This window comes from Adiantum capillus-veneris, chromosome 15 (genome assembly GCF_014529385.1).
Source record: "Adiantum capillus-veneris isolate H3 chromosome 15, ASM1452938v2, whole genome shotgun sequence".
Lineage (NCBI taxonomy): Eukaryota > Viridiplantae > Streptophyta > Polypodiopsida > Polypodiales > Pteridaceae > Adiantum > Adiantum capillus-veneris.
Genome location: NC_140945.1, coordinates 116,521,900 through 116,593,988, shown reverse-complemented (window position 1 = coordinate 116,593,988; position 72,089 = coordinate 116,521,900). Strand labels below are relative to the sequence as shown.

The following is a 72,089-nucleotide window of genomic DNA, read 5'->3' as shown; positions in this document are numbered from 1 at the left end:
TCAAATCCTACCACCATGGATAACTTTGGTAACTTGCTTATAGATCCATTGAGTCTGAGATATCGTTTCTCCTCCTAAGGTAATGGTAGCATATGGCTTCTTAGCACCAATGAAAAGATAAACTTTGATACTTTTAATTCCTCTATCCATCGAAGTTTCTTGAGGTTGGTAGCCATGCACCATATCTTGTTAGCATCAAATGGTATAGATTCCTCCAGATGGACTCCAATTGATGCCCCATCCTCTATGCACCCTTGTGATAGATGGTGCAAACACCCTGTCCAAAATATTTATCTCCAATTTTCAAAACTGATAATTTAGTGACTGACGTGCAGTTTCGAACATGATGGTGAACACCTGGAATTTTTGGTAGGCTGAATGAACATATTCATGTACCAAGAAAGTTCAACCCTCAATACCATATAAACATTCAAAAAAAAAATCTTAGGTATTTCTATTATTTCAAACATTCACGTCCTTCAACATCCAAACAACAATCTAGAAATCTCTCCAAGCTTTAACCTACGCTATGACACCAGTGTGAGGTCCCTTCCCCCTTTTGAGGAGCAGAGTACCTTTGTTACGTCTCTAATCATAAGAAAGAAAAACCAACAGACATTGCCTTAGCTACTACGTAGCCCCGAGGATGAACCAATAGTGAAAGATTGGTCTTATCTCGCTATGGCAGAGCGTGACCACCATAACCCTATCTAAACCCTACCTATTATCAATTCTACCTAAGAGTATAAACCTTAGAGTGACCAACCTTTGCGCTTTCTTTTTCCATATTTCAGAAGCACAGCCGCCAAGGTTCATCTCCTTTAAGGTTTATAACTAACTATAAAAACTCCTAGGCTTGGAAAGTTACTCGACTCATCATGTCCACCCGTCCATAGAATGACACCATTAGGGTATCATTCTCCCACTTTCCACACCGCACTCACCCATCTTTTGTTACCTAATTACTACCACACTTTTTAAAAATATGTGTTCCTTTACCTTATTTATAATACTCGTTCGTTAAAACAACCTTTCTAACAATATTACAAATAGTAGCCAAACAAGAAGCCGTCCATTTTAAACCAACAACTTTTGGATTAGGTCTCTAATAGCGTTATTAGGTCCAATATGTATATACATTATTCATAAAAGCCCTTACCATCCTGAGCGTTCTATACCGCTCGACAAGTACTTGCTGTGTCAACTTGGGCGTACTCGCGCCACAGCAACGACGATGTCAACTCATGCGTCATCCTCATGCCATGGCAAAACATAATTGCAGTATCCACCTGGGCCCCATCTTGGGTGTACTCCCACTGTAGCATCAGTTGTGCCACCCTGGGTGTCACCTCACTCCTCGACAACTGCCACCTAATGTCAGCGCTAATACTTGTAGAGAGTCTTGAGGGAAACCATACTAAAAGGTATTGGACATACATTATTTTCTATGGCTAACAGTTTAACCAGACATTCTTTCCTACTTGTCATACATATGCCGAGTTTCTTGGGGTTAAGCCCCTTAGTTTCGGTCTGTGTTTTCTTTTCTTAATATAATTAATATGTCTTTAAGGTCTTGCATATGCAATGAAACTTGAAATTACAATACTAACCTGTACCATAGTTTTGATAAAGTCGACTGGTGGAGACATAACATGTTCCACAGGAGTCTCCACGTTACTCGTACCTACTTCATGATCATTGGCGCCTTGGGTTCGAGCACGCTTTGAAACCATTTTTTTGTACTACACTTACGTTATATAAATAAAACTTTATATTGATCAATTTCCACATTTCTTTGACAACTAAGGTCATTTTAACATTATTTTTATTCTCATATGTAATGTTACTTTTATCTTTTTACTGTATATTTCTTATTTATCGCTTTTAAATCTAAATAAGAGTATTTTCTTTCATTATAACCATCAATTAAATTAATCTAAGGCTAAATTTTTTATCCTAGGTCTATTTTACATATAGGTAGCATTGTTATTTTTCTTGATTATTTTTAAATTACTTTACAAATTTTTTTGTCACTTTTAATATAAAAATTAGCCTATTTTAGTCAAAATGTTTATCAAAATAATTTATTATAATTTATTATAATTTTTCTTAATTAACTTAGGTTTTTCATATACAAAGTTACAATTCTGTAATTTTTAGAGGTTGTTAGAGACTTGGGATAATTATGATAAGTTCTAATGCTTCACATTAAATAAATAAATAATAATTTAGTTTCAAATTGGCTAAAAATTAAGCATAAAAATTATAATGTAATGAAATTAAGTATAATACTCAATCCGCGGCTATATTAATATGAGATTAATCTTAAAAAACTATGAATTAAACTTGATTTCTATAGATCAATTTTTTAATTTTAATTAATAAAAAATTAAGTGTGTAAATTATAAAATTGAAAATTTAGAGATGCATTTCTCTTATGAATGACTCTTATAGTACAATTCTAACACCAATTTTTACTAATCTATACTTTAAGTAAATCAATTTCTTAGTATTATCCAAAATACTAATTAATCCTATTAATAATAATGTTGATGAATAAAAATCTCGGTATGCATAATAAGAGTGTGATGAGCACTCTTATGCATTAATTTCAAATTTACTATATATAAATTAATAGTTAGGCTATTTTTAATAATCTGGATAATTAGAAAATAATTAAAGAGAGTAGGTATAATTAGAGAGATTAGAGTAAGAGAGAACACACATACATCCTTTCTAATGCTAATTAAATATTTGATTAACACTTACCTTACTAATCCACTAGAGTTTTTGCTCTTTTACTGGTTTGTGGAAGCCTTCTCTCCAAGAGAAGTGGTAGCACTTCGTGAGCGTTATAAAGGTAATCTCTATATCCAAAGTGTGAGTATGGTGCTCTATTTATAGCTGAAAATAGTGTCCAACTCATTTTCAAAAATATATATATATATTTTTTCTTTTTCAGTCTCTAAAATTTATAACTTCGTTTTTGGTCTCCTTGTGGTACTCATCAGCTTGGCCAACTTGTCCTCATCATAAACAGATAAGGCCACACATCCCCCCTCATTAAGATTAGTCAAGACTAAGCTCTCCTTTCCATGTGATTGCATGTCCCACTTTGTCCCCTCCTATGTGACTCCAGGTGATTCCATATGCCTCCATGTGCCACCCATGTGTACCTTTTGACTTCCTACTTATTTTATTTATTTTTGTAATGATAAATTGCTTTACGTACTTAAGTTAAACTTTATAGTCTTCAAATAAATTTATAGTAGTAAATAAATTTCTAGAATTGGTAAATAAATCTTCCAACAAGTTACTTAGTGTTTCGTATAGCTAAACATGTCAAAATTATGTACTGTAAATTTTAAACGAAGAGAGGGAAGGGGTGTTGAAGACGACGGAGGAAAATTGATAGGGGTGCTAAAGACAGTGGTGCCCACCTCCTCTGCACTTGACAGCAGGTATTGCCATTGCTAGGACTACGACAATGAGACTAGGAACATAGAGCCCAAGGAGAGCCCCTTGGGGGAGAGAGAGAGAGAGAGAGAGAGAGAGAGAGAGAGAGAGAGAGAGAGAGAGAACCAAAAGGAGATCATGGATCTGAGCAGTCCTTCCCAAGTTTCACTTTCTAATATCTTCAAAAGGAGTACTTGGAAAAAACTTCTCCAAGCCGAGAAGAATAAAATGTTAACAAAGCTTCTAATGCAAATACAAGCGGTGGAACAGGTTTTAGAGATTCCAAGAGCATACAATGGAGACCTTGTTTTAGAATTCCTCCTACCATGGGGAAGGTACAATGGATTCCAAGAGCATACAATGGAGACCTTGCTTTAAAATTCCCTCGAAGGCAAGGCAATGTGTTATATATGGCTATATAGCTTATGTGCATGCTATTTGTACAAGAGTGCTTATGTGTATGCACGTAGTCTCATGTGCCATAGCTTACAGTAGCCATATGTTCCATATGACACAATAGCCATATGTCCTTTCACAATATGTACCACTAATGTACACCATATGGCACATATAGCCTTGTCCTTCAATACTATAATGCATGCATATAGACTATCAAGTGTATGAAATATATCGATGTATATAGCCTCTATATGATTGCATATATAGCATTTGTATGGTTCCATGTATAGCCTCTACATAGTTGCCTCTTAATTCTATGCTTAAACTACATCCTAATCTTCAATCTGTTGTTGCCCTTCGGCAGTATTTCTAGAGGTGAGGGCTTTGAATGGCTTAGGAGAGAGGTGGGCATGCCCTCTAGCAATCCTTGGGATCCACCTACTCCTCATGCTCAAGGGGTTCATGTGGTCTTTGAACCAATTTTAGAGAATTTCTTGAAGATGGTTCATGAGAAGTAAGTGGATCCCAAGGATTGCTAGAGGGCATGCCCACCTCTCTCCTAAGCCATTCAAAGCCCTCACATCTAGACATACTTGCCCAATACGGCATAGCATCAAACCCAGACCCATCATCACTTCCATTTGGAATGGTGACACTAATTTCGCAAGATGTCGATCCAATGGCTCCGTCCTCCAGTTGGCCCTTGCCCAATATTTCAACCATCACAATGGCCAACATCCACACCTCCACACACCACAAATCCTACACCATCAGAATCTTCCTGATCCTCTCCCCACAAATCCAGATGGCCTAGCCCACGATGATCACCCATGCGAGCTAAGCGCACACATCAGCCCGTGTAATGGAATTAATATTTTATTATCTAGTGCAGCTGACAGGTGAAAAAGGCTAAGGGTTATGAAAAAAGGAATCATTTTTTATGGACGTTTTATTATTTAAATGCTCTTTATGAGCTAAGGCCATTTAAGTCCGGCCGGCCAATGTGTATTTATTTTTTAGCATTGAAGAATCTATAAATGAAATACGTGCAAGAGGGAAATGCTCACTCTTGCATGGGGGGAGATTGTACCCAGTGCTTGTTTGTTTCTTCTCTCCCCTCATTTCTTATCTCTCGTCACGTCGGTGTAGCACTCCGCTCTAGGAGGTGGGCCTGCACGTGTTCTTTCGCTCTCTATTCACATATATCGTCGATTATGTGCTCGTGGATGCGTCAGGTATATAGATCTATCATTTTAATGTCTGTAGCGTATTATTTTATGTATTTTGCAGGGACACTGCGTCTTCCGTTTGTAGCAGTGGTATCAGAGCCCAGGCTATACTCCAAAGATTAGGATCTTGATAATCAAAAGCTAAGTAAATCATTTTTTTGAATTATCTCTTTATTCTACTTGAATATGCTTTCAATTGATTGAACTGTGATTGTACATGCTTGCTATTAACTTTATTTTTGATTGATTAGAGCCAGTATGAAAATTAGAGTATTAATGTTAATCAAACATATGAAGCATATGATATTTAAAGTAGTTCGTGTTATGATTTCTACGAATTTTAGAGAAAATTAATCAGGTGAAGATATACAATACAGAAAGGAGGATGTATATAGGCTTCGTTTGGGATTTGTAGAAGAAGAAGAAGGTAGTAGAGAGATTTTAACGAAATAGGAGTAATCAAAAGAGACCTTAAGGGAATTGAGTTCAAGGGCTTGAGGAAGTTTGAGAGAGTGGTTTGATGAACACTTAGATTGAAAACTTTTGAGCCGACTTCAGCACGAACCAACCCCGACAAAGGGTCAACAATTCAAACCTGTAGAAGAAATAAATAAATACATTAATCAATTAACTCTACTTCTCTCGACAACACAAGATATCATGGCTTTGCTACATGTGCTCGAAATTGGCAGCATGCTCCAACTTCCCTTCTGCGCGCATCATCATCGTCATCATGTCAACATAAAGTGCCAACGTCATACTAGTTGATCATTGCTTCTAGCTATCGTTCGATGTTGTTGTAGCCAGCAGCCATGAGGAGCATGCATGGCAGCGACCACCACCCAAAGAACAAAACATTGGCGCCCATATTTTTTTTATTTTTTTGCAAACTCAACACACTCAGCATGTGGCCATGAGTTATCTGCAAGTAGCATAGCCACCACACACTGGCCATAATATATTTCACCCTCTCCCTCCCTCGTCAACAGGCAGCTACACACACCCACAACTCTATCTCTCTCTCTCCCTCCCTCGTCAACAGGCAGCTACCCACACTCAGCATATGGCCATGAGTTATATGCAAGTAGCATAGCCACCACACACTGGCCATAATATATTTCACCGTCTCCCTCCCTCGTCAACAGGCAGCTACACACACCCACAACTCTATCTCTCTCTCTCTCTCTCTCTCTCTCTCTCTCTCTCTCTCTCTCTCTCTCTCTCTCTCTCTCTCTCTCTCTCTCTCTCTCTCTCTCTCTCTCTCTCATCAGTTGGCTCCCTATAATTGTGCAGTAACTTGCTGCCCTACCCAAGGACACGGCTTCTCCTAGCTAGTCGAACACAACTGCAGTGGGGTTATGGTATGTGCATGTGCCCACCCACTAAACTCTCTCTCTCTCTCTCTCTCTCTCTCTCTCCCCTCTCTCTCTCTCTCTCTCTCTCTCTCTCTCTCTCTCTCTCTCTCTCTCTCTCTCTCTCTCTCTCTCTCTCTCTCTCTCTCTCTCTCTCTCTCTCTCTCTCTCTCTCTCTCTCTCTCTCTCTCTCTCTATCTATCTATCTATCTATCTATCTATCACTAGTTCACCACGGCCATCTAACTATCTCTTTCTCTCTCTCCCTCCGTGTGCCAGCAACATGCAGTCCAACTCTCTCTCCCTATCCTCCTCGCCATGCAGCTACTCCCCTAGCATCATTTGGTGCATGGAATTAACTTTTTTATTAAAAAAATAAAACATAGACACCGTTATCTAATGCATGGTAGCGTCGTTATTTGATGCTGGAGCTATCGTCCTTTTTTCAACCACCGCTACCTTTTCCGCTACCTTTGGCATGCCTTCAATAACCCATTTGAAGCTTCAAGTAATGTAGCCTTAGAGACCACTGCTTTCAATCTCTTCTTTAGCTCATCCTCAATAAGAGACTTATGTTTGCGTTCCTCCTCTAACTCTCCTTTCAGGAAATCCCTTTCCCTGGATGCTTTGTGCAAGTCTGATTGAAGATTTCTCAATCTTTGCTTCATAGTATTGAGTTTACTTTCCAGGTCATTGATGATCTCAAGGGAAAAAGTATAGTCGGCAACAGGCAAGGCCAATGTTGCAATTGATGGAGCCAAATCCTCCACTGACGACTTTACAAGAGAGCTCAAATTTGTCATACTACTCATTACTGGCTCCTTCATCTATTGAAAATTCTCACTTTCAAGCCATGTTGCCTAATTTGCCTAGCTCTGGCGTAGCTGCTACAACATCGACCTCGTCAAGGTGTGGGGCAGGCCTGGTTGAGTTGCCACATTCATCTCATCTTTGCTTCTGCATTGAAACGGTTTAGGCATATCACATTGTGAAGATGGGGAAATTAAGGACTTATTGCTATCTTGTCGGGACTCTAACATCAATGATGTCTGCACTGAAGGTGCAGCAACATCAAGCGCTATTGGACCCCTTATTGATGACTTACATGGCAGTTGATCCCACTCTGCATAACCACCCCCATGCATCCTCACAATGCCATCACCTTGTAGCGTTGCTTCTTCTCGGCTCTCTGCAAACCTTGCTATACCGAATGCTTCAGCTTCTCCTACTGGTTCCGAGAATAATGAAGGGAGAGAGCTGGCATGCAAAACGGCTGCAGAAGAACATTATTGCCAGGATCTACAAGTTGCAAGGGAATAAGGGGGTGACCATAAGAATCTGGCTGAGTGCAACAAAGAGTAGTGCATGGTATTGAACAACAAGGCAGGGTCGATTGGTGGCGAGAAAGGGGTGCCAAAATGAAGGGTGCAAGCTGCCAGGAGGAGAGGGTGCCATTTTTTATTTCATTAAACAAGGTGTTGCCTTCGATTGCTATGCAGAGGACTGTGTCAAAGCAATTAAGGAACTTGAGGGGCCTCCACTTTAAGCTGGTTGGTAGGGCTGAGGTGTAAACTATTGGAGGGTGCTGCGAGAATAGCACGAGGGGGGAAGCCAATCGGCGGGCTCCCTCCTGTTTATTATTTATCACAGACTTTCCAGAAGTCACACCAAGTAGCATAATTATTTAGTGGAATCCATCCTTGTATTGCATGCTCTGATTTAAGCTCATCAGCTCAGTTCTAAGTTCTAACCTCCATATGCTTGTTGTTTGAATGCATATTTATTTATTTTATTTTATTTTTCCTCTCTTGATCTCATGCTCATGTACTCTAGGACATGTATCCAAGTGGTTATGGTGGAGGTGTGGCGTAAGTAGAGGGTACCAGCCTTGCGGTGTGTCAAGTGTGTGAGCTTACCTTATGGGGAAGAAGTATAAGCCAAACGGGTGCCATTTTGTATAGGAATTTGTGTATGCCAAAAGTTTTGTAAATGTCCAAGGCTGTTAACTCATCTGGGATTGCTTATCTATGGCTTATCTCTGGACAAGGGTGCTGTGAAGGCTTAATAGTCACAATTATCATTAAAAGTTCCATCACAAATTGTCATATCATTTGGCACAGTAACATGCATACGAACCAAATTTTAATTATTCTTTGAGATACTACCCACACAACATCTAAGGACACATGGCACCTACACCTAATGAGATATTTACAAGATTAAATTATAATCATCGTGTATTACTTAACTTTCTAAGTACTTTGATATACTCCAAAGTGGTGTCAAACAGATAGTAAATATTTTTTCCTTTTATGTCTTGTCTAGTCCATTGGTCACGAGCACACAGATTTGCCGGTTTAGGCAGTGTGTAAATGCTCATCCTGGTGCAGATCCACCGATTTAGGCACCACATTGATAAATTGCAAAATAGTGATTTTTAAACCAAATCAAATGCAGATTCGTCGATCTAGGAATCATTAGTGTAGATTTGCCGATTTAGGCAGCACGACTTCTTGGTGTAGACTCGCCAGTTGAGGCAACACCAATCACAAAATCATGCTGCATTGGATGGCCACCACTGTAACTGGTATGATCTTGTTATCCGGGTATAGAAAATGAAAGATATTTTGGATTTGGATTATATTTTTAATTGAAATTGGAGTTGAATTCTCTATATGATGATTTTTTGTCGCGACAGTATTTATGGAATTACAATTGACATTGATGAGAATTGACTTATTAAATGATGAGTGTGACCAATGATATCCCGATTCATCAGGATATGACATATACTGCTTATTCTAGTGGTATGGGACACTAGAACAGGTAGTATGTGGATGAAAACAGGCATAATCAATCACTATGAAAATCTCTAAGTGTTTACCCTCGCGCTGTTTTACCGCGTTTTATAGAGAGAAGGTGCAAATTCAATAAGAGAACAAGAGAGAGGAGGGCGGGGGTTTCTTTTTTTGTGTTTAAAGTATTACCACGACTTTCTTTGTTGTTATTACCACTGTTATTACCGTGCTCATTACCGTCATTATATCCGCTGCCCAAATTTAGCGCCTAAACTTTCAAATTCTGGCTTAACCCCTCCCCCCCCCCCCCCCCCCCCCCCCGCTTCAAATTTTGGTGTTTCCCTCCTCTCAATAAAAATTAAAGAATATTGTATATAATTTTCAAATATGAAAAAGAAGAGAGAGAGAGAGAGAGAGAGAGAGAGAGAGAGAGAGAGAGAGAGAGGAGAAGGAGGCGGGGGATATAAGATTACACTTGGTTACAACTAAAATAATCATTTTCAATTGATTAACATAATTGAGCATATTCTCAAATCTAAACAGAGGAAGAGGAGGGGGAGAGAGGTGAATGGATTACACGACCAAAAAACTTCATAACTACAAAATGTTTATGAATCATCTTCCAAAAGATCTCTTCATGAAGCATCATCCAATTCAAAGCCCATGGCTCCTAAATCAACAAAGAGAGAAACGGAATTGTCATTTGTGGATGCATTGCCAGCTTCATCATCTTCGAGTTCGTCATCCTCCATCTCATCATCTTCATTATCATGACAATCATCCTCGCTAAGACTTGTTGCCGCCGGACTTGATTCATCGACCTCCCTCTCCTCTGTTTCCACCTCACCCAAAGTCGGAGGTGGAAGAGGGTAGAAGATAGTCTCCACATCATTAGTGGAAAAAATGGTTCTCCCCTGAGGTGTTACCGGAATTACGAACCAAAGTTTTGGTTGGTGCATTGTTGGGATATAGATGACCTATAAAATAGAAGCTCAAAGTGAGTAACATTGGTATAACTAACGCTACCGTAAATAAGAATAAAAAATGTACATGTCACTCACCTGCTCACAATTGTGCGGTAAAACTAAACTGTCATACCTCCCTATCTGATGCAGACTAGAGTCCACCATGTAGAGGCCATTCTCATGTCGTCTAGATACATTTGCAAACCACTTGCACTTGAAGATGAAGCTATGAAAGTTTCTAAAATTAACCTTTAGTATCCTTTCAATAGTTCCGCAGTACCTGGCTTCATCACCATCTGTGTCAAAGTTGCCCATGATGGCACAATCCATGGTGGTTCTACGCTCGTCAATGTGGTATGTACGAAAGTGACGACCCTTTGACCACATAGAGTTAAAGGAAAGGCACTACAAAATAGAAAAAATATATTAATTTATCAAATACATATTAAAGATAATTTCAAGAAATAGCAAGACAATATGGTTTAGGTATATAAGTACTCTACCTTTGGTATGCAGCCTCGTGCATACTCCCATTCTTTGTTGGTGATGTCTTCTCCGCGCGCTTTTGCCTCGGTCATTCTCTCATGAATCCACTCTGCACTAATGAGATCTGGGAAGCATGCAAGGTGTCTAGGCACTGGGGGTGCCCTCCTTCCTCCATGTGCTTGTTTCCTTGCTTCCCTCTCTTGCAAACGCCTTGCCTTTTCCATTGTCCACAAGTCCACCCACTTGGTCATAATCTTTGCATTGAGAATGCAAAAGTTATTGACCACTCGGGATAGATTCATATCCATGCTAAGTAGTTTCCCCTTTGCACTTGTCAAGTGTGAAGTCATCCTTGCATCTTCTTCGTCTGACCACATGTGAGGCATTGAAGGATCAACTTGTGCCAAATACTCTGATATGTAAACAAATGCCTCTTGAACAATCCACCCTTATGCCTCTAGTTGAGACCGTAGCCACACAAAATCTTTGAGAGTTTTTAAAACCCTCCATAAGAAGAACATCCATCATGCGTGCACTACTCCACATATAGCTATTTCCTCCACGACGTGAACCAAGAGGTGAATTTGACTAAGAAGGACCAATCGAGGAAATGCATCTTCAATGGCACACAAAGTTTCGATTGCAAGTGTTTGAGCAGCAGGGATAGCATCTATTTCCATTTCCTTGGAGCTCACAAATCTGTAAGAAAACACACAAGGATACACTAAGTGCTAGTTGAAATTATTATGTACATAAAAACGGTGTAGTTGAGTGGAGTCTTGTGGTGTACCCTACTAGCTCTCCTAGTTTGAAAATAACATCCCTGACTTTCTTGTCCCGACATATATACATACTCACCGACAGAATGAATTACAATGTAAATCAGGGAAAGAGAAAGTGAGTGATAGTCATACACACAAACTATGGATAGAATAGGAAGTATGAAGATTACCTGAAGCATCTTGTGCCAACCGTGGGACTTCAACCCATAAAATTGAACGCTTCCACCCTTCTTCGCTTTTGTGAAAGCTTCCTTTAGCGACCTCACGTATCCTGTTGGTGTGCGAATAGAGGCGATGGTACCCTTCACCTTGTCTGCTTCTTCTTTTGCTAGCACCCATGGTGCTTTAGGAAGCACAATCTTTCCATTTGGGGCACGCCATGGAGTAGCAAAGACGGGGAGACGTTTCAAAAGCCCCAAATCCTTCCTCGCATCCAAAGAGTCCTTCTTGCCAATAATGTGGTCCCATAGTGTTTGGGCTACATTCTTGAATATGTGCATGGGATCCAAGGGGTGTTGTATTTTTAAGGCCTTCCAATATGGAAGCCTTACAAATATGGAATACCTTGACATACCTTTTGGTGGAGGACACAGAGCCGGATTGTTGTTGTGGTGTTCCTCCCTAATGGTTTCCCAATCTGTCATCATGAGCTTTAGAGGAGCCTTCCCATTTTTTGGAGCCTTGTGGTTGTTATGCCCTTGGGGTAAGAAACGATGGTTGTTTGGATATATTACCTTGCGCAAGGAATAAGGCCTCTCCGTCACCAACGATGGCCCGCAAGTAGGACATGCATTGTGCATAATGTGGACAACCCTGCATACATATCATATGGTTAGAGAGATGAGTGAACTAAAGTGAGCTAAAGGGAGAGAGGGAATGAGGGAAAGAGAGATTGAGGACAGGGGGTTACTAGAAATCCTTCCAAGCTCAGGATAGTTGTGCATAGTCCACATCAGGATTCCCCTCACTTAAGCCTCTCTCCCCCCCTTTGCAAATGAGACATTGACAATAGGAATGCCTCCATAACTCCTCCAACTCCTCGATGAGGGGCTCGAGGTAAATGTCAATATTTGACACTTTGTAATTCCTTGGAACAAGCAAGGAAAGAAGTATATTGCCCTTCTTGGTCGTCTCCCATGGTGGAATATTGTAGTTGATGATCACCACAGGCCAAGTGCTCCATGAAGTAGACTTAGTGCCAAAATGTTTGACACCATCACTTGCTAACCCAAGCCTCAAGTGTCGAGGCTCCAACCCAAACTCTGGCCATTGAGTTTCGATGTGCCTCCATGCAGGTGAATCGGTACGGACACGCATCATTCCATCATTTGAGTGATGGCTTGCATGCCACGCGAGAAGCTCCACGATAGACCTGCTTTTAAACATGTGTTGGATGCAAGGAATAAATGGAAAATGTCTTAATACCTTGCGGGGTAGGTGTGCCCTGCTCACACCTGTCTTGTATCCTGCCTCCCCGCACACGGGACATGAGGTAGCATGTGCATGCTCATTGTGGTATAGCATGCAATCGTTGACGCACGCATGGATGCGCTCATACTCCATTCCAAGTGCAGTGACATACGATCTAGCTCTCCGATGATCTGGAGGCATGTGGTGATCTTCTTGCAACATTTTTCCCATCAAACTACAACAAACATGCGTATTAGTATAATTCCTAGAAGATGACACGATAAAGAGAGAGGGAGAGAGTATATAAAAACCACATTCCATACTTATAGAAGTAGTGTATCGACACTTGCATTATTCCAACCGAATTTTGCTTGCAAGTTGAGTACTTCCCATGATGCTCGGAGCATCGAGTACCGTGCACCGTCGTAAAGAGATGTTCGAGCACTCGTCATCAATCTATCCTCCATTTCGGCAACCCGTTTATTGCAGGGTTGACAATCCTCCTCGCACACGTCACGCTCATGAGCTAGTAACTCATCACACATGTCGAACATGTGCTCATCCTCTACCTCAAAGTGCGACGACGACGCCATAGGCGTTGCGGACATAGAGCCAAGGGGAGGATCACCATGCGGTGCACCCAAATCGCCCAATCGCTCTTGCCTCTGCCGTTCGGCCTTGCACGCTGGTGCACCACCACCAAACACAGACCAATGAGGCACCTCCTCAAGCGACAGGTGAGTCGCGCTATCATCTCTCCGAGCGCTTTTCCGAGGATGCCAAAGCCCTTCGTTCTCCACGTGCTCCAAAGCAATGCACCTCAAGCGAGGGATTTCCCTTTTGCACTTGGTGCAAGGACAAGCTAGTTTTTCCTTGAGCCAACGATCTCGCTCTGGGCCTCTAGGAGGACCATGATCATCCCAGATGTCCTGCACACGCGAAAGGTTGTTTATTTAGTCACGGGTCCTAAAAAATAAATAATTAGAAAAACCCTTAATTCCATTAGAAAAATTACATATAGTTAAAGTCAAAGGGAATAAATGACAATGAGTGTTAAAATTATTTTTTAACTAAAAGAGATTTGAAAAAATTCAATTAATAAACATTTAAAAGTACTACAAAATAAAGTATCGATAAAAAATTAAAAATCTTCATCAAAAGACTCAAAAGGCTAAAAAATGAAATAATGTATAGCTAAGGGTAGAGGGGGTGGTTTGTACCCCCCCCTCCCCCCCCCCAACCCTTGCGACCTTGGATTTGCATGTATCCATTTGAAATGACTGGCCATGGTAATAACTGGCGTTTAAAAAAGAAAAGAAGGTAGGGTATGCTACGTTTTTGCAGCATACCTTGCATTCTTGCTCTCCACCATCGCTCCCAAGCTTCCCCCCCCCCCCCCTCCCCTCCCCCACCCCCCATCTCCCTACCCTCTCTCTCCTTCAACAAGCCTCCCCTCTCCCCCACCTCTCCCTTCCCCCTCTTTCCTTCTCCAAGCTTCTCAAGTTTCATCGAAGAGGGTTTCTTCCAAGTTTCGGCAAGGGGGTATTCCGCCATCGTCTTTGGAAGCTCAACCGCGCTACAAAGAAGAGGTAAACACAAAAGTACATCCTCCCTCTTCCCCTTTTGTTTTCTACTACACACACACACACACACACACACATAAAAACACACATACACACACACACATAAATAAAAAAATAGAGAAAATAGAGAATCCATAACATACCTCATTCATTAGGAAATGGTTCCTTTGCATGGCTTGTTTGAAATGGTTGCTTTGCTAAGCACGTTTGAAAATGGTTGCTTTGTTACGCACGTTTGGAAATGATTGATTTGTTAGGCACGTTTTGAAAATGATTGTTTGGATAGTGTTAGATAGAAATAGAGAGAGAGAAAGAGATAAATGAAGAGAGAGAGAGAGAGAGAGAGAGAGAGAGAGAGAGAGATTTAAAGAGAGGGAGACAAATGTTAGATAGAGAGAGAGAAATAGATAAAGAGAGTGAGAGACAGAGAGAAATGCTAGATAGAGAGAGAAATAGATAAAGAGGGAGAGAAATAGATAAAGAGAGTGAGAGAGAAAGAGGGATAGAGGTAGATAAATAGAGAGAGATAATTAATGAGAGAGAGAGATGGAGAGAGTGAAAGAGGGAGAAAAAAAAAGAGAGAGGGAAAGAGAGAGAGATAAAGACAAATAGAGAGAGGGAGAGAGAGAGAGAGAGATAGGGAAAGAGGGAGAGAGATAGAGAGATAGGGATAGGGATAGAGAGAGAGAGAGAGAGAGAGAGAGAGAGGGAGAGAAAGAGAGAGAGATAGAAATAGGGAAACAGGGAGAGAGAGAGAGAGAGAGAGAGAGAGAGAGAGAGAGAGAGATAGAGGGAGAGAGAGAGAGAGAGAGAGAGAGAGAGAGAGGAGAGGGAGAGAAAGAAAGAGAGAAATATATACAAAGAGAGAGAGAAAGAGCGAGAGAAAGTAGGTAGATAGAGAGAGAGAGAGAGGGAAAGAGGGAGAGAAAGAGATGGAGAGAGAAATAGATAGAAAGAGAGAGAGATAGAGGGAGAGAGGGAAATAGGGAGGGAGAGAGAGAGAGAGAGAGAGAGAGAGAGAGAGAGAAAGAGGGAGAGAAAGACATAGAGAGAGAGAGAGAGAGAAATAGATAGAAAGAGAGAGAGAGAGAGGGAGGGAGGGAGGAAAAGAGGGAGAGAGATAGAAAAAGTGAAAGAGTAGATATAGAGGGAGAGAAATAGGAAAAGAGAGAGAATAGAGATAGAGATAGATAGATAGAGAGAGTAGATATAGAGGGAGAGAAATAGGAAAAGAGAGAGAATAGAGATAGAGATAGATAGATAGATAGATAGGTCTATTATCGTCCTCGGAGGTCAAATATGACCTATGGGACCAAATGAACATGCCACGTGGTGTGAGTGGAGGTCATAAGTGACTCTCGATGCTCAAAAATGTTTGAAATGAGCGTCACAATAGAGAGTCCACATCGTGGTTGGGAGAGGAAGGTATGTAGGGAGAGCTCATGGCTGAATATATGGGGAAAAGAGGACCTAATGTGGTCAAAAGCTGAGCACTCAAGTAGTGTGTGGTACTCACTCTCTCGCACTTTACGAGGGCATAAGGTGCAAAGTCGATGACACTCCTCGCCAGTGCCCCAACGTCCTGTCTCGCAGCGTAGAGAATGGGAGCTAAGGCGAATGGAGGCAATGGTGCGGATCGCACTCAATGGGATGGGCTCAAGGATGTAGGGATGGGTTTGGTTACCTCGTTCGGAGAAGAAGAGAGATTTGTAGTTTGGGGCAACGTGTGTGGTGTAATGGCTGAAGCGAGAACTTATGGATTTCTCCCAAGCCGTAATACATTGGCGTTGTAAGAAGGCCTCATTAACGTGGGAGTCGATCGACGCATCCTTGACCAAGTGACATGCATCCCATCTTCCAAACCATTTCTTGATGTCAAGCATCCACCCCGAACTTATTATTTTGCTCTTGCATGTCTTTTGAACCTTTTGACTTGCTTCATATGCGATTCTAGGAAGTCGATGCAAAGGGCTACGTTGTATCTTATGCATGTACTCCACAACCTTTTGCATGCCCAAGACCTCAATGGGAAGCGATCCGGACTCAAGAAGTAAGAGCATGTAGGGTGTTTGTGTCTTGACTTGGAGAAAGTTGGTGAGAAAACGCTTTTGGACATTCTCAAACTCTTTCCAAGTAGACTTCCCGATGCTTCCACCCCACACCTCCACTCCATAAAGAAGCACCGGTGTCACCAATGTGTCAAAGAGTACTTTTTGAGATCCCAACACTTGATCTCTCTAGCATTGCACAAGTTCTCAAATGCATAATAAGACCACTTTCCGGCTTCCAAGCGACGCATTGCACAATCCTTCCATTTATGATTGGATGGAACCTCAAGGCCAAGGTACTTGAAGTGATCTACCACTTCAAGTTGCTCATTGTTGTATACAATGCTCATAGGGAAAGAGAGAGAGTAGATAGAAAGGGAGAGAGAGATAGAGAGGGAGAGAGAGGAATAGAGAGAGATAAGGAAAGAGAGAGAGAGAGAGAGAGAGAGAGAGAGAGAGAGAGAGAGAGTAAATAGAGAGAGGGAAAGAGAGGAACAGAGAGAGATAGGGAAAGAGAGAGAGATAGGGAGAAAGAGAAAAAGAGGGGAAAGAGGGAGAGTGAGAAAGAAGTTAAGGAGATGTTGAGCGAAGGACAGCCCATCCCCAAGCTTGGAGGGTGTAGGTAGAAGACAAGGGGTTCCACTTGTAAAACATGTTGGTCTGTGTTTTGCAATAACGGAATGCAGCGGCTGCCTCAGTTTGTGAGGCCAATCCAGGACATGGTGGATATCCCTGGGGTCGCTCTTGTGGACGTAGGCGAAGCCCGAAAAAGTGGTGCCCAAGTCCAAAGCCACCATAACCTTAGCCGAGACCTCCATCCCTCGGTAGAAGATGTCGTCCATGTTTGGCTTCTTATCTCTGAGAGTGCTTGCTTTACATGGAGGCGCAGACATGACTCTGGGATGGATCTTTCGCTTCGTAGTTCAACTGCACGACCAAGAAGGGGAGAATGAGAGGAATAGAGAGAGAGAGAGAGACTTAGTGAGAGAAATAGAATTATGTATTGCATTACATTAGAATTGTAATGTTACGATCAATTGATCACTTAGACGTTGAATCTATGTGTAGCCAACACAAAACGATGGCTACATTTACAACCTTAACATATATATGTGTGTACATATATATCTGTTTATGCATGTATGTAGACACTAAGTACGAGAGCATAGCACCCGAAGGTTAGACGCTTCCTGTTGGGTATAGTACTTTTTTAATCCTGGCATTGCGGTCATTGATCCACTCATGCGTGGATTATTGCAATATAACTTTGGTTTTACCACGGTTGAGACTGTGATGATATCTAAAGAGGTGCAGTTGACCTTTGGCACTACTAGCCTCTACTTAGGTCTACTAGTATGTATATGTATCTACGTGTTTGTGTGCTAATATATATATCCTCTGGGAGAGAATTGTAATGTTACGATCAATTGATCACTTAGACGTTGAATCTAAGTAAAGCTAACACAAAATGATGGCTACATTTACAACCATAACACATATATATGTGTGTACATATATATTTATTTATGCATGTATGTAGGCACTAAGTACGGGAGCATAGCATCCGAAGGTTAGACGCTTCCTCTTGGGTATAATCATTTTTTAATCATGTTGTTGCGATCATTGATCCACTCATGCATGGATTACCGCAACGTACCTTTGGTTTTACCACGGTTGAGACTGCGATGATATCTAAAGAGGTGCAGTTGACCTTTGGCACTACTAGCATTAGGCAAAATTTGGACTCACAAAGGGGCCTTATAAGGAGTTTGACTTCCTCTCTCATGTTCAAAACGGGCGTGCGGTAAAATTTTTGCAAATCAACTCTAAACTTGGCGGAGATTTGGCATTTAGAATCTACTCTTCAAGCTCTTTCTATTGATATATAGCATGCCACAAGATTCCTCATATTTGGAAAGATTCTATTTTTGATTCTCTAGATTCTAGACGGAGTTGTCACATCAAAGGAGAATAAAAAATAGAATCTTTCAAAATATGAGGAATCTCATGGCGTGCTATATATCAATAGAAAGAGCTTGAAGAGTAGATTCTAACTTTCAAATCTCCGCCAAGTTTAGAGTTGATTTGCAAAAATTTTACCGCACGCCCGTTTTGGACATGAGAGAGGAAGTCAAACTCTTATAAGGCCCCTTTGTGAGTCCAAATTTTGCCTAATGCCTCTACTTGGGTCTACTAGTATGTATATGTATCTATGTGTTTGTGTGCTAATATACTTGTGTGCATATTTATAGATGAGTGAGTAGGGTGGAAAGATTAATCTTGTATTGCTCTTTGTAATGTAGATGTCAGACGAGAGACCAACTGGTAAGGAGCAGCCAGCTGGCTCTTCTTTTGGTTGGTTCACATCTCAGGTGGGCTCCCACCCAGGGTGGACATCGCCTCCAATGGACCCGAGTCTTGAGTCGATGAGAACAAGCAAAGAAATAAATAATGTTTCTACGTAGTTAACCATAAACCATGAGTGTCATAGGTTTTTTTTTTTTTGTTATTTGCAAGCATGGCCATCCTACACCTACCCTTCTCACATTCCTCTATCGATCATAGATCCTGACTTACAATGGGCTATCTCTTTACGAGAGCAGTACCTTCGTTTGATGGAGGATTTGTTTGGCTGCTACACTCTGCAGCAGCAGCTTGCGACCTACGGCATTTCTTTGTAGACTACACCATGGGGGAGTCAGGGAGGGAGTCCTTACCTATAAAGCCTCACACCAACGGCACCTCCCTCTACTCTCCCTTCCTATCTTCCTACTCGTATTTCATCGCAGGGTCCTACTACCCTGCATCGTAGGGTCCTACTCCCATGGAATCAGAGGGTCCTACGTCACTCCATTCCACTCCGGCTTCGCCAGAACATCGTCAACAGACTTTCTCTGGCAGCGCACATCAACGCTCGTCTCAAGGCAGCGAGCGCCGTGAGAGACGAAGCGGCAGCGGATCTTGTGGTTTTGCATGTTTTGGTAGTGGCGGGGAAATGGAGTCTCCACTTTCAGAGCGTGCCACCCCTGACATAGAGGACAAGGATACTGACGCACCCGTGCCAGACACACATGGGTGCTACTACAGGGCTAAATATGGTGGGGAGATGGATTTTGGCACAGCACAGGGCAGGGCATTTCGACGCCATCTACAAATTCTTATACATTCAATGTATAAGAATTGTTTTATAAAGTTTAGAGACCAACTGCCCAATCATGCACGGTACATTGAGGACGCTTTGTTAGCTAGATTTCCAAACGCCCCCAATCAACGTTTTTCACAACAATGGTTGGAGGGCTACGTAAAGACATTTTTAAAAAACAAGCAGTCTAGTGTGTGGCGCGCAGCAGCCAACTAGGTCAAAGATCGAAATAGAAGTTACCGCGGTGGCAATATGGTAGACGCGGAGTGGGAGTGGACAATTCAAGAGAAGAGCGATCAAGCTGCGACCGGGCTCATCATATAGACAACAACGCGAGGCCCGCGCAAGACAAACTCCCACGCACTATGGCTCACAAGGCAAGGAAGCTTGGAAGGATAAATATGTAAGATTATTTGAATTATAACGTCGATCGGTGATTATAAAGATTTTAGTTGATGATTTGGTATTGTTATTGCTCACTTAGGAAAATGTCACTCTCTCTCGACCAACTAGAGAGATGGTCAAGTATCGGGAGCAACATACAGTATTTGATACTTGGAGATGATTGTTCAAAAACAACCACATCTCTCACGAGCAATTCGACGCGGCGGTTGGCCCACTACAAGCGGTAAGTTTAAACAAGTAATTTTGTATCAATTGTTTTGAGTTGTGGATAATTGTTTAATTTGGTTTGGTTTTATGTACAGTCAAAGTGATCCAACATACGTGCCTCTGGATGACGGCGAGATAGAGGAGGATTAGAGAAAAATGTTTTATCAAAACTTTCGTAAAGTCCTAATGTGGCACAATGTATATACAACTATTTACTTTTTATTGTAACTAATTTTTTAAATAGTTGATCTTCTACAATTTTAATTGTCAAAGTAAAGTAAATTCAATTTCAGTTCTTTGGTATTTTTTTATACTCTTCCAAAAAACTATTGATGTGTCATTGTTTTATGTAGGTAAAAAATAAAGGTGCTCATTTGGGCCACCCAAATTTGGGTGGCCCAAATGAGCACCTTTATTTTTGAATTGGTGTGTAGCGGCAATAAGCACGGTAATAGCAGCGGCAAAGGTCGCGGTAATAGCAGCAGGTATATTGCCGCGACTATTATCGCGCTTATTGCTGAGAAACCACTTTCGCGTTCATAGCCGTGGTTATTGCCGCTCTCGCAAATTTTTCTCTCTCCTTTTTCCTTTGTTTTTCCGCGGCAATGTTAGCGGTTATTATAGACAAGTCCTCTTATAGTGAATGTTGTTTACTTCCATTTTCTATGTGATATTTATGACAAAGATTTCTAACCACTATTTTTGGCAAGTATCGTTTGCAAATTTCTCTTTTTTTCAATTGAGGACAGTTGCTTTCCAACGGAGAGGTATGTAATGGGATTGATATTTTATTATCTAGTACATGTGACAGGTGGAAAAGGCTAAGGGTTATGCAAAAGGGAATCATTTTTTATGGACGTTTTATTATTTAAATGCTCTTTATGAGCTAAGGCCATTTAAGTCCGGCCGGCCAGTGTGTATTCATTTTTGAGCATTGAAGAATCTATAAATGAAATACGTGCAAGAGAGAAATGCTCACTCTTGCACGGGAGGCGATTGTACCCAGTGCTTGAGTGTTTCTTCTCTCCCCTCCTCTCTTCTCTCTCATCGCACCAGCGTAGCTCCGTCTCTAGGAGGTGTGTCTGCACGTGTCCTTTCGCTCTCTATTCACGTATATCATCGATTATGTGCTCGTGGATGTGTCTGTAGCGTATTATTTTACGTATTTTGCAGGGACGTCGCGTCTTTCGTTTGTAGCAGCCCGCTAAAGCTTGTGGCCAAAGATCAAGTGGAGGTTGCGGGGCTTATTTTGGTGGGGGAGGGAGTAGAATCGACCTACCTACCCTTGGGTTAGATTTTGACGCAGAAAATCTAACTACGAAAGATACTTGATGCCATTACAGAGTCAATTGCAATGGTTATGTCGACATGAATTCGGGTCGAAAAAAATAGTTCCACACACATCTAAATCCCTCATCCACTGAACATACCATAATTTGAATAACACCTTGCGGCACAGGTTTCCCAATCCTCCAATTGTATCGTTCTTCTCCAACAAGTGGTTGAGAGACACGGTGTTGTGCCGTGGCGCGTACATAGTGTGAAGTAAAAACATTCACCTCACTCTTGACACTTCTCAATGTATGCAAATAAAAGCAATCATGTACATATTGTGATATATGTTGAAGCGTCTAGTGCGGTCATTATCATGTACATACCTATCCAGGGAGTCATGGCCCTGGATGTGGCACATTTGCGTGCTTTTCCACTTGATAATATGATTAATTTAGTTTTACAATGTATATATTCCAAGTGTTTCATGGTGGCACAGTCATCTCGCCTATAAAGACTGATGCGGATAAAAAACTGCCAAAAATAGCAGCTAACAAGCGCCGTTGCAGAATTGCATGGAAAGTAATCCAAAATGGTATATTGATGGAAAATTATGCTTATCTATGCTTTTTATGCTTATGCGAGTGATCCCACAAATTTAGGGAATTTTTTGACTCCGTTTGGGATTTTTCACATAAAAAGGGACATTTTTTGGGTCAAAATGAGCTGAAAATGGCCTAGTTTTAGTCCAAAATGGAAAAATGGCCTAAAAATTGACACATCAGCTGAAAATGCCGTGGGTAAGAGAGACAGTGCTGCTTTTTACATAAAAAGCCTACAATTTTTCTCTACTGTGCAATAGCTTCCATGGTTGCCCAATCTATGTGTGCTGCAGTCCTGCCTCTTCGCAATCTTGTACTGAGCTTGTGAGGGAGTGAATTAGGGTTTCCCCTTATCAAAATGGTGTGTGGGATTCACTTTAGAAGCTCATAAATCTCTGCAAAATCAGAAAATTGTCGTCGTGAAGGTGGAAGCTCGAGCATTCCTTTCAATTGTTTGATGTTATGACTATGTAATTGGGGGCGAGGCTACATGATACCGTGAAAAGAGGCTTGGGTTTTGATTGAGAATTGTGCTTGTATGAGCAACAAGATTTCATGGCTGAAACTTTAGTGTTTTTCAATGGTCTTTTTAAGTGAAATTGAATGTGATTTGGTGATCCTCTCATCATAATCTCGACTACGAAAACAAGCAGACTCCAAGCACGATAGGAAAGAGGGTTTGTAACTTTGCTGTCACGAACCTCTTAGATTTTATGTCACCCTTAGAAAAAGGGTTGGTGATTCTTTGCAACCGCTTTTTCACAAAGTGTTTGTGACTCTCATCACGAACTCTCACAGCCAGAGGTTTTGCACCTTCCCAGCTAGACCGCACACTTTCCGACAACGGTGAAGAATTTTCTCAGAAACAAATGATCGGGAGTCCGAAAAGCTTGAATGACACCTTGCGGCGCAGGTTTCCCAATCCTCCAATTGCATCGTTCTTCTCCAACAAGTGGTTGAGAGACACGGTGAATAATTTTCTCAGAAACAAATGATTGGGAGTCCAAAAAGTTGCGAGAGTGCAGAGGAGGCCAGATGCATGACCCCGAGTGAAACTTTGCATTTGGAGGAAGCTAGAACTTGAGTGGAGCACCCCCAACAAAAGAGCTTAAGAGTGAGCCAACAACCGATGCATTGGGGTTCGGGCGAAAAGGAAATTTGGAAGGACAAAGTGGTAAGCACATCAAAGTTTGCATACATTAATATTGCTTCTCTAAAAAACTATAATCTAATTAGTGTAATTATTGCAGGAGTATCTCATCAGAGTTTGTGCATCTTCTGCGATGGTAAAGTATAGATCCAAGCACTACGAGGCTACAACGTGGAAGTGGAAGTTCAATAATAACTACATTAGCTTGCTACACTCACCACAGTGAAGGTATAGTATTTTACTTCCCATTTTCTTGTTTTAATGGTTTGCTCATTAATTAACTTAAACGTTTGCTATTGTAGAGTTTCGTTGCTGCTTCAGATAGTGACGATGAAGAGGGTTACAATGGTGACGAAGACAAATGATGTTGTGAACCTTGCAAGCGAGAAAAACTATAGACTTTAGACTATGTATTTTTTTTTAAAAATCCATCAAGTATTTTGTCTAAGCCTCTTGTTTTGTGGAAGCCTCTTGGCCTTGGCCATTATAAAAATATTAAAGGCCACCTTCATATTGCGGTGTGCATGAGAGTGAGGCAAGATAGGACCGAATTGAGCATGTCTTACAGTGATGCAAGAACCTCCTTATATTTTGATTAGCTAGGTACATGCGAAAGATACATCTATCAAGTGTCCTACCACACTAGGTGGTCAGACACTCCTACTGGACACACACACTACACCTCCCCCCTTAGGGAGAAAAAGATGGACATCTTTTTACAATTTGGGGTTGAAAAAGGACACGACATGAAGGGATCAAGTCTGACGCCTCATTTGGGGGGAGTGATCATACAATGGCTTAGGGACTTAGGACTGAATTTGGAGGCTATAGTAGACATCATGCCGATCATCGTTGAGGCATGGAACTCGTACATCTCGCTTATGCAAACATTAGGTCGCTATCCCAATGTAATGGACAAGACGAAGAGCGACTGAGAGTAACGACTTAAAGACAAGGGATGCAATGACTTTGGTGACATACATCCTTCCCAAAAGGAGCTTGGTGGGATCACGATCATTTATTCAACAAAACCTGATGTCCAGAAATAGGATCAAAGTTAAGGATTGAAAATTAAAGATTCCCAAGTGAATTCCACCAATCTGTTGATGTTGACAAAGGCACCTCTACAAGCAATATGGTTGCAACAATTCCGTTTGTAGAAGATAAGTTGGTTATATTGCAAGTGCTAGCATTAATCCACCATGAGATACAAGTGGTGTCAAAGATACTGTCCCAATCGTGCCTTCCGTGAGGAGATCCCAAAACAGGACAATAGGTATGCTGATGACAATGATAATGTGTTTGGTGCAAGAAACATACAAGAAAAATTACATTGTGACATCATGCGAGAAACAAATGTGAACAGTGATGTTGAAGAAGTTAGTGTTAGCAACAGGATGAGGAAGTTGCATAGCACGACATTTGACTGGCGAGCAATGTCAGCAGCGCTAGAAATGTGTGGGGCTTAATAACTGTAAATTGACATGGCTAACATGCAGTGAAAGATACTCCTCTCATAAGATCTCAGACTGAGGGACCACCAGCATTTACATATACAAGGGCAGCAGGGTCGCTTTTTCTTACAACTGGAATGGAGGAAGTTGAAGGTCTAGCCATGTGGTGGTCTTGCAACCTACGTGAAGAAGGAGGAGCATTGGAGACCTTAATTACACACGTTGGACCAGTCGTCGCTTATTGAAAAGGTTTCCTCCTAGTCAGGCTCTAGTGCAAAATGCATGGTGTCCTTAATGACAAAGAGAATCAAGAAAAGTAAGAAGCTTCTAACTGCCCGTCCACTCCACCAATGTGGTGTGCATGAGAGTGAGGTAAGATAGGACCAAATTGAGTGTGTCTTACAGTGATGCAAGCACCTCCTTATATTCTTATTAGCTAGGTACATGCCAAGATACATCTACCAAGTGTCCTCCCACAGGTGTCCTCCCACACTAGGTGGTCAGACACACACACACCACAATATTATTAATGAAAAACAATGTTTTGACCGTAGATTTTGTCTTGAAGTGATAAATAAAAATTTGGCTAATAATTTGTTTTATTTAATTTTTATTTATTTATCATTAAAAACATGACGCGGTGTTTGGATGATGCAAGTCCCAAGTTCTTGCATCATTGAAAATATGCACCATGTTATTTTGAAATATCCTGTGCGGATATTTGGGCAACAATTAGCGCAAAAACAAATTGCTCTAATATCTGCGAAAATATATGTATTGCAACATCTGGGTCAAATAGCCTCGACGGAGGTCACATTCTCTCTCTAACTCCCCGTCTTCCACTGCGGCAATTTGTGCGGATATTTGCACACATTTCCACACTCTATAGTGTCCTACACCACCAAATGAGATGTGATGAGAGAGTGGGGTAAGGCTTATAATACTTTCACTAGTATGTGACCCGCGCGCTGCTGCAGCAAAGAAAAGCATGGCATTTGGATCTCTCTCTCTCTCTCTCTCTCATGTGTGAGGAGAATGAAATTGTAGTCCTTGGAATCACTCTAAGAAGAAAACCCATGTACACTCATTACCTTGAGCACCTATTTGCTACTACCAAGTGCTCCCATGGCAACACGTGATGCGTGTCCTCTATTTGCCACCACTTCACAATTGAGTTACTGCCGCTGAACATCACGGCGCCATCGTTTGGCCTATCGTACCTATGTGTGATCACCACCAACTATCCTAGTCTAGGTCTTGGTCTTGGCCCTAGTGATCCACCTCACTCTTTCTCTTTCTCTATCTACTTGCTAGTGGGAGCTCTCTCTCTCCCTCTCTCTCTCTCTCTCTCTCTCTCACACACACACACACACACACACACACACACACACATGTTGACAAATGCATGATAATGACTATTGCAATGTCATTGGGAAAGGATGGAGTTGTGTAGAATCTGAACCACTTCATGCAATTTTTGAAGGCTCTTTAATGTGTCTACGAAAAGGACGATGACCCAGTAGGAACTCAAGATCACAATTTTGACATTGATACAACATGCCATGCAATTCAACTAGAAGGATATGCTTGGAGGCCCTCTCTTTCCTCTAATTTTTAAAGCTCCATTATAATGGACTATTGAATAATAGAGAAAAAATATTGTGTATCGAAGTGTAGATAACGGACTATTGAAATAATAATGAGTATAGATAATGGATTATTGAATAATAGAGAAGAACTATTGTGTATCAAAGTGCTCAAGAAAAACCTAGGTGTAGTGTAATCTCACCTAAAAATTTTCTCAACTATATTTAATGCACCTTAGAGACCCCTGCCACACGTGACATAAGGAAAGGGCTTGGACGGGGGGGAAGAGACCAAGGTAAATAAAGAGAGAGAGAGTGGATTGGGTGCCAAGAAAAGGACTCTCTCTCTCTCTCTCTCTCTCTCTCTCTCTCTCTCTCTCTCCGTTCGTCCATAGGCATACTCGCACAGGATTTAATTTGAAGGTTAGGACACCCATAACAATTCAAGGAAACAACCTAGGCTTCGTATAATCCCACCCATAGATTTTGAGATTTTTTCCTATTTTTTAATGTTTTTTGTTTTTAGCAGCACTCACTTTACAAAGTGAACATCCCCATGCTCCAAAAGAGACATGGATGCAAAAAGAATAAAAACTTTTTTGTTCCAATCGCACAAATCCCATGCAAGCCAAAGCAAACATCCTTATGAGTGCATAGGTCACCTGGCTACACTCAAACCCATGACCTAGCCGGGCCACGGAGGTCGAGCACTCAACCTTAAATTTTAAATTGAAGGTGGAAATACCTCCAAAATTCAAATAAACACAAAGTTCACAGGGAAAATTTAGAGAACCTACAGAGTGCAAAGAAGTTTAGTGTAAATACCTTCAAATATAGTAAATTTGCCTCTAATTTTTTTAATGAAAAAGCATAGTATAGCCGAATGCTAAAAAAATCCTAGGTTTAGTGTAATCCTCCTCCAGATTTTGAAATTTATGTCGAAATTCTAAATTTGAAGGTGAGGAAACCTACAAAGTATAGAGAAATTGAGTGTAAATGCCTTCAAATATAATAAAGTTGCCCTTAAAATTTCTCTTACGTAAGTTTTTTAAGTTTTTGGGAGAAAGCACTCTACCTCCACTCAATTTAGTATAACTCCCCTTACAAAATTTTGAGAATTGTCTCAAAAAATCTAATTTTCCTTTAAGCGCTCGAAAAAACCTAAGTTTATTGCAATACCACTATGAATTTTGAAATTCACTTTTAAACTCCAAGACAATCCAAAGGCGAGAGCACCCGCAAAGCTTGAAGAAATCTAGTTTCTACACCTTCAAAAACACCCGAGAGTTGTCGGAGTTGCCTCCCATCGTCTGCCTTTGCTGTCTATTGAGGTCCGCTCCTGCCTTGGGGCTTGCATAACCTACCTTGGATTCGTCGAATCAAACTTTTCCAATTCCATTGATTCTGAATTCTGTAGATGTCATGTCAATTGTCGATTCTTCATTCTCGATCGAGGCTTTCGTCGATCATCACTTCATTGATTTTTGATTGTAATATCAATGCTTATTCTCCAAGCCCTCTCACCCTCTCTCTCTCTCTCTCTCTCTCTCTCTCTCTCTCTCTCTCTCAGGCACATACACACACTCACCTCACATAGACTGTAGCAAATGGCGCTCTCTCTCACTCACTCACTTACACATGCTCTCTCTCTCTCTCTCTCTCTCTCTCTCTCTCTCTCTCTCTCTCTCAGAGGCACATACACACACTCACCTCACATAGACTGTAGAAAATGGCGCTCTCTCTCACTCACTCACTTACACATGCTCTCTCTCTCTCTCTCTCTCTCTCTCTCTCTCTCTCTCTCTCACACACACACACACACACACACACACACACACACACACACACACACACACACACACACACACACAGAGGATGAATAGCATGGACCATTTTCTATTTTTGAGCACTCTCACTCACACACAAAAGCTTGCAAGCAAAAACGTCGCACTCTCTCTCTCTCTCTCTCTCTCTCTCTCTCTCTCTCTCACACACACACACACACACACACACACACACACACACACACACACACACAATACGTGCATGCCATCCACAATAAATTGCTAGAATCCGATCACTAAATCATTGAGCTTATTGCACTTCAAGAATGTAATGTAAGTTTGGAAGGCCTCCGTGCAACGCTCCAGCGTCTAAGCGAATGATGGTATGTTCATTATGTCTTTGATACACACACACACACACAGTGACAACGGGTCCCTCACTCTCTCTCTCTCTCTCTCTCTCTCTCTCTCACACACACACACACACACACACACACACACACACACACACACATACATACAAACAAAACATGAGCATGTGTATACAACTGCTAAGCTTTGAGCACCAAGATTAAAGATCATTCACGACATGAAGGTTCGTGCAAGCTTGCAAAGCCTCGGGACTATTTAACACCCCCTTCTCAAATGGGATTGACGGTCCACGATCTTGGGAAGATGTGGACCGTCCATTTATTCTCAAGAATCAAAATATTTTGATTGAGATGAGCCTCCGCGACTTGATCCCTACCACATCGGAGTCTATGACTCTCCCACTAAGCTATCGCGCGTCACTTGAAATGGAGGTGAGAACGTAAAATGATATAGCAAAAATGACGGGGTGAGGATCACATGGTGTTCACTTAGAGATCGCTTTGGGACGGTTGGGGTCACACAATGATCAATTTGAAATAAGTGGCCTCACAAGGTGATCATATCTCGATTGGGATTCGTACAGGGATCACTTGGCTGTACTTGATGTTCACATCGAGCTTACTTGGGGTTTACTTTAATTGTGATCACATGGGGATTATTCAGCCATCGGACAACACAAAACCAATCCGTCCATCCCCAATTTATAGGGACAATTGTTCTTACGTGACAGAGGGGGTGTCAAATAATCACGAGTCTTACAAAGAGAGATTCATTGCGCAATACAAGGAGGGGAGTTCTTTATGGCCTTCAAAATACAAAGTAAAGCCACCCTTCAAATGGCTTTTAAAAACAAAAGTAGTGAGTGGTCACCCTTCAAATTTCATTTCCTAGTTGGAGTAAAACTACATGGCCTTCCTACCTACTCTCAATATTATGAATATAGATAGAGTACTTTTTGACTTTACATTGCCAAACTCAGAAGTCTTTGTGTTTTTATTTTCTACCAGGTCAGTACTTACCTTTCACTTTTGCATTTTAAATTAACTGTCCTTCAAGGTTTTCTTTGAAATGAAGCAGTGAATGACACATGGAGGGTCTCTCCTTTCTTGAAAAATTGAAGCTGCTTCATATATAGTATAGAAGTTCGATAGTAAGTTGGTAGATTCCTGTAGGCCAAGGGAAAGAGGAGTCGTGTCACAATCAAGCCTTTTACAGTTGTCACCAGTGTTCGGGAAAAATGTGTCTCAGCTTAAAAAATGCCGGTTGAGGGCAAGGGGAAAAGGAGAAATTCTGCCCCAAAATAGAGAAAAATAGTGTAAATACCTTTAAAAATGGCCTAGTTTTCGAAAATTTCCTCTCTACAAAATAAAGAGAAAGAATTTTGTATGTTTGGAAAAACGATTTCCCCCGAACGCCAGCTGTCACCAATGGCATTCATTCCGTCCTTGAGCAAGGTGGTGTTTTCCACTCGCGAGTCGCAAGTGGCAAGTACCATGTAGAAATTTAAGTCTAAGCTACCATGAACAATGTGAGAGAGAGAGAGAGAGAGAAAAGATTCGATGTCTGGATAAAGTGTTAAAACTAAAGCAGAACTGGGAGTGGGGTTCTAGGCTTCTAGCCTTTTAGACCTTTTTGTACAATCTTATATAAGTGAGGCGGTAGATGGGGAGTCGTGTAACATCAAGCCTTTTACAGCTGCTTCGTAAATGGCATTCATTCCGTCCTTGCTCATCATACGGTATTGACAGCGTCCACTCGCAAGCGCAACCTGATCTGAGATCGGCTGATTTCTATTGGTTGAGCTATCACGAGAACTGATATCAGGCGATTTCTATTGGCTGACCGCCTTTCAGTTATAGGGTCCCCTGTCAATTAAGCGGCTCCGATGATAGAGACCAGCACCCAGGCACAATGGTGTAATTTTGTATTGCAGTCGAGGTCCTCAGCTTGCAGAGGTGCTTCGCTCTTACAGTTCATGTTTCTGATGTTGACAGTCTCAGCTCTGAGCGTCCGCCTGCACTGATCGTCCGCACCCGAAATGGTGAACGGTAGTGAACCAGAGCCTCTGCGTGAATCTAGGTTTTCCTGCACTCGCCCCTCTACGTCCCAAGGGATGGGCGAATCGGCGGGCGATGGGGATCTTTCCCTCACGATGAATCTCTATTCCAAGGCACGTCTGTCATTCGTAATGCAGCACGCCAAAGAAGTCGCCAGGCAGCGCCGTGTTCGCATCGAAGACCTGCAGAGTCTGGATTTGCTCCACTATTCCGGCATGAGCGCAGTGAAATCGTTTGTGGAAGAGCAATCGAAGAGCTGGTTGTCGTTTCCAATGAGGCTACTCGATGTTGGCGCAGGGATAGGAGGGCCAGCCAGGTTTTTAGCAAGTCATTTCGATTTGGCTGTGATTACAGCAGTTGAATATATACCAGAACAAGCGCGGGTGCTCAGCGAGTTAAATGAGCTCTGCCTCCTCACCGACCGCATCAATGTCGTGTGTGCCGATTTCCTTGAAATAGAATTCCATGCAGAGAAGCACGGACTTCTGGTCTCACAGCTCAGCTTCCTGCACATGGCAAACAAGAGCTTGTTATTCAAGAAATGCAATGAATCACTGAACGAGAGCGGGTCCATGTTTGTTGAAGATTTTTATGCGTAATCGCGACTCTTGCGAAACGACGTCGCCGTCCCCGAAGGCCGTCTGCTATCCGAAGCTGAGTACAAGAGCAAAGTGCAAGCAGGAAAATTCGAGGTGACGTCTTGGGCAGAGGTGACCGGAGAATGGAGCAGTTTTGTGTGGGACAGATGTGAAGCCTTCTTAAGCGACAGCAATGAGCTCAGATACAAGGTCCCAGAGCTGTTTATCGGCTTGTCTCATTTCTACGCGCAAATGGCGAAGTTGTTCCATCAAGAGATCGATGCTGGACGGTTCCCATTAACTGCTGGTCAGGTGGGCGAGGAGTGGTTGCAAAAGCCTCAACGAGTTGGAGGGGTCAGATTGACGGCCGTCAAAGTGGGTGATGTGTGAATTTCTTCACCACTGTTCAATTTGTTCAATTTTTTGTTTGCGAGGAGTCTGTTCAATTTTTTGTTTTGCAAGGTTGGTCCAAACTTTCCATAGAAGGTATATCTAGGGCACTTTTTGGCTTGCCCAAAGGGCAAAGGTTATAGTGATGTCTTCTCTTTTTTGCTGACTAAATTAGAAAGAAGGACCGAGTTGTATTTTCAAACATTTGTTGTTTTGAGTGTCAATCTCAATGAGTGTCTTATGGCTGGTGTTCGTTGAATTTTAAAATTGAAACTTTTAAAAATGGCCTGTAGAGGTACTGCGCATTCAAGGCATTCGTTAAAATGATGCATGATTTAAAATTAAGTGTGCATGGTTATTGTTTAGGGTCTCTCTCTCTCTCTCTCTCTCTCTCTCTCTCTCTCTCTCTCTCTGCGGCCGCCATGGTCTACGAAGTTTTGCCTGCGAGGGGCTTGGAGCCGACGCGCTCATGGAAGTCTTCTATGGTAGGAAGCTCTCTCACTCTCTAGCGGTTTTGGATCTGCAAGGTGACGTGGCTGTGGGGGCCAGACGTTTGCTCCGAGATAGGGGTGCTTGGCTGCCTCCGCTTTGTGGGTCTATGCAGGAGTAGCGACCCCTTCTTTTTGGCAAAGGGGGAGGCTCTCCCTCCCACCTCCTCTTTGGGAGGCAGAGGGAGCTAGGTTCATGTCATGAGGGTGGATGGTTCGTTGATGGCAGTTGCATGGTAGTTGGCACAACCTTTGGTGCTCCGGATCGTGCGAGGCTCACCGAAACAGTCGGGTTATGGTTTTTCTTATGCACGTTGGTGGTTTGGTCTCTGTTTTTGTCTGTGATCATGTTGGGCCTAAGGGGGAGTTGCATTTTGAGGTTCCAAGGGGACGGTTTGCTCTTAGTAGGTTCTATTATGTGGCAACAGAGGTTGTGCGTCATGAAGAAGGTGTCTGGTGGTGATGATATAACATTTTTTGCAAGTATTTTGTTTGTATGGTTCTTGGTTATGTTTGCTGTTGGGCCTTGGACAAATATGTGGTCTATGGCAGGGACTATCGTTATCTTGTTGGTGGCATCCTTGGCTTTTATTTTGTTGTCGACTTTTATGGGTTGTGTATGTAGTTGGGTTAGGGCTCTCTGTAAACCCGGGCGGTCACTTTTTAGAATGTGTATGCTATCACGTGAGTTAATATGAGAGGATTATTAAAAGATCAAAATATATCAAAATGCATACATACAGAGGGGGGTGGGGTTTTTTAAATAGGCACGTAGTGTAAATATAGTATGTATATTGAGGTATTATTAATAACCTCTTGAACGCACGTGTTATAGAAAGCTTTTGATAAGTGACCGCGCCCGGGCCTGTAAAAGCTTGGGACGATGGTTCGGTTGTTGGATACTTCTTGGGATGATCTGTAGTATTTATGGCTCGGTTTGAGCAAGGTTGCCACTCCCTGTTGTGAGTTTGACCAGAAAAAAATGATGCCATGCACCAAACTTCTGTGAGCCTGTCGCATTGCTTCACTTCTCCCATGCTTAACAAGATCTCGATTCTGAACAGGCCTTGCGTTGCATTACTGAGTCTCGAGACTATATTTCTCAAACCAACATGTATGGCTGGCTGGTTGGCTGTGTGTGTGTGTGTGTGTGTGAGAGAGAGAGAGAGAGAGAGAGAGAGAGAGAGAGAGTGCTTAAAGCCTCCCCAAACAATATCTAACACTTGCTTTCCATCGCAGTCATCTTGAACTGCTAGCTTGTTGAGCCCCAACTTGCCATCTCCTCAGGCGCACTTCACCCTCCCTCTACAATGTTGCTCCTAGATCCCTTACTCCCCTCAAAGTAAACAATGATGGAAACGAGACCTGCAAGGCTACTGGTTTCTGTATGCTAGGATACATAGTAATCCAGGAAGAGACTTTGTCCTCTGTCTCTCTCCTTCCTCTAGACGCTTCCATGCGAACCATCACAATTTCAAAATCATCGTAGGAGGGGCTCTGAGCTCTCGAAGCGGCTCTACAATTGCCTTCAAAAATAGCTATTGAAAGGAAGCTGCTGGAGAAGGGACAAGTATGAGGAATGCAGCTTGTAAAGAGAGTGCTCAGTAGTCAGTATGAACGAGAGAGACCATTGAAGGCAACGCTTGTGTATAAGTATCAAATAGGGTAAATTACCCAAATACCCCTCTTATTTGTAGAAATTAGAATTGTTACACTATTAGTCTAGCCCGTGCTTTTTTTTTACTTTGAACTACATTTTCCACCCTAAAATGGTAGGCCTTGTGATTTTATCAGCTGTTAAAATTTGCCCTTCAAATTGGCATACCATGAGTCTATGCTCCGAAAAAAGTTGATTTTATGGTTCTCATTATTTATAAGTTTGATTTTATGGTTCTCATAATTCATAATGTAGCTAAATCTCACATTAAAATTGCCTTTTAAATCTAGAATATAAGAAATAAATATAATAATTTGAACTTTATAAACCACAAATAACCTCACCTATTAATTATTAATGACTCACCTTCAATTTTATTGATTAATCCCTGAAATTCTTATAAGATACTCTCGTTCTTCAAAGGTTTCTCCCACCTCACAGTATGAGAGGCTTTGACCTGTCATCAAAAGAACTGCATGGGATTTGAACCATGTCACTCAACCCAAATCTAAACTAACATAATATGGCGGAAGTGGGAGCCCTTTATAAGTGTTGAAATCTGCAACATGAAGGCTTACTACAAGAGGAGTTGTCTATAACCGCTAACATTGTCGCGAAAAAACAAAGGAAAAAGAAGAGAGAAAAATTTGCGGGGGCAGCAATAACTGCGGCTATGAAGGCGATAGTGGTTTCTCAACAATAAGCGCGGTAATAGTCGCGGCAATATACCCACTGCTAATACCGCGACCTTTTCCGCTTTTATTAGTGCGCTTATTGCCACTACATGCCAATTCAAAAATAAAGGTGCTCATTTGGGCCACTCACAAATGAGCACCTTTGTTTTTGACCTGCATAAAACAATGAAACATCAATTGTTTTTTTGAAGAGTATAAAAAATACCAAAGAACTGAAATTAAATTTACTTTACTTTGACAATTAAAAATGTAGAAGATCAACTATTTAAAAAAGTTACAATAAAAAGCAAATAGTTGTATATACATTATACCACATTGGGACTTTACGAAAGTTTTGACAAAATATTTTTCTATCTAATCCTCCTCTATCTCGTCGTGACGTTATAATTCAATTAATCTTATATATTTATCATTTCAAGCTCCCTTGCCTCGTGAGCTATAGTGCATGGGAGTTTGTCTTGTGCGAGCCTCGCGTTGTTATCTGTATGATGAGCCCATCGTAGCTTGATCGCTCTTCTCTTGAATTGTCCACTCCTACTCCGCGTCTGTCATGTTGTCACCGCGGTAACTCCCGTCTGGATCTCTGACCTGGTTGGCTGCTACGCGCTGCACATTGGACTGCTTGTTTTTTAGAAATGTCTTTATGTAGCTCATCAATCATTGTTGTGAAAAACGTTGATCGGAGGCGTTTGGAAATCTAGCTAACAGAGCGTCCTCAATGTACCGTGCATGATCGGGTAGTTGGTCTCTAAACTTTATAAAACAGTTCTTATACGTTGAATGCATAAGAATTTGTAGATGGCGTTGAAATGCCCTGTCCTGTGCTGTGCCAAAATCCACCTCCCCACCATATTTAACCCTATAGTAGCGTCCATGTGTGTATGACACGTGTGCGTCAGTATCCTCGTCCTCTGCGTCAAGGGCGGCACGCTCTAAAAGTGGGGACTCCGTTCCTCCGCCACTACCAAAACATGCGAAACCACAAGATCCGTCGTTGCTTCGTCTCTCACGGTGCTCGTTGCCCTGAGACGAGCGTCAACACGCGCTGCCACCACAGGAAGTCCGTCGACGATGTTCTGGCAAAGCAGGAGTGGAATGGAGTGTCATAGGACCCTGTGATGCCATGGGAGTAGGACCCTGTGATGCAAGGGGAGTAGGACCCTTCGATGGAATAGGAGTAGGACAATAGGAAGGGAGAGTAGAGGGAGGTGCCGTCGGTGAGAGGCTCTGTAGGTAAGGAGTCCCTCCGTGACTCCCCCATGGTGTAGTCTGCGGAGAAATGCCGTAGGTTGTAAGCTGCTGCTACTGCGGAGTGTAGCGTCCAAACAAATCCTCCGTCAAACGGAGGTACTACTCTCGTAAAGAGATAGCCCGTTGTAAGTCAGAATCTATGACCGGTGGAGGAACTTGAGAAGAGTAGGTATAGGATGACCATGCTTGAAAAAACCTATGACACTCATGGTTTTGGGTTAAGTACATAGAAACATTCTTTATTTCTTTGCTTGTTCTCATCGACTCAAGACTCGGATCCACTGGAGGCGATGTCCACCCTGGGTAGGAGCCTACTTGAGATGCGAACCAACCAAAAGAAGATCCAACTGGCTGCTCCTCACCAGTTGGTCTTTCGTCTGACATCTACATTACAAAGAGCAATATAAGATTAATCTTTCCATCCTACTCACTCATCTATAAATACGTACACAAGTATATTAGCACACAAACACATAGATACATATACATACTAGTAGACCGAAGTAGAGGCTAGTAGTGACAAAGGTCAACTGCACCTCTTTAGATATCATCGCAGTTTCAACTGTGGTAAAACCAAAGGTGTATTGCGATAATCCATGCATGAGTGGATCAATGACCGCAATGCCACGATAAAAAAAGACTATACCCAAGAGGAAGTGTTTAACCTTCGGGCGCTATGCTCCCGTACTTAGTGCTTACATACATGCATAAACAAATATATATGTATACACATATATATGTTATGGTTGTAAATGTAGCCATCATTTTGTGTTGGCTATCAACGTTTAAGTGATCAATTCATCGTAACATTACAATTCTCTCCCAGAGGATATATATATATTAGCACACAAACACATAGATACATATACATACTAGTAGACCTAAGTAGAGGCTAGTAGTGCCAAAGGTCAACTGTACCTCTTTAGATATCATCGCAGTCTCAACCATGGTAAAACCAAAGGTACATTGCAATAATCCATGCATGAGTGGATCAATGACTGCAACGTCACCATTAAAAAATGACTATACCCAAGAGGAAGCGTCTAACCTTCGGGTGCTATGCTCCCTTACTTAGTGCTACATACAGGCATTTACAAATATACATGTACGCACATATATGTTATGGTTGTAAATTATAGCCATTGTTTTGTGTTGGCTGCACCTAGATTCAACATCTAAGTGATCAATTGATCGTAACATTACAATTCTAATGTAATGTAATAAGTAATTCCATTTCTCTCACCGAGTCTCTCTCTCTCTATCCCTCTCGCTCTCCCCTTCTCAGTAGTACAGTTGAACTACGAAGCGGAAGCTTCATCCCAGAGTCATGCCTGCGTCTCCATGTAAAGAAAGCACTTCGTTCAACAAAGCATCCTCGCCTTGAAGGTAATCTTGGTGCTAGTTGCTCAAGTATCCCTTTGGAGCCCAATTTTCCTCTCTCTATCTCTCTCTCTCTCTCTCTTTTCCTATCTCTCTCTTTCTCTCTTTCCCTATCTCTCTCTATTCCTCTTTCCCTCTCTCTCTCTCTCTCTCTCTCTCTCTCTCTCTTTCCTCTCTTTCTCTTTCTCCGTTTATCTCCCTCATTAATTATCTCTCTCTATTTATCTACCTCTATCCCTCTTTCTCTCTCTCTCTTTATGTATTTCTCTGTCTCTTTCTCTTTCTCTCCCTCTCTATCTATTTCCCTCCTTCTCTCTCTCCATTTATCTCCCTCTCTTTAAATTTATCTCTCTCTCTCTCTCTCTCTCTCTCTCTCTAACATTCTACCCAAACAATCATTTCCAGACGTGCCTAACAAATCATTTCCAAACGTGCGCAGCAAAGAAACCATTTCAAATAAGCCGTGCAAAGCAACCATTTCCTAATGAATGAGGTATGTTATGGATTCTCTATTTTCTCTAGTTTTTTTGGATTTATACGTGTGTGTGTGTATGTGTGTGTGTGCGGTAGAAAACCAAAGAGAAAGAGGAGGGATGTACTTTTGTGTTTACCTCTTTCTTTGTAGCGCGGTTGAGGTTCGACTAGGTTGAGCTTCCAAAGACGATGGCGGAATACCCCTTCGTTGAAACTTGAACGAAACTCTCTTCGACGAAACTTGGGAAGCTTGGAGAAGGAGAGAGGGGAAAGGGAGAGGAGGAAGGGAGAGGTAGGGGGGGGGAGGCTTGTTGAAGGAGAGAGAGGGAAGGGAGAGGTGGAGTGGGGGACGGGGGGGGAAGCTTGGGAGTGATGGCAGAGAGCAAGAATGCAGAGTATGTTGTAAAAACGCAGCATACTCTGTCTTCTTGCCTATTTTAGGCGCCAATTATTACCATGGCTATTACTGCGGATATTACCGCGAATATTATTGCTTATATTACTGTGGCCAATCATTTCAAACGGATACATGCGAATCCAAGCTTGCAGGGAGGGGAGGGGATACAAACCATCCTATCTATCCTTAGCTATATATTATTGCATTTTTTAGCCTTTTGAATTTTTTGATGAAGATTTTTAATTTTTTATGGATACTTTATTTTGTAGTACTTTTAAATGTTTATTAATTGTATTCTTTAAATTCTCTTTTAGTTCAAAAATAATTCTTTGAATTTTATTAATTGTATTCTTTAAATTCTCTTTTAGTTAAAAAATAATTTTAACACTCATTGTCATTTATTCCCTTTGACTTTAGCTATATGTAATTTTTCTAATAGAATTAAGTGCTTTTCTAATTATTTATTTTTTAGAACACGACTAAATAAACAACATTTTGCATGTGCAGGACATCGAATGGGATGATTGTGGTTCCCCTGGAGGCACAGAGCGAAATCGGTGGCTCAAGGAAAAACTACCTTGTCCTTGCGCCAAGTGCAAATGGACAATCCTTCGCTTGAGGCACATTGCTTTGGAGCACGTGGAGAACGAAGGGCTTTTGCATTCTCAAAAAAGCGCTCGGAGAGATGATAGCGCAACTCACTCGTCGCTTGAGGAGGTGTCCCATTGGTCTGTGTTCGATGGTGGTGCACCGACGCGCAAGGCCGAACGGCAAAGGCAAGAGCGATTGGGCGATTTGGGTACACCACATGGTGATCCTCCCGTTGGCTCTATGTTGGCATCTTCGTCACACTTTGAGGTAGAGGATGAGCACATGTTCGACATGTGTGACGAGTTACTAGCTCATGAGCGCGACGTGTACGAGGAGGATTGTCAGCCCTGCACTGAACAGTCTGCCGAAACGGATGATAGATTGATGACGAGTGTCCGAACACGGTACTCGGTGCTCCGAGCATCGTTGGAAGTACTCAACTTGCAAGAAAAATTTGGTTGAAGTAATGCAAGTGTCGATGCACTACTTTTGTAAGTATGAAATATGGCTTTTATATAATCCTCCTCTCTCTTTATGGTGTCGTCTTCTAGGAATTATAATAATACGCATGTTTGTTTTAGTTTGATGGACAAAATATTGCCAGAAGATCACCACATGTCTCTAGATCGTCGACAAGCTAGATCATATGTCACTGCACTTGGAATGGAGTATGAGCGTATCCATGCGTGCGTCAATAATTTCATGCTACACTGCAATGAGTATGCACATGCTACCTCATGTCCCATGTGCGGGAGACACGATACAAGACAGGAGGGGCCTACCCCGTAAGGTATTGAGACATTTTTCATTAATTTCTTGTATCCAACACATGTTTAAAAGCAGGTCTACAGTGGAGCTTCTCACGTGGCACGCCAACCCTCGCTCAAATGATGGAATGATGTCTGTCCCTGTCGATTCACCTGCATGGAGGCACATCAAAACTCAATGGCCAGAGTTTGGGTTGGAGCTTCAACACTTGAGGCTTGGGTTAGCAAGTGATGGTGTCAACCCCTTCGGCACTAAGTCTACTTCATGGAGCACTTGGCATGTGGTGATCTTCAACTATAATATTCCACCATGGAAGACAACCAAGAAGGGCAATATACTTCTTTCCTTGCTTGTGCTAGGGAAGTACAAAGTGTCAAATATCGACATTTATCTCGAGCCCCTCATCAAGGAGTTGGAGGAGTTATGGAGAGGTATTTCTGTTGTCAATGTCTCACTTGTAAAGGGAAGGAGAGAGGCCCAAGTGAGAGGAATCTTTATGTGGACTATGCACGACTATCCTGGGCTTGGAGAGATTTTTGGTAACCCCCTTTTCTCTCTCTCTCTCTCTCTCTCTCTCTCTTTCCCTCTTTTCCTCTCTCTCTTTAGTTACTTTAGTTCACTCATCTCTCTAACCATATGATATGTATGCCGGGTTGTCCACATCGGGGCACAATGCATGTCCTACTTGTGGGCCATCGTTGGTGACGGAGAGGCCCGATTCCTTGCACAAGGTAGTCTATCCAAAGAACCATCGTTTCTTACCCCAAGGGCATAACAAGCACAAGGCTCCAACAAATGGGAAGACTCCTCTAAAGCTCACGAGGCAGATTGGGCAACCATTTGGGAAGAACACCACAACAATAATCCGGCTCCGTGTCCTCCACCAAAAGGTATGTCAAGGTATTCCATATTTTTAAGGCTTCCATATTGGAAGGACCTAAAAATACAACACCTCTTGGATCCCATGCACATATTCAAGAATGTAGCCCAAACACTATGGGACCACAATATTGGCAAGAAGGACTCTTTGGGTGCGAGGGAGGATTTGAGGCTTTTAAAACGTCTCCCCGCCTTTGCTACTCCACGGCAAGCCCCAAATGGAAAGATTGTGCTTCTTAAATCACCATGGATGCTAGCCAAAGAATAATTAGACAAGGTGAAGGGTACCATTGCCTCTATTTGTACACCAGCAGGATACATGAGGTCGTTAAAGGGAGATTTCACAAAAGCGAAGAAGGATGGAAGCGTTCAATTGTATGGGTTGAAGTCCCATGATTGACACAAGATGATTCAAGTAATTTTTATACTCCCTATTCTATCTATAGTTTGTGTGTATGACTATCACTCACTTTCCCTTTCCCCGATTTACATTGTAGTTCATTCTGTCGGTGAGTATGTGTATATGTCGGGACAAGAAAGTCAGGGATGCTATTTTCAAACTAGGAGAGGGTGAGCTCCAAGGAAATTGAAATAGATGCTTGCCCTGCTGCTCAAACACTTGCAACAGAAACTGTGTGTGCCATTGAAGATGCATTTCCTCAATCGGTCCTTCTTAGTCAAATTCACCTCTTGGTTCACGTGGTGGAAGAGATAGCTATATGTGGAGTAGTGCACGCACGATGGATGTTCTTCTTAGAGAGATTTTTAAAGAATCAAAGATTTTGTGTGGCTACGGTCTCAACTAGAGGCATGTATGGCCAAAGGATGGATCGTTCAAGAGGCATTTGTTTACATATCAGAGTATTTGGCACAAGTTAATCCTTCAATTCCCCGCATGTGGTCAGACGAGGAAGATGCAAGGATGACTTCACACTTGCCAAGTGTAAAGGGGAAATCACTTAACATGGATATGAATCTATCTCGAGTGGTTGATAACTTTTGCATTCTCAATGCAAAGATTATGACCAAGTGGGTGGACTTGTGGACAGTGGCAAAGACAAGGCATTTGCAAGAGAGAGAAGCATGTAAACAAGCACATGGAGGAAGGAGGGCACCCCTAGTGCCTAAACGCCTTGCATGTTTCCTAGATCTCATTAGTGCAGAGTGGATTCATGAGAGAATGACCGAGGTAAAAGCGCGCGGAGAACACATCACCAACAAAGAATGGGAGTATGCACAAGGCTGCGTACCAAAGGTAAAGTACTCATATACCTAAACCATATTGTAACGCTATTTTTTGAAATTATCTTTAATATGTATCTGTTAAATTAATATATTTTTCTATTTTGTAATGCCTTTCCTTTAACTCTATGTGGTCAAAGGGTCGTCACTTTTGTACACGCCACATTGACGAGCGTAGAACCACCATGGATTGTGTCATCATGGACAACTTTGAGACAGATGGTGATGAAGCCAAGTACTGCGGAACTATTGAAAGGATACTAAAGGTTGATTTTAGAACCTTTCATAGCTTCATCTTCAAGTGCAAGTGGTTTGCAAATGTGTCTAGACGACGTGAGAATGGCCTCTACATGGTGGACTCTAGTGTGTATCACATAGGGAGGTATGACAATATAGCTTTACCGTGCAATTGTGAGCAGGTGAGTGACATGTACCGTTTTTATTCTTATTTACTTGTAGCGTTAGTTATACCAATGTTACTCACTTTGAGCTTCTATTTTATAGGTCATCTATATCACAACAATCCACCAACCAGAACTTTGGTTCGTAATTCCCGTAACACCTCGGGGAAGAACCATTTTTTCCACTAATGAAGTGGAGACTATCTTCGACCGTCTTCCACCTCCGACTTTGGTGAGGTGGAAACAGAGGAGAGGGAGGTTGATGAATCAAGTCCGGTGGCAGCAAGTCTTAGCGAGGATGATTGTCATGATGATGAAGATGATGAAATGGAGGATGATGAACTCGAAGATGATGAAGGCAATGCATCCACAAAAGATAATTCCAATTCTCTCTTTATTGATTTAGGAGCCATGGGCTTAGAATTGGACGATGCTTCATGTAGAGATCTTTTGGAAGATGATTCATAAACATTTTGCAGTTATGAAGTTATTTGGTCGTGTAATCCATTCATCTCTCTCTCCCTCCTCTTCCTCTCTTTAGATTTGAAAATATGCTCAATTATGTTAATCAATTGACAATGATTATTTTAGTTGTAACCAAGTGTAATCTTATATCCCCCGCCTCCTTCTCCCCCCTCCCTCTCTCTCTCTCTCTCTCTCTCTCTCTCTCTCTCTGTCTCTCTCTCTCTCTCTCTCTCTCTCTCTCTTTCTTTCTCTTCTTTTTAAAATTTAAAAATTATATACAATTTTTGTTAATTTTTATTGAGAGGAGGAAAACACCAAAACTTGAAGAGGGGGGGGAGGGAGGGGTTAAAGCGGAATTTGAAAGTTTAGATGCTAAATTTGGATGTCGGATATAACAACGGTAATATGTGTGGTAATAACAACAGTAAGAACTACGATAATAACAACGGAAATAGTCGTGATAATATTTTAAACACAAAAAACACCCCGCCCTCCTCTCTCTTGTTTCTCTAATTGAATTTGCACCTTCTCTCTATAAAATGCGGTAAAATAGCACGATAAACATTTGGAGATTTTCATAGTGTATGTAGCCCTCTCATCACTTTCACCATGCCCCCCCCCTCCTCCCCCACCCCCCACATGACAATGCTAGCATACACATGTGTGGACACGCTAGAGTGTATGGCTTGTCTCATGAGAATATCTCCTCTTCAAGAACTATTTTGAACCCCATCATGGGAAAATGACCCTTAATCTCGAATCAAAATAGTAAGTAGTCCCTCTTGATAATCTCGCTTCTGTGTCCGTCATCCACTAGTACTTTCCTAAAATTGATTCTATAGAGTAGTCATCTACAGAGTTGTACGCAGATAGAGAACAGAAGGACTGCAGAGACAACGAAGAGAGGGAAGGGGTGTTGAAGACGATGGAGGAAACTCGGTAGGGGTGCTGAAGATAGCAGTGCCCACCTCCTCTCCACTTGGCAGCAAGTACGGCCACTGCCAGGACTGCAACAACAAGACTAGGGACACAGATACCAAGGGGAGGGGAGGAGAGAGAGAGAGATGCATGGGGAATATGCCGGATTTAGAAATTTAATGCTTGTGCCTCTTGAAAGGACATTAAATCACTTGGGAGAAGAGACAAGCAATCTTGCCCAAGTTTCGCTTTCTAATATCTTCAAAAGGAGTACTTGGAAAAAACTCAATTCTCCAAGCCGAAGAACTTAATAAAGCTTCTAATGCAAATACAAGCATTGGAGCAGGTTTCAAAGATTCCAAGAGCATACAATGGAGACCCTGTTTTAGAATTCCCTCCTACCATGGGGAAGGTACAATGGATTCCAAGAGCATACAATGGGGACCTTGTTTTAGAATTCCCTCCTACCATGGAGAAGGTGCACCATATGGATGCAATGGAGCACAAGTATGATCCTCATTTGTGGTCAAAGCTTCAAACATCCAATATAGTTTTCCGTGGAGTGGTTAGTCTCATTCATTGTCTGGGATCTTTCAAGTGCATGAATGAACAATGCACCTCCTTGGTCAATTATCATATTGCCAATACAAGCCATTTCAACGGCCACCTACCCCAAGGCAATATTCTGAGATACTAGATAAGAGCCTTACATGCCATTTTTGTAAGGAAATTGCTTTTTGTAATGCATCATGTGAGTATGTAGTGTACTATGTCATGCCAGTGGATGAGACAGCAACCCGACTCATGATTCATCGTGGCAAACATATACATGATGTGCGCAGCGGTGCATCCAAGAAACTAACGGATAGCACGAATATGATGGTACAAAGGATTTTGACCGTTGATCCACATGTAGTAGCCAAGAAAGTTCAAATGTGCTTAGCAAAGGAAATTATTAGCACAACACTTCTTCACAGCAATAATAAGGACAAAAGTTTAGGTGAGCAACAACTATTTGGAATTGCAGAAGGGTTGGAACCCTGGTGCAAGATAATTGGTATGTGTATTTGTCATTATCTTGTTTCAATGCAAAATTAAAGTATCGTGTATATTTAGTCCCAACACTTTGGCAGGTTTTGAAGGGCAGGTTCTCACTTCATATCTAATCATAGGTAGGATAAAAGGGGTTAATGATGCGTTAATGGTAGCTAATCTTTGTGGCCCAAACATTCTACAAATTGTCCTTTGGAATTGTAGTTTAGTACTCACAATGATATAAATGTTATGAATAGCAATTGGGACAAGTTGTGTATATAACTCGTCTTGATTCATAGCAAAACCAAAGAGAGGCTTAATTCTTAGAGAAAAGAGAATCTTCCATAGTTGTTCGAGCTCAATAAGAAACACTAAAAATTATCGTAAGTGAGCTAATGTAGGTAAACAAGACAAGAGACCTCTAAGTACTAGACACAAAGAAAAATAAGGGTCGGAAGAGGAAAGAAGAAAAATACACTATATGGACCTTGCAAATTTGAGCGTGAAATAAGGAGTGTGGCACATCTTTTTAAAAACCCAATCTCGCGAGATAGATGCCGCTCCAATGAGGGAAACAAGAGATTCCCTTATACACGCTTCTTAAATTGCCAAATATAGGGATTTCTATACGATTATAAAAGGGGGAGGGATTCCGGGCCCCTCCCCCAGACACACATAACAACCTCCTTGCTTAGGTGCCTCCAAGAGAGTGTTCCCTGCACGTCAATACGAGAGAGAGAGAGAGAGAGAGAGAGAGAGAGAGAGAGAGAGAGAGAGATTTTACTATTGTCCTTGGAGGTCAAATATGACCTATGGGACCAAAGTTGCATGTGATGTAGTATGTGTATGGCTAATGAGTGACTCTCGATGCTCCAAAATTGTGGTGCTGAGAGTCGCAATGGAGAGCCCACACTTTGGCTAGGAGAGGAAAGTGTGTAGGTCTAAGTTATGGCTGAAAATGTGAGAGAAGCAAGTTCGGATGTGACCAAAAGCTGAGCACTCTAGTAGTGCGTTTTACTCAGACTCTCGAACTTGCAGTGAGCATAATGTGCACAATCGATTTGACTCTTCTCCATTGCCCCAACGCCCTATCTCGCATCGAAGGAAATGGGAGCTAAGCCGAATGGCTACGATAGTGCGTATCGTCGACAACGGGATATGCTCAAGCATGTAACTGTGAGTACGGTTTCCTCTTTCAACAAAGAACATGGTTTTGTAGTTGGGGCAATATGGGTGGTGTAATGTATGAAGCGTGACCCACCGGATTTCTCCCAAGCCGTAATACATTGGTGTTGTGGAAAAGCTTCATTCACTTGGGAGTCAATTGAAGCATCATGTACCAAGTGTAATGCATCCCATCTCCCAAACCACTTTTTTATGTCTTGCATCCATCCCGTGCTCAAGATCTTTCTTTTATGCGTCTTTTGAACTTTTTTTCTTGCTTCCCATGCAATTGTAGGAACTTGATGTGAGGGGTTTTGACGCATCTTTATCATGTACTCCACAACCCTTTCCATGCCCATAACCTCAATTGGAAGACATCCCGACTTAAGAAGTAGGAGCATATATGGTGTTTGTGTCTTCACTTGGAGAAAGTTTGTGAGAGAACGCTTTTGAACATTCTCAAACTCTTTCCAAGTAGACTTTGAGATGCTCCCGCCCCACACTTCAACTCCATAAAGAAGAACCGGTGTCACCATTGCATCAGAAAGATACTTCTTGAGAACCCAACACTTGATGTTTCCCGCATTACACATGTTCTTGTGACAGGTCAACCTTTCAACAACACTTCCACAAAGATTCCATGAAGATTCCTCAAAATATTCTCTAAAGATTCCATATGAAGATGCTGATGAAGTGATGAAGATGAATGCTTTAATGTGAAGATACAAGCTCATGGACATCATCGAATATCCCATTATTATCATTTTGAGCCATTACGGCCACTTTTGTAATGTTTAGGAACTTCATATTTTAAGTCGACAGTTGTATTTTGGCCACAGATGCTTGTTGGATGAGCAAAGCCAGCTCACGGTGTTGTAATTAAGCTCTATAGAAGCCTAGGGACAAATCAGGTCATTTTGGCCGGACATTAGGTTTTCTAAGGTTTAGTATATAAACCAAAACCTAAAGCTTTGTAAGGAGACTTCTAATAATCTTATCTTCTGTGTCGATTGGGAGACTGCGAGAGAGTGAGAGTGTGTGTGTGTGTGATACAAGAGCTACGGTGGTCGGAATCGCAAACGGAGAGCAGCAGCGTGTTGCCCACGAGGAGAACTACGCGTTGATGCTTACATCACGTGCGTTCTTCTATGTTTTGGCAGATTCACCCGTACATTGTCCGTTTTTGCATTTCAGCATATCCACGCAATTAGAGTGAGTAGAGCTACGCATTAGACATTTTAGTTTTTGGAAACGTCGACCTGCAAAAACCTGTCAGACATCCTACGCAATTCTGCACCGGGTGTTTTTGGGTAGGGTTTTGGGTCACGGACCTTAGGGAGAGTGGCCTATTGGTGTTGATAGGATATCCCTCAAGTTTCGTAACGTTTCGAGAACGTCTAATGGGATTTTGGCTTGCGGTAGCATCATAGGAGACTCTCACATTCATAGAACCGATGGCATGCAGATTTGATATCTTTGTAGTCATTATTCGGTCGAGTAGAGGTTGACACGCTTTGCTTGCTTCCACGCGCCTGCGGGTCGAGCTCCGTCCTCAATTGACATTATATGTGAGGTGAGTTCTCGCTGTGTTGACGTCTGTCGCGGTGTATCCGCCCACATTGGCGCCGTTGCCGGGGACGAGGGCCCTAAGTAGGTGACCGAGACTAGTCCTAGAGGATAGAGGTCCCTCTAGCTTGCCAGAGTACTATTTTACATTTAGATAGGATCAGAGGGTGGTGGACTCTCTAGGTCTTAGGAGGAGTCTAGGGAGCTTGTGTCTAGCCTGGATCTTCCATCTTAGGTAGTATTAGGTAGTAGTAGGTTGTGGTGTAGAGAGTAGGAGTTGGAGTGGTAGATGTGGTGGTAGGTTGACTTGAGAGTCTGTGTGAGACCAGGAAGCAACCAAGACATCAAAATCACCATCTCACATGATGAGTATGAGTAGGGTAAGTAGGATATCTTGATTGCTGATCTAGAGTACTTTATACATGTCTTATTTGTTGTTAGGCTCATCAGAGAAGTGGAAAATGCTAAGTAGGAAAGACAGTAAATTGCGTTTGGAAGCTGATTTGAAGTCCAAAGGTTTCTGTGATTATTGCTGAGAGCTCTATAGAGCATAGGGAGTACTACTGCCAGAAAAAATTTGCATTTTAAGACAGTAGACATCCTACGTGTAGGATGTCTCCAAGGCACTTTTGGCAGGGAATTTGGGGAAACTTAGGTTACTAATGTGTTCAGAGGGTAGGTTTTACCCTAGTAACATATTGACTTGAGTGTTTTTCCCTATTTTTGTTGACCAAAAGCCAAAAGGCGGAGTCAAAAAACGTAAAATTTCAAAAAAGGCTTAAATTGAGTGATTTTTGCATGTTTTTGCAAGTCTGAAGCATACTTGCACTTGTTGAGAGCATAAGGAAGCAGCACAGACACTTCAGTCTGAAAAAATAAGCAGTAGACATCCTACATGTAGGATGTCTACAGGGTGATTTGGGCACTTTTTTGAAAATCTGAGGTTACCAGTGTGTTTAGAAGGTAGGTTCTACCCTATTTTCACCTGGAAAGTGGAAATTTGACCAAATTTCGACAGATTAAAGCCAAAAGACGAGAATTGCAAGTCATCCTACCCAAATTGTGTCCAAGGCCTAATTTTGATATCAAACCATAGGATGACTCCATAGGCATGTTCTAAATGTTGTATTGAGTGCATGTGATAAATTTCATCTCATTTGGGTCAGTGAAAGTGAAGATTGAAAAGACTTTAGCGTTTTTGGACGGACAAAAGGCAAGAATAGCTAGTTTTGGGGTCTTTTGACATCCAAACTCAAATCTAAGCATACAAGTGGGTTGTTGAAGACTAGGAGAATCTTTGGTCCAACTTTGGGTTCATTCTGAGAAAAAAAGACATCCTGCATGATTTTGAGACCAAAATTCTACTGTGACCATACCATGTTGTCATATAGCCTTAGATAAGCCTCCTAGGAAAATTTGGTCCAATTTGGAGTTGATTTGACTTGGGAATTCATCAGAACAGACATCAGGCTTCTGGAACAGATTCTTGATCATTTGACCAACGTATAGGTGTCAGAATCAAAAAGTAAAAATAGCTGTGAGTTTAGCACATCAAGGGGAAGCTACAGTGCAAGTTTGAGCTAAAACAGAGCAAAAAGACATCCTACGCGTAGGATGTCTCCAGCTGGATTTAAGACTCCAAACCAAAATGTGAGCACACCACTGTGATCAACACAACAAGGAGAAGCTGGGGTGAAAGTTTCAAGTCATTCTCAACAAAAAGACATCCTACCCGTAGGATGTGTCAAGGTGATTTTTAGGTCCAAATGAAAATCTGAGCATACCATTGGGTTGCTGGACACAAGGAGAGTCTTAGGTTCAAATTTGGGTCAATTCTGAGCAAATAGACATCCTCTGCGTAGGATGTCTCTTGCATGATTTTGGACCCTAGACCAACATTTGACAATACCAAAGTGTTTCATAGCATCTTATAGGCCTGCCAGTCAATTTTGGCCCAATTTGGAGCTCATTTGACTTGAAAAGTCAGCTGATAGAGTATCCAGCTTCTGAAACAGATTCTTGAGCATTTGACCAGCCTAGAAGTGTCAGAATCAAAAAGTGAGAATAGCTGTGTGTTTAGCACATCAAGGGGAACCTTGGATTCAATTTTGGGCTAAATCTGAGCAAAAAGACATCCTACTGGTAGGATGTCTCAAGGTGTTTTTTAGGTCCAATTGAAATTTTGAGCATACCAGTGTGTTGTTAAACTCCAAGGGAACCTGTGGTTCAAATTTTGGCCAAATCTAAGCAAAAAGACATCCTACCCGTAGGATGTCTCCAGGTGCTAAATGAACTTTTGGGGAGATTTTGATCTCATACAATTGTTTATCATGTCCTATTAAGCTTAGCCATCAAGTTTCAAGTTATTTGGACATCATTTGCTCCTGAAAAAAGACATCCTACCCTCTGAGTGCTTCAGAAGCTTATGCAGCCCAAATCTTGACCTTTTGGCATCCAAATTCAAATCTGAGCATAGCATTGGGTTGCTTGACTCAAGGGGAATCTAGGGTTCAAATTTTATTCAATTCTGAGCAAATAGACATTCTACCCGTAGGATGTCTCCTGCATGATTTTGGACCCTAGACCAACATTTGACAATACCAAAGTGTTTCATAGCATCTTATAAGCTTGCCAGTCAATTTTGGTCCAATTTGGAGCTCATTTGACTTGAAAAGTCAGCTGATGGAGTATCCAGCTTCTGAAACAGATTCTTGAGCATTTGACCAGCCTAGAGGTGTCAGAAACAAAAAGTGAGGATACTTAGGGGTTCAACACACCAAGGGGAGTCTCTGGACCAAATTTTATTTAATTATGAGCAAAAAGACATCCTACTCGTAGGATATCTATGAGCTTATTTTGAAATTTTGACCATACCACTGTGTTGCTAGACCCAAGGGGAACCTTTGAACCAAATATTGCTTCATTCTGAGCAGAAAAAAATTTGGGCGTAGAATGTCTCTAGGGGGTTTTTGGGCAGGAATTTGGGAATTCTGAGACCACCAATGTGTTCAGCGGGTAGGTCTTACCATAGGAAAATGTTGACTTGAGTGTTTTCCCATGTTTTTGATGTCCAAAAGTCAAAAGATGAATCCAGAAAGCGAAAAATTCATAAATTGCTTGTTTGTAGTGATTTTGACATTCAAATGAAATTATGAGCATACCAAGGTGTTGCTAGACTCAAGGGGAACCTTTGAACCACATCTTGCTACATTCTGAGCAGAAAAAAATTTGGGCGTAGGATATCCCTAGGCCAGTTTTAGGGTCCAACTGTAATTTTGACCATACAGGGGTGTTCACAGTGTCACAAAGATCCCAAATCTTCTTTTAAAATTGAATTTGGACTCATTTTGACCATTCTAAACTGCATTTCACTATTTTGGCCATAACTTTCACAAACGGTATTGGATTGGAATTTTTTTTATATCAAAACGTAGCCTGAGAGCGACACTACAGATCTTAGAGCAAAACTTGAACTAAATGTATGACTTTGGCAACCATTTATGTCAACTTTGAAAAAAAAAGTCGTTTAAGGCCTCAAAATGCATCCGGAAGTCAGGAGTGTCTAAAACCAACAGTTTGAAAGAATTGTGAGAAAATGGTCACGGTTTTGAACATAGTTTTGACTTTTGCCTAGGAGAGGGGCTAGTGAGCCATAAGCAAGGTCATCGGCTAGAGTCAACCCAGGCTCTGGAACAGACCGCTCAATTCGACCTATAGCGGACACGAGTGCATGTGAGATTTTCATCATCGGGAAGCTGAAATTTGCAACTAGATTTGGTCTCTAGGCCTTCTAATTGACCATCAAAGACTGCTAAGTTAGTAGATTGAAATTATCTTTTGGGAAAACCATTGGTCACCCGCGGGAAGGTGTAAAAGTTAACTACGGCCTAGTGTAAAATTAAGAGTCACCTCCAAGCTCAAGGAACAAGTGTGGCCGTCAAAGGCACATCAAGAATTTTTACATTCATTGTGAAAAAGTTTGCCAGCTAAATAGAATTTTGCAGATTGGGGTGCTAAAGTGAACACAGGTTAGATTGACTCAAGAATCGCTATGAAGGGAGCAGTCGTTGCAGTATAGTGGTAAGTTGCATAACTTATCACAATTCTTCCAATAGTTCAAGCAATGCAAGCAAAGCCCAGTTCAGAAAACTCAGAGATTAAGGCATCCACAAAAGCTGAAGGACCTCAAGCAAAAAAGACCGACACAAGGGTGCTAATAATTTTTATTAGCATTGAGGCAAGCAATTAGAGCTATCACTGAACAGGTACAACAAGGGAGTCAAGACGAAAGCAATGGCGTCTCAAAGGAATCAGACCAGCCGAGATGAAGCTTCAAGTACATCCACAAAAATTACAAGAGAGCAAATTTGGACCTATTTGATTGGCCACTAGAAAGGACTGCCATGCTATGAGGATGTCAAACGAAATTTGTACATCAAGAAAAAGAAAGATACAGAGGAAACTCAGACATCTCAATATGTGGAAGTTGAAACAGTGAAGAATGTACTACACCCACATCCAGATTTCATGGAAGACTGTCTGGGATCAATTTACATGAGGCACGCAAAATACATCGACAATGAGATAGAAATGTTGTACAAAGATCAACTTATAGATATCTACACATATCCTCCAAGTAGTTTTCTGTACAAAGCACAAGATGGAAAACGGAAAATTGGTACCCTCTATGGAGACGAAGACGGTCGATACTATAGGGCTGTCACAGGTCATGAAGTTCCTGTAGAAAACAATCATTATTTTGCAACAGAAGCGTTTGGCTCAAGAGGAGAAGACTACATGTCTAAAGGTGGTAATGTATACCATCTTGTCATGGGTTTAGCTCTAACTACGCACCCGGAAGAATTGAAACCTACAACTGTCACTACACAAATGAGTGACACACCACATGACACACAACAAGGCACAACACAAGGCACAACATGGAAAGACACGGCACAAGTCTCGTGCACCACACCAGCACAAGACAAAGCACAAACACACCAAATTGCACAAATAGGGAATACGCCGGAAGTACTAGCTATGAAGATAGCACAACTTCAAAAAGAACTAGCTCGGTCTCAAGAGCCACTTAACAAAGCACAAGAAGTCATATCATTAGGAATTAAACAGATGCCAACATCAAATATGGAACCCTCTCACATGGGGGGAGTTCAAACTCAACAAAGAGACCCTATCTCTTCAAGAGTGGGATTAAGAAGTCCAGTTTTACAAGAAGCGGTGTCCTTTTCAGGAGCCCAAGTGGAATTTCAAGAAGCATTGGAAGATGCCGAGCTGGAGGAGAGACCACCGGAAATTCACAATGCCAAATGTAGAAGGTCAGGTCAAGATGTCACTGTGGTTGACAAATACGGTAGGCACTATGAAATAGCTGATGTAAAAAATATGGATGAGTTTAGCATTTGTGGGCAACCTGTAAGTCACATACTTGGACCCTGTCCAAAAGCACCGTCCAGTGAAACGGAAAACAAAGATTTGGTTTGATCTTCAGCCTCAATGCAAAACTGCCAAAATCAACTCGGAAACATAGCCCTAAGGCTATGCAGAAGCCCCATGTCAAAGTCCATATGTTGATGGAAGAATTAGCATTACGACTGCTAGAAAGCATGGATAGTGATTTGATCTTGTATGCAAGCAATAATGGAAGCTATTTTCAGCTTCTCAAGGACAAGACGATGGAGGATGAAGAGACGAAGCCAATGGATACACCTAAGTCAGTCGTAATCTACAGGTTCATGCATGCAAAGAAGAGGTCATATCTGTATCTAGATACCACAGGAAACCATTATCAGCAGTATTATGGAGAGTTGCCTCGTCCAAAGAATGCAAATGCTGAGATAGAGGCATATTGCAACAAGTGTGCCATCAGTCATTTAATCAAGGACTTCCCAACAAAGCTCTACCTGGAAAAGAAGAAGCAACAAGCCAAAAGAAAAGTTCAGATAGTGACAACAAGGGAACGGAAGCAAGAATCCCCAGCGAGATCTCCGGAAAAGAAGCAGATCTTGTCACAGAGCACAAAAGATAAGCTCAAGACACAGTTGCTTGAAGTCAAGGGTGTCAACGACATTATCATAGAGAATCAAGCTGTCAAAAAAGATCAATTGAATCAGCTAATTCAAAATTGCTTAAAGAACCTCAGTGAGGACAAGTCAAAGCATCCACAAGGTGATGACGATGAAGCTCACAGTCCAAGGTTCGAGAGAAAAAGAAGCCAAGATTCTGAAGATGGTAAGTCAACCCAAGAAGAGGTGACAAAGGTAACATCAAATCTTAGTGCCATGTCACAAGCGGAAGGCATGAAAGAAAAGTCAACGAATGAAGCTAGAATTCCACAAGGAAATTCCTCTACTTTGGACTCTGTAGTGGTGGTTAAAGAAATCAAAGACCAGCAGAAGCTAAAAGATGATGTAGTTGAAGTCTTAGAATCCACCAAAGAACAGGAAATGACCGACTCCAAGATTGACTACCAAGGACAAGGAATGCAAGATATGAATGAATATTTTCAAACAGAGACTCTACAAGAACCCATGGAGCAATGGGAACCAAAGGCCACGGTGACCATTGCATCAGAAGAAGAGAGTCAACCTCAACATCCTGCTACACGAGCTTCAAAAGATTTCCAGGAAGAAAAGTCACCATTGAATGACCTTCAAGTACTAGAAGAAGTAAATAGTGACAGAGAGCTTCTGAAATCTTCAATGATGGTCATCACGACTAGCCAGCCTACTACCGCTCCAAGATCATCGGCTGCCAACAAAGGCAAAGCCAAAATGGGCCCACAAATGTCCTACCAACAGAAGCAGCCCCTTAAATCAAAGTCTTTAGCCACACCCATTCAGGTTCAAGAAAAAGCTTCTACATCAACCGTCAACATGCTTCCACATCAAAGGCAGTCTCCAAAGAAAGTCTTTCAACCGAAATACCCTACACTGCGAGATCACCACCGCCAAAGGTTTTCAAAGGTCTACATTAAAGCTGAAGAAATCAAAGTCAAGGACCCAATATGGATCGTTGATCCAATCCAGTTGATGAACGGTAAACACATGGGATGGATATCCTCCCAATACAACTTAGCAGAGCAAGGATACTATGAAGGTCAAAAGAAACTTTGGTTACCAAAACCACAGACCTCGGCTTATGTGGTGGATAAAGGTTTCAAAAAGCGTCCCCAAAAGCAACAAAGCTCATATTTATATCGCCAAAGGAGACCAACCAACAAGGCTCGCCAAAGGTACATAGGAAATTTCAAATCCAGCTGGCCTTCATACCAACATAGGACTTCATCGGTATCAAAAACATCATGGGAAGTGCCATCTACAATTCTTCAAGCACAAGGTTACCATCAAGGAAATCGAAGAATCTGGCTACCAAAGATGCCAGGTAAACATTCTTCAATCAAACGATTTCAGCTTGAAAATAATCGCAATTTCACGGAAGGCAAAATCAAGGACAATGTCATAGTCAAGGCAAAGGATATCTGCAAAGACATCTCTAGCTCCCAAGAAATGTCAAGACATGATAGACAAAGTGTTATGGAGAATGGAGCAAGCCAATCTTCTCAACCAAGGGACCAACAAAAACAAAAAGAAATTTTGACAACCAAGGTCACCCAGGTATGGCAAAAAAAACCAATATTGCCAGTATGGTCCTTTACAAATCCTCTCTTCGAGGATGGGAGTTTTGAATTTCAAAACCTATTCTTGGTCGAAAGCTCCCAAGAGTAAGTCAAGTTGCCATAAAAATCATGGCATAAGAGTCAAGAGTCGGGCAGCTGAGCCACTAAATGAGCAAGCATCAGACCCAAGCTTCATGTCTTAATATTTTTGTGGTCTATGAGTCTAGATATTTAGATTATAGCTCAAGCTAGAAGAGTTGAGCATATTGTAAAATTGAGTTGATCATGCTGGATAGGTGAGCAGAAGAGTCAAAGTCTATCAATTTTATTTGGTGGAGAGGCAAAGTAATCCACAAAACACTCATGCACATGTACACAGTGAGGAGAGTGAAAAACCTTGAGCATCAACAACCCTTCTTGTGAGTAACGGCGGCAGCTCTTGAAGTCAAATATATGTTTGCTTCTCTAGCTACGTTCACTCCTGGAAGCACCCATTCAAACTCTTCTCGCACAACATATTGTTTTCCATGCATCTATCTGTGCAAGCATATATAATGTCCCATCATTGGACATTTGCATTTGACACAATTTGTGCTCCACCCATGCACTTACACAAAAAAATGACGATGACAAAACGGTAACAGGTTTCATAAGCATTTGCTCAACAACAACGACTCTGACTTCAAGCTACTAACACTTATCCAATGTATATCCAGTCATAGTAGCCATACGGCTATAAGTACTTTAACTCAACAAAACTCAGTTACATCAAAACATAAGTACATATAGCCTCACATTTAATTGTGACTAAAGACATTTTTTCCCATTGGGTTTTTCCCTTTAGTCCTATCCAGGTATCCAAGACCTTCATTTTGTAATATACGCCACATTTTATTTTTTATATAAACACAGAAAAGCAGACCAACGACATCCCCAAACAACTGCACGCTAATCAACTAGAAAATCAAAGGGGAGGGCCCCAGAAAAAATTCAAAAAGGCTTCAAGTTTACAGGTACATGTGCAGGATGACACCCAAAGCACAAACAATACAAAGCTGCCAAGATAAAGAATTGCTACAACAACAAACCTCACTCGACTTATTCACGATACAACAACAAATCGGAGGGGGAGAGCTATGGCTTCAACTACACTACATGTACAAGAAAATGGTAACTCTACAACAACAAAATCTTCAACCAACACCAAAACATGAAGCACTCGTCAAGGCCACTGCAGACATAGGGTCTTGTCGGGGACGACAAGAATTCGGAGGGGGAGAGTGTTGACAGGTCAACTTTTCAACAACACTTCCACAAAGATTCCATGAAGATTCCTCAAAGATTCTCTAAAGATTCCATATGAAGATGTTGATGAAGTGATGAAGATGAAGATGGATGCTGTAATGTGAAGATACAAGCTCATGGACATCATCGAATATCCCGTTATTATCATTTTGAGCCATTACGGTCACTTTTTTAATGTTTATAGGAACTTCATATTTTAAGTCGGCAGTTGTATTTTGGCCACAGGTGCTCGTTGGATAAGCAAAGCCAGCTCACGGTGTTGTAATTAAGCTATATAGAAGCCTAGGGACAAATCAGGTCATTTTGGCCGGACATTAGGTTTTCTAAGGTTTAGTATATAAACCAAAACCTAAAGCTTTGTAAGGAGACTTCTAATAATCTTATCTTCTGTGTCGATTGGGAGACTGTGAGAGAGTGTGTGTGTGTGTGTGTGTGTGTGTGTGTGTGTGCTACAGGAGCTACGGTGGTCGGAATCGCAAATGGAGAGTAGCAGCGTGTTGCCCACGAGGAGAGCTACGTGTTGATGCTTACATCACGTGCGTTCTTCTATGTTTTGGCAGATTCACCTACGAGCTACTTTTGGAGATTCGGTGAGTAAACATTGTCCATTTTTGCATTTCAGCATATCCACGCGATTAGAGCGAGTAGAGCTACGCATTAGACATTTTAGTTTTTGGAAACGTCGACCTGCAAAAACCTGTCAGACATCCTATGCGATTTTGCACCGGGTGTTTTTGGGTAGGGTTTTGGGTCTCGGACCTTAGGGAGAGTGGCCTATTGGTGTTGATAGGATATCTCTCACATTCATAGAAACATTGGTATGTAGATTTGATATCTCTGTAGGAAGTAGTCATTAGTCGGTCGAGTAGAGGTTGACACCCTTTGCTTGCTTCCACGCGCCTGCGGGTCGAGCTCCGTCCTCAGTTGACATTATATGTTAGGTGAGTTCTCGCTGTGCTGACGTCCTTCGCGGCATATCTGCCAACAGTTCTCAAATGAATAATATGCTCTCTTTCCCACTTCCAAATGACGCATAGCACATTCATGCCACTTGTGATTGGACGGAACCTCAAGGCCAAGGTACTTAAAGCTCTCAACAACTCCAAGTGTCTCATTGTTGTACACAATGCATGGCTTCTCCTTATGGTTGGTTTTCACAAGCATAATCTTTGTCTTGGATTCGTTCACAATTAGCCCACTATGCAAGCAAAATTTCTCAAGGACAACCATAAGCTTTTGTGCATCTTCTAAAGTGTGTGCTAGAAGCGCTACATCATCTGCATACAACAAAAGCATTATTACCACATTGCAAACAGTGACCTCTTCAATGCCTTCTTCTTGCATAAAGTCAAGTACCATTTGTTCCAATTGATTGATGCATAGACCAAAGAGAGTTGGTGACAATGGACATCCTTGTTTAACCCCAATAGTGCTTACAAAAATTTCTGAAATTTCTCTTCCCATGCGCAATCCCGGGGGATTCACTCTATATACAAAATGGGACACCACCTGCGAGCGGACAACTTTGATAAAACCCCTATATACAACTCATATTAGAAAATATGACCCCCCTTTCTATGCTTATACGACAATCAATGAAGAAAACTAGCATACCCCTATCTTACATATAAAATTTAGGTCTCACATGATCGAACTAAGTAAAACTAGCCAAGAGTGTTAAGCATATTGGCTGGAAATACATTAAGGAACCACTTTTGTTGATAACTAGATGTACCCTCAATGTATTTTAGTTTGAATTTCAAACTATGTGCCCGATCAGCTCGCACTCTGGCTACTTGTCAAATTCTGACGCATCCAAAGCTAGTATAAATCAACCCTTGACCTGCATCAAATCAGCCCTTATCTATGACTGGCTTGATACAAAATTTGATGTGTGAGCTAATAAAAAACTTACCCAAAATTCATCTAAGTTCTAGTGCACACCGGTGACCAATCATTACAAGTAATCAACCCGGGTAAGGTCCCCCCCCCCCAAACATAAATATGATACCCCCCTCACTTATTTTAAAGCTTGTGAGATAAATTATTGGGGGCCCGCCCCTAATTTATACGCTTATGTAACTTGTAAAAAGACCCCCCTCCTCTGCACTTACGTGGTACGGTAAGTTTTCCATGGTGGATCCCCCGGGTGCGCAATTGACAAATCACCTTCTCATAGATTCGAGAAACTGCAAGCATCAACTCACTTGGCACTTGGAGTTCTTCCATCCTTCTCTACAAATTGTTACGTGGAATCATATCAAAGGCTTTCTTAAAGTCCACAAATCAACAATACAATCGCTTTCCTTTCAACCAAATTTCCTCCATGAGAACACGAAGAGTGACAAGATGATCAATGGTGCTATGGCATCGACAAAAACCCGCTTGTCCCTTTGCACACTTGTCATTATCTTCAGCCCAATCACTCAATTTCATCTCCATTATGCACCCAAACAACTTTCCCATAAGAGACCCAATCATTATAGTCCGGTAGTTGTTTATATTCTTTACATCCCCTCCTTTATGCAAAGGCTTAACCCAATTAGTACTCCAATCATAAGGTATACCATGTTAAAGTGCAAGGTTGAACATATCACACATCCACTCATGGGTAAAATCTCCCATCCATTTGATCATCTCTGGCTTGATACCTTGAAGATCTCCCGCTTTGCGAGTGGACAACTTTTCAAGCCCACCGCATACATCCTCAATAGTAAAAAAAGAAGGCATACATGGGAGTGAACCATAAAATGGTATTTTTTTAGCATTTGCTTGCTCGTATAATTGCCTACAATGTGCACATCCACAGGCCTCAAGTTATCAAAGTTCTCAACCCGCTTGCCCCTCAAGTTTCTCCAAAATCTTCCACATGCATGTGTCTTTTCTTGGACTTGAAAAAGTTGTTGCTTTACTTGCCATCTTCTTCTCTTCTTTTGAATCAATGCCTTGTATGTATGCAAATGACTTTGATAGTTGTCTTTGTCCATAGTTGCATCAAGCTTTATCAAGGACTTTCGAGCATCTTGACATTCTTTATCAAACCACCTTTTGCGTGATCTATCTTTGTTGATACCATGGAGATGCTTTATAGAGAGAGAGAGAGAGAGAGAGAGAGAGAGAGAGAGAGAGAGAGAGAGTGATAGCCATGTGGTTATTAAATCCCACAACAACGGATCTGTCAAATTGGCCAGAAGCATTGACATAGCCATCTTCTCTTCGATCATGCAGATATATATATATATATATATATATATATATATATATATATATATATATATATATATATATAGAGAGAGAGAGAGAGAGAGAGAGAGAGAGAGAGAGAGAGCAAGTGCCTGATAGGCGTGTGGCTATTAAATCCCACAACAAGGGAGCCATCAAATCGGCCAGAAGCATTGACATAGCCATCTTCTCTCTGATCTTGCAAAGAGAGAGAGAGAGAGAGAGAGAGAGAGAGAGAGAGAGAGAGAGGGAGGGAGCATTTAAGGCTTTGTTGACATCCAATGGTGGGGAGTCCTCCACACACACACACACACACACACACACACACACACACACAGAGAGAGAGAGAGAGAGAGAGAGAGCATTTAAGGCTTTCTCTCTTAGAATATTAGTCTTCCTTTAATGGAGACCTCCAAGGCTGATAGATAGCCCTTGTCCCCACCTCCCAAAAAAAAAGTATGGGGATCGACAAGCCATATATGCTTTCAAGATTCAAGTGTTATGAAGAGGTGAGCCTGAGTTTTATCCTTGAACCGACTAAAAGTAGAGATTAGCTGGTTGTAGACGATGGTAGAGAGAGAGAGAGAGAGAGAGAGAGAGAGAGAGAGAGAGAGAGAGAGAGAGAGAGAGAGAGAGCATTTAAGGCCTCAAAGGCTCAAAGCCTATCCATGCCCCCACCTCCAAAAAGAAAAAAGTATGGGGATCTACTCTATAGCACTGCAAAACAACGACACACACACACACACACACACAAGGTTTGTTGGTGCACGTGATAAAGTGGGGGATAGATAGATAGATAGATAGATAGATAGATAGATAGATAGAGAGAGAGAGAGAGAGAGAGAGAGAGAGAGAGAGAGAGAGAGAGAGAGAGAGAGAGAGAGAGAGAGAGGCCGCCGGGGACGGTCAACCATAGTAGTATTAATAAGAGATAATTACATGAATTATAATATTTCTAAATGTGAGGACAATAGTAGTTTATGATAATTGTAGTACGTACTTAGCTTGATTGAGTGGAAGATCTTGGTTTGAGAGATAGTGGAGTTTGGCTCATGAGAGCTTGGCTTGGTTTGATGAAAATGTGGTTGAGAGGCTAAGGCTTAGCTTGGCTTGATTTGATACAATGCAATACAATGGGATACCATGCCCAAATGAGGGAGGAAGAGCCGTATTTATAGGTGAGGTTGTCTCCTTAGGAATAATATATTTTGTAGCATTTGGACAATTGTCAAGCTACTTTTACCTCCATGTGAAGAATATGAGAGATATTTCTTTTCCAAAATATATCCTTGTTGGTGATGACACTTGTTCTTCTAGAGGTCTTTTAGTTCTAGTAAAAGTCTTCTTTTTGCCGCATGCCCTTTCTCTTAGACAATTCTAGCTTTTAGAAGTCTTGGATTTTCTTAGGTTGTCACTTGCTTCCAAAAGTAGACGCATCATCACGGATGTAGTCATGCCATGCAGCCTTTGACTAGAATTAATGAGCCGATTAATATGAATTAAAAAATGATGCATGGTAGGAAAAAGACAAACTAATGCATTGGCTTATGTCGCGATGTGTTTATACTAGATATGTATGAGGACTAAGTATCGTAAAGAACTTAAGGTGAGATAGAAAAATGATTCTCAAAATAATTTATTTAAGATAAGGTATATTGTTAGTAGCAAGCTAACTCGGACACCATTTTTTGTAGCTCTTATTGTAAAAACACTTATTATTTTCATAAATCAGGAACACTGTAACTCCTATTTTACAGATAAATCTTTGTAATGGATGAGCCGGGGCTACAAGCTTCCAGATTGTATCAACCTGTCATTACCTATCTTTAGTTAAAGCTCCCAGATTATTAGTTTTGACCACCAAAAACCTTGGCTAAGGTATAAAAGCCAAATTTTGTAAGTTATTATTAAGTTTTTAGATAATGAAATACATAGCATGAGCTAATGGCCCCCACTTCTCTCCTTCTCGTACTTCCTACTCCCTCCCTGGTTGTCACATTACAATCGCGTTTGTTGCATTGCAAACATACGTAAGAGCTCTACGCATTGACGTAAACACATCACAGTATTTTGTAGCTTTTGGCGTTGCCGACCCGTAGCCTAATTTCATCATAAGTAGGAATTTACACTTCAAAATAAAAAACTAAGCATAGGCGGGGTATTGGGACATCATTGCTAAGCATTTATGTGCATTCTGGGTCGAAAACGACTAGGTCAAAAATCCACTACTGTTAATAATCATGATTTTGGCACTTGACCTAAAGTGGGATTTGAGACCATAAGCATGTGTGGTTAAGTCTTATAAACATGTCCTAGAAGTTTCGTCACGTTTGGGTGTCATTTGATGTTGTAACGGATGTGATTTGTTTACCGATAAGCGATTGGCTTTTGGTGATTTCAGTCACTTGAGTGTAACTTGAGTTAGATGCGAGTTGTTTGTTGTTTTCCGAGAGATTGAAAACTTCTTGTAGCCTCTATAGACTAGTTGAGTCAGCTTCGTCCCATGGATTGACAATTTAATCGTGGTTCTCGCTAAATCTGCAATAAGATAGGAGTGAAGTTAGACACCTGTCCCACATTTGGCGCCGCTGCTGCTGGGGATCGAAGAGACCTAAACTAGGGAAAAACATGAGCGTCTTGTGAAGTTATCCTTTAACTTCCTCTAGAATCTCCTAGAGTTAAACTTTCTTTTTAGAAACCGCATAGCTTAAGATTGTCATCTTTTGCTGTGTAGAGGTAGCTTGGAATTAATCGTACTTGTCGAGTACCTTTAGGATTGCAAGATTATGGTACTAGATTAGGATTTTGAGAATGATTGATAGATGAGACAAGTCTCAAGATCAATGATGAGAAAACCATTAAAAACAAGAATACGAGTGTTTGTGGACACTTTCCACAACCCCATTGCATGAGAACCTAGGAGTAGGGTAAGTAGGATCCGAGGTGGATTTCAGAACATTGCTCTCTCTGAAAGAATCATTGTGAGTTGTTATTTGAAGTGCAAAATTTTAGGTCTATGGCTAGAAATAGCACGAAAAGACTCCAAATCACTCAATTCGACTAGAGAGTATGCTTAAAATTTGTATGCATCAGTGGGTAAGTCCAAGGACACATTGAGGTAAAAATTTCAAGAGTTTGTAAAAACTCAGATTATTTATTTTTTCCTGACATTTTAGGCCAAATTAAGTTTTTGACTTGATTCATAGGCTTAAAACAACTCATGAAAGGACTGTGCATGAAAAAAGTGCAAAAAATTGTTCATTTTAAGCCTGAAGTAAATATACGTGATTATTTACTTTCAGCTCAAAATTGACCAAGGTTGATACCAGTGACTCATTGCATGTGTATAAACAACTTTTGTAAAGTCACAAAAGATTTGGATCACCAAACTGACAAAAAACTGGGTAAAAACTAAAGTTTGTACTGAGTATAAATTGGGAAAAACATTGTCCAAACTCAATGAAACTTGATTCATAGGCTTATATTGATGTGATAAACATGTGTACATGCTCACTTGACCAAAAAGATGGAAAAAGTTGTCTGTAGATAATCGCGATTATTTACATCTGTCCCATTTTTTAACTTTTTTGACTAAGTTAGCATACCACTAGTTTTACCATGTTGTAATAAGCCCACAAACCAAATTTGGTAAGATTTGGATCATTGGATTGGAAATTGTGACCAAAATTGCAAAGGCAGTCTCCGGACATATAAGCTAATGACCATTTGACCAAAAATAGTCCAAACTTGATGAAAATTGGCTACAGACCTTAAGTTGAAGTGCTTAATAGATATGTGTCAAGATTGGGGCAAAAACTTGCAAAAATTAGCTAGAGTAAATAATCGCCATTATTTACATCTGCTTCAAAACTTGACAATCTTGCATATTTGAGCACATGGTCAAGCATATCAAGTAGATCACACAAATCAATTTTGGTAAAATTTGGATCATAAAAGTGAGACTTAAGCCAGATTCTTGAAAACCAAGTCTGCGGACACCAAACAGTTGATAAACTTGAACAGATTTTGTCCAAACTTGTTGAAACTTGTCCAAGGACCTTAATAGGTTGTACACTTGGCAAATCAAGCCAAAAAGTACAAAAAACTGACAAAAGTAAATAATCACGAGTATTTACCACTGCTACATAGAGCCACCCATTTTGACTTTTTAAGTTGTACAGTGTTAGACCAACATAATACAAGGCCACCAGAAAAGTTTGGGTTCATTCGGATCCAAATTGGTACATGTTCACTCAGTTTTTGAGTTGCAGATTAGTCCTTTGATTTTTGCCAAAGACGAGTTTGAAAATTTCAACTACTGACTCAATTAGTTCAAATTGCAGTGGTACACATAGACAAATCATAATAGCTAGCAAAAACTATACTTTCTTTGTGGAAGAATAGCTAACTCGATCAAACTTGTACAGGAATCAGGTTGCAGACAAGGAATCGGTAGCTTGACAGAAGTTGCAACCCAGTCAAGTGGAAGAAATTGACAACAAGTCAATCCAAGGTAAGTACTCTATCCAGGGCTTCATAAGTCTTTATGAACCTTAGATCTGGTCGTGTACTAGGAAATAAGGGCATACTTGGAGAAACCTCCAGTAGAGTATCCACTGAAGAAAGCGTGAATCAAGACAATTCCTTGCACACTATTCTTGAAGCAGTCTCAGACACTTTTTCTGATTCAACATCCGAAATGTCTTCTTATTCGACTCTTTCAGAAACCGGAACGACAATGCGCTATAAGCATATACTCTCTTGTTATAAGACTAATGGCCATGGAACTCAAGTTTATATGGATCCTAATGAAGAGTATGCTATTCGCATTGATGACCATGGTATTGAGTTTGAAGAGGAATCAGGGAAAACAAACAAGGAAAAATGTACATGGATTGAAAAGGAACTCAATATTTACAAGTCGAAGACCCTGATGTGATAGACAAATGGGGTTTAGAAGTAAACACCATAATTCCAAATATGGCAAGGATATGATCAAGTTGATTTGAAGCCTTTGAAACGTCTTAGTACTGATAATCCTAGGATCAGAGTCTATTGTTGGGAGGATAGGAAATGTCAAAGATCTTTTGTGGACTGCGCATGCCAAATCAGGACAACTAACACCATGAAGATCATCTATATCTTCAAGATCAAAGATAAGGGATCAGTAGACCTACCAGTCTCTCTGTTTAGGGATTGTTATGACAACAACTTTGTTATGATGACTCTTGAGGAGGTAGAACAAACCAAATACCAAAGGTATTCCATAAGGAATTGGATATTGGACCAAGGAACAGAAACTATTCCAAGAGATGAACACCGTGAGAGATCATCTGAGAGTAATGTTAAGAAACCAGAAACCACCTCATCACAAAGAAAACCGAGTGACACTAAGGCCAATTCAGAGCTACATGAGTCACTATTTCCAACAGACTAGTTTGAACGACTCGGAACATGACCATCTGCCAGGAGACTGGGAGTTGAACCAAATAGACGAGTCAAACCAGTTGATTTCCAAAAATGGGTCAAAAAATACAATGAATCAGGGGATCCATACGACCACTTAGCAAGCTTTAAACAATTGCTAAGAGTAGAACGCATATTTGATTTCCATACTCAATTCGAGGGGTTTGGAATGACATTAGAAGGAAAAGCATTGACATGGTTCCAAAACATTTTACCAAGGTCAATCGTGGACTTAAACACATTAGCTCAAGGATTTATAGTTGCTTGTTCCAAAACGGGGATTAAACACAATATGATAGCTCAAATCTACAGCTTTAAACAGAAACATGGTGAGTCTGTTAGGGATTGTGCGAATCGAATGAAACAATACATTGCCACATGCCCAGGGCTAGAGATATCTGCAGAAGAACGACTACTATCATTGTTTCTAGAGGGACTGCTAAACAAAGAACTTCATGCTATACTCTATAGCAAGAAGCATACAACCCTAGAGGAGTGTGTGTCAGATGCAATTGACTTAGGAGACAATTGTGATATTTTCAACAAAGAAGATATCCCTAAGGATAACCAAAGTGAGTAAACAACATCTACTGAACCAGCTCAAGTGTGAAAACAGCTGCTGTAGCACAGTCAGCCATAGAAGATATGCTCAAAAGAATAAATGACATGATGAATAACATGCAAAAAGCACCTATGAGAGGACCAGGACAAGGAATACCTCAATAGGGACAACAAATTAGACCGCAGAAATGGTGTGCAATCGAGGGTAAATGGACCAACCATGAGACCAATGAGTGCTACTACCGACCAAAGTATGATGGGAATGTTTAGTATGTACCCATGAGGCCACAAGGACCACCCATTTACAGATACCAGCCTAACATGGCACCATCTCAATGACCACCGATGGGTATGGAAAGACCTCAACCCGTGTTGGGTCAAAAACCTCCATATCCAGGACATAATGCAGTGCCTGTAAAGTACATGCACTCAGAGGGAGTCATAGATGAACAAGCACTAGTGCCTGTTACACCCTATGCTGAGCCTAGTCCATCTATAGTAATGGTAAAAGGAGATTGGTATGGTTCACATCCACCACCAATGAAAGAACCTGTGACTTATGCTCCACCATAGCTTGCACCAATGTATTATGTAGCTAATCAAGTGCTAGACCTCCTATGGTAAGACCCATGATTAAGCCAAGAATAGGAAACTGTCATAACTGTGGTGCAGATGATCATGAAAAAATGAATGCCCAGAGCCTGACAAGAACCTCAAACCAGTTGAAGCTTATTGCATACAATGTTGCAAAAAGGGAGGACACTTCCCGAAAGATTGTCCTAAAAATCCTTTAAACAAGGGTAAAATAGTATTAAACATAGTCCAAGTGATACCTAGTAGCTCATCTGAGAGTGAACTGATTGTTCCAATCAAGGTAATCACTAGAGCCAGGCTAAGAAAAAGAAACATAACTCCTCTGATGATTCAAAGAATACAAAAATTGCCTCTCAAAAGACCAAAAGAAGCAGAAGCAAAAGGTATGAGAGGAGAAGGCAAAAACAAAAGGCTGAAATTGAGGAGAAAGCAAAGAAGATATTCCAAGAAAAGGTGAAAGAAACTTGAAGCGAAATCAAGGAAACAACCGTGAAATCTGGAGGATCAATTTTGGTTGATAAAATTTTTTAAGCCTATTAATGCAGCCTTGGAAGCCTACCAAGCAAGACTTAAAGCAGGCCAAAACATGGAAAACAAATGGAAAAACTATCCTTCTCTAGACATGGAAGCAGCTAAGCTTGAAGCTTATCAGAGTTTGGTAAGAATCACACAAGAAATGCTGGAAAAACAAAAACCTAAGTTTGAATGTATGGTAAAACCTGAGGAGCTTGTGGTAAGAGACAATCAAGAAAAATCCGAAGTGGTGGTAGAACCCCACATTGAAACAAATGAGCCAAAACTTATAGTGTCGAACAATGATAATGCCTTAGACGGAATTCCATCCATAGAGGAAGACTGGCCAGGACACTTATGGGAAAACGTTAGAGAGATCAATAATGGGAGCCTAACTCTGAAGTCAGCTCCTATTGAGGAAGTTTGGTTAGACAATCTACCTCTTGAAATGGACATAGATGTAGAATCCTTATATATGGATTGCAGATCTGAAGTTTCAGGAATGTCAAAACTATTGACCTTGAAAACATTACTTTCTTACTTGGGAGATAACAAAGATGAATCTATAGTGTGTAAGACCACTCAAGTCAAAAGAGCAGAACAGACCCTAGAAATAGAAAATATTCATTCAATCATGTCTACACCCATCTAATGCACTCTTACTTTGGGAGAACTAGTAAAACTCAGACCATATTTATGGAATGATCTATAGAAAACCCTAGAGAAGGTGGAAATAACAGGGCTAATCTCAAAAAAAAAAAGGAAAAATTGAAACACGAAATGGACAACAAAGAGATTCGATATTTTCCAATGAACATATTACGAAGGGGAAGAAGGAAACACCACCCTTCCAGTGAAATATAATGACATTGAAACCATGGCAATACTGGATAGTAGAGCAGGCATAGCCATATCCACAAAAGCAGCATGGGAATCCTGGGGATAGCCAGCCATTAGACAAACTCGAATGAAATTGCAATTGGCTGATGGAAACATTGGGCTGCTTGAAAAAGTGATAGTTCCAATGGGATTGAATATCAACACACTTTTGCCATAGTAGACTTTGGGAAAAAACTTAATTACAAAATCATATTGGAAAGACCTTTCATGCGACAGGTACAACTTATCCAAGATTGGGGAAACAATTATTTGTACTTGAAGCAAGTGGGATCTATAACAAGGGTTAATCTAAAATATCACACTTACAGAGATGTCATGAAAACGCCCATATAAGAGTTTGATTCAGTCTCTTTGACTGAAACTAAGCTTCCATCGTGGTTGAACAAAGACACTCCTATTTGGATGTGTGGAGCTTCAGAAAACAAAAGCTTAAAATGGGAAGAATGTACCTTAGAGAGGGATTGCACAGATGAAGCATATGTACCTGAACCCTTTCCATAGCATTTGTTTGAGCCATTTTAGTGGACTCAAATTTTAGCGACAATGGATGTATATTCACAATATGTCAATGCCTACTCAATTTTGCAATGAGGAGAGCTACGACATAATTCCCATCCAAATGATTTCAATCCTCCACATTGAAGATGAAATTTAGAAACCCAAGGACTTGATGAAAGCTCAACAAGTCTTTTCAGACCTCTACTCCGATGCAACAGATGAGTTAGAAGAACACCTAGCTACCTTAGAAGATTCGGGGTCAGAAAAAGAACATGTGAGAGCTAAGCTACTCATGAAAGGAGGGGAGGCAAATTTTTTTGACTCTCCTAATCAGAAACGAAGAAGATAGAAATGGTATAGATGAAAAAGAGACACCAGAAACGTGAAAGCTAGACCTATGCCATCAGTCTCCAGTAGAACACAGTTCCTGATGCAGATAGATGCACATGATTGTGTCAATGACAAAATCATTGGCAAATATCCTTCAAACGAAAATCCAAAAAATGTCAAAAACATCGAGAAAAACGAGTAAGGATACTCAAACAAAACTGAAAAAATAGAAAAAGAAGTCAACCATGACATGAGTTGAGCGCAACAAGAAGTATCAAGAGTCAGTCTTTGACAAACAGGAATAGCGACTATAAAAGGATGCAACAAGAACCCAACACCAACATTGGGAGTAGTCAACTTGAATGTGATAGTACATGGATGTTCATGCCCTCATGAATTTGTATGATTACCAGATGAACACATGAATGAGACGATGATTCTTGGAATCTCATGGATGCGGACATACAAGGCAGTACTAGATTGTGATACGAATCAGCTCAAGCTATCACCTAAAGGCATGCAACTCATTGTTCCACTTGCACCAAGCAAGGAGGAACGGAAAGGAAGTTACCAACAGAGCAAACCACGAAGTAATCAATCTTCTCCATCCTATCGACAAGAAAATGCTTCAGGTAGCATGTAAGGAGTCAGGCAAATTTGGGTACCAAAAGCACAGCTTAAGGACAAGCCGATGCAAATCTAGGTGCCCAAAAAATCATCGACAATACCAAAGACGGTTCCAAAGGTCAAAACACAAAGACGAGCATCTCCAAGCAAGGAACCTAACACGAAATGGATTTGGAAGAAAAAAGAGCACTCACTTCTCCGCAAACTGAAAAACCAATCAAGCAATGGAGAGTTAAGTCTCAGAAACCTCAACCACACCATTCTAACCAAGACAAACCAAGATACCAATGGCGGGTAAAAGCTCGACATCGGTCATTCTTCATATCGAAAGCTCATGAAATCAATGTGCTAAAGGATCCTGATGGCACAATCAAGCAAAGAGCACACAGGTTACAAGATTTGCTCTTTGGAAGACAACATCAACAAGCCTCAACATCAGAAACTCTTGAGTTAATCACTCAAGACCCAACTCTTGCACATCATAATGTTTTGAACTGCATTGACCTTTAAAGCATAGTAGAGCCAACCAAGGCTATGCATAGACACGATGGTTCAACCCGTGCACAAAGTCGTCCCAAAGTACGCCATCTAGGAGGGGTAGAAGTGTACTAAGTAATTAAGGGCAATGTTTGAAGAGGAAGGAAAAAGTTTGACGCTAACGTGTGATTTTTTGCAAAATTACCTAATAATGTCCTTATAAATCATCAACAGAGGATTAATTGATAATATCTCCTCAATGAGTGTAAATAGTGTATATACTATCAAAAAATCATAAAAAATAGTCCTTTTTGATTATTTTTCATCATTTTTCTTGATATGGAGACTTAAAAATAGAGAAATCCAATAAAAAACAATAAATCTGTGTTTTTCAATGGATTTTCTTAATTTTTGGATTTTCACTTTGCTTTTTTAGCGCATTTTGTTATTTTCTTTGATTTTTTCAATAAACAGGTCAATAAATAGTTAAGGAGCTACTGAAGACACGATGGTGATCAGAAGTCAAGGTGGACAAGCACAAAAAATTTCAATTTAATCGGCAGATGGAAGTGAGAAGCCTAAATTAGGCGGCCATACCTACTTTTGCAGAATTCTTGCAGAATGAGCTACAGGAATCCGATTGAGGAAATTTTTGAGTCTAACATAGATTTCACGGCCTAGTAGGACTAATGGGGGAATCTAGATAAAAATAGTTCGGGAAGTCTGAGTATAGATATACAAGGTAGGCTAAAATCACCTCATTTCCACTTGTTGCCTTTGGAGAGAGAGCTTTTCGACCTCCTTCGCGCGTATTTTTCGGAGTCCATAGTCACATGTTTTCAGCGCCGTCTCACACGAGACATGAGGAATAAGTTCTTTACTCATCAATGATCCATTTTGTATGGACGGTAGCTAGTCTAAACCCCTAGAAAAAAACCCTAGAATCCAAGAACTGCACAAAGACCTAGACCAAAAATCGACCATAGCGGCTTGTCAGCTCAACCAAATCGGATGAGAATTGAACTGTAGCATGTCCCAATATAATAGAACACTTCTATATCAACAGTTGGCTGTTTGGAAAGAGTCAAGGGGGTCCCAAGTAGAAAAGCTAGGGTTTTGGCAGATGCCAGAATTGGATTGTGACTCCACAGACAGCTTACCTATGAGGTCCATATACAATGTATATGATTCGTTTCATAAAATCAATCAAGCAAAGCCCTCGGAAAGAAAAAAACAATTCGAAGGCTACGAAGCATCAAATTCGACATAAGAGGTCAAATTGACTCCAAATAAACCAAAACTGGATGAGTTGCTTCACGACTAAGTTGCAGACAAGTCTATAGTGTCAAAAGTGACTAACCAACTCAACAGGCAGTGTAGTCACAGAAATCGGTGATTTTAGAGTCGACAAAGCACAAAGTGATGCTGGCAAGACCAAACTTTACCAAATTCAATTTAGGACTTGTTTTAGGTGTATAGAATATGTTTAAGTCAAAATTTACAAGTTTTACAAGAAAATATTGACTGCTGTAAATAATCACGATTCACTATTTTGACTGGAAAATTGCATCATCACCTCACCTATCACTTGTACACACTTATTACATGCCAAATCTCAAATATGAGCCAAAATGATCAACTATGACTTGGGAAATTGCCAAAAAATGCAAAGAAGTCCTTGCAAGCCAAATTCTGAGTTATGACCCACATTTTTTGATCCACATCACCTCATATCACGTACACAGGGTCTATATCATGCCTAGAACCAAGTTGTACCAAAAAATGTCTATTTTGTAGAAAAGTTAGTAATTATTTACTTTTTTGCCAAAAAGGGAGAAATTTGCAACTTTGCTATCATAGATCCAAAGTACATGATATCCTAAGCCCACTAGCCAAGTTTGAACAAATTTGGAGCTCAAAATCTCAAAATCTCTTTACATCTACTATTTCAGAGACGTAAAGCCCAAATCTGGCACCATTTTCACCCTATGCATCCAAATGAGCCCATATTTCACTTAGAGTATCTATTTGGTATATACTTCAAGCCTGTAATGCCAAATTTGCAAAAAGTTGAAAAAATTACTCAACTATAAATAATCGTGATTATTCACTTTTGTTGCAATTTTTTGTTTGGACTTCATAATTTTGTTCTTTACATGTTTTTATGCATCTATGCATGTTCAAAAATTGATTTGAAACAAATTGGTTCAAATTTGTGAGTATTTTAGACTGAAGGACATTTCAGAGAAAATCTACCAGATTTGCTAACTTTGACACTCTATTCACTCAACAGGAGCTATGCAAGCCGCAGAGAGGACCAAGAAGAAATTCTCGTAAAAGGAGAAGCTACAAGAGCTACCACCATACCAACTAGACCCTGATTCAGTCAAGACTGCCAAAGCTACCTACCTGTCAAAGGAACAGGTTGAAGATGATAACACAAAAGTGTTCACAGGAAGATTCAAGAGCGAAGAAGGACATCAGGTAGAACTGCAATTTCTACCAAAAGAAGTGTATGATGTTGGCGCAAAGCCGAGACCAAAGAAGCCAACAGGAGGCTTGGTCTCAGAGAATTTTATGAAGAAGAGCCTTGTGGAGTGGACTTCCAAAAATCTTATGAGCTCTTTTCCACGATCAAAGAAGATGGAACCGCTCAAATCTTTGACTAGCAAGGGAACAAAGTTGAAGTGGTGATACCAAAGAGATAGTGGCAGAAGCACTCAAACTGCCAACAGAAGGAATGACAATGAGGGCAATAGATAGAAAGATGGCAGAAACTTTCACCAAGGAAACCGCCGCTACCACATTTATGGAAGAGCCCGCAAGGTTGTACCACCAGCACTTCCACTTCTTTGCCAAGAGGCCGCCAAGGTATATGAAACCCAACCATGTGGTTGCCACAACCTTTATGAAAGTTCTCAAATCAACAACCAGACAACCAATTGACCATGCACACTATGTTTTGTCCACATTAAAAGGGACAAAGAAAGAAGGAAAAATCACATATCTTGGAGCACTAGACGTTTTGACTAGGATTGCCTACCATGCTATCGGCATGGTCGACAACTTACTGCCTGTCCCA

At 41.1% G+C, this 72,089-nt stretch overlaps 1 protein-coding gene across 1 annotated transcript; it reads left to right on the top strand.

Annotated features, from left to right (window-relative positions):
* The first annotated feature begins 31,369 nt into the window (after nucleotides 1–31,369).
* Nucleotides 31,370–42,272, top strand: LOC147441336 (uncharacterized). The gene is made up of 4 exons (XM_086483422.1): nucleotides 31,370–31,492; nucleotides 38,357–40,502; nucleotides 40,585–41,748; nucleotides 41,834–42,272. The coding sequence occupies exons 1-2, from the start codon at nucleotides 31,370–31,372 to the stop codon at nucleotides 38,900–38,902; spliced, it is 669 nt and encodes a 222-aa protein (XP_086339548.1). The 3' UTR covers nucleotides 38,903–40,502; nucleotides 40,585–41,748; nucleotides 41,834–42,272.
* The last annotated feature ends 29,817 nt before the right edge of the window (nucleotides 42,273–72,089 follow it).

Bases quoted from the DNA above. Each gene is read 5' to 3' on its own strand.
- LOC147441336 (XM_086483422.1), top strand. From the start codon at position 31,370: ATGGCGAAGTTGTTCCATCAAGAGATCGATGCTGGACGGTTCCCATTA. The intron at 31,493-38,356 runs GTGGGTGATGTG...TTGCATGTGCAG, and splicing joins TCAGATTGACGGCCGTCAAA to GACATCGAATGGGATGATTG.